General features: G+C 46.6%; 3 protein-coding genes across 3 annotated transcripts; 2 read left to right on the top strand and 1 right to left on the bottom strand.

Moving 5' to 3' along the window:
- Window positions 1–7,844: 7,844 nt before the first annotated feature.
- LOC115309123 lies at window positions 7,845–10,615 on the top strand. Its single transcript, XM_040210284.2, has 5 exons — window positions 7,845–7,989; window positions 8,057–8,161; window positions 8,532–8,699; window positions 9,245–9,370; window positions 9,615–10,615. The coding sequence occupies exons 1-5, from the start codon at window positions 7,902–7,904 to the stop codon at window positions 10,613–10,615; spliced, it is 1,488 nt and encodes a 495-aa protein (XP_040066218.2). The 5' UTR covers window positions 7,845–7,901.
- On the bottom strand, window positions 10,533–21,122 carry LOC115310577. Its single transcript, XM_040210285.3, has 5 exons — window positions 20,912–21,122; window positions 20,512–20,764; window positions 19,703–19,874; window positions 16,009–16,120; window positions 10,533–12,311 (listed from the first exon to the last, which is right to left on the bottom strand). Exons 1-5 carry the CDS (start codon window positions 20,943–20,945, stop codon window positions 11,479–11,481), a joined length of 1,404 nt encoding a protein of 467 aa, XP_040066219.1. The 5' UTR covers window positions 20,946–21,122; the 3' UTR covers window positions 10,533–11,478.
- A 4,801-nt stretch (window positions 21,123–25,923) lies between these two features.
- LOC115329927 (sulfotransferase 1C2-like) lies at window positions 25,924–33,758 on the top strand. Its single transcript, XM_029991607.3, has 2 exons — window positions 25,924–26,064; window positions 32,601–33,758. Exon 2 carries the CDS (start codon window positions 32,619–32,621, stop codon window positions 33,582–33,584), a length of 966 nt encoding a protein of 321 aa, XP_029847467.2. The 5' UTR covers window positions 25,924–26,064; window positions 32,601–32,618; the 3' UTR covers window positions 33,585–33,758.
- Window positions 33,759–71,745: the final 37,987 nt, after the last annotated feature.

A 71,745-nucleotide genomic window follows, 5' to 3' on the forward strand; every position in this document is an offset into this window, starting at 1 on the left:
CCTCATACTCCTTTGCGGTTAAGTATACTTCAAGAATCTTTTGTAACGGTGACACTTTACGTCAACGAGGCCATTTAGTCTATCAGGGGATGCTGCTAGAAATCCGTCCCTCATATTAACGAATAAGCCGCACTTTGCATAGCGCAGTTTTCCTGTTCCACGTACAGTTGTAAAGCAGCATCCTGATTGATTCTACCATATTCTGTTGTGGGTGAAGAAAGTCTTTGGGTACACGATACTTGAAACAAGTCTGGCACTACGTTGTGGTTCGACACCCACTAATGTCGTCGTCCTTATAGAGCCTCATCATTTGATCATTACCTCCTCACCTCATATTGCTCTTCATCAACAGTAAGTGCAATAGGCTACCGCCATATTACAATCCAAGAATTGAAAAATTAAGCCGTTCAGTCCTTCAACAAATTTATTATTTTTATAATGTTATTACGTTACATTATCTCGAGACGATCGACGTCCATCATCGATCTTCAAATTATTATACCTGTATATAAATTAGACGCACAAGGGCGGGGGTTAAACCATGCACTCGGTGGCCGAATGCATGGTCTAGCGCACACCAGCTCGGAGCACTTGGAGCGAAAGCTCGCGCTGCAGAACTCACCTGGCCCTGCCCGTTTCGATCTGGAAGGGCATCGTACCGGCGTGCGGTCGTGTATCCGTACAGCGTGGTGCACGTTAAAAACCCCAGGTTTGCGGTTGTACCGCACTGGCTAAATTGCTCATCTACAGCTGAGACACCAGACGCCCACTAAGGCAGACTAACTTCCGGCTGTATAAACACAACAATTTGCAATTAGACGCATAATAACTAAGAACACAGCGTGCCGCCTCTTTTCTTTGGATGCCCTTTTTAAACCAGCGAAAGCTCGCGCGTTCTCTCTTTTGGGACGGTTAGAACGGTCGCACATAAAACCCGCGTTTCTCCTACCCGGCCACTTCCTCCTCTCATTATGTGTAGTTAGTTGTAACTAAATAAGCTATAAGAATGGTGTATTATTCATATTTACTTTCAGTTTCAGTCAGGGAAAAGGAGTTTCGCGGGAACTAGAGCCAATAAATGAGCTGCGCTTAGAGTATCGGCACTCTCTTCCCCGACAGTGCTGTGAACGCCGCCATTTTTGTGCTTGTGCAGAGCAGGCGCAACTGCCGATCGTCATGATTCAAAAGTGCGACATCCTCAGCATAAGATTCGGTGTTAGGAAGCTCATCTAATGTTGCTTTCCTTTGTCGCAAACTGTCTAAGTGGAGGACGGAAAAGCGTTTCTTGTGATTTCAGATAAAGCTTCAAATAACTGGCAACCATGATTTTAAGCCACAATGTGGCCAAGTCTTGCTACTCTGAAGCGTAGCTTATTTAATGACACTATTCATGCTCTTGTTCAAGAGGCTTGTAATACCTGGAGGGGCCATGACGTAAGCCCCGTGGATTCCAGAAGCCACTACCTTTTGACACCTGCCTCTTCCTCATTGTTCCCGCTTGTGCCAGTAAACTAGCTACGGTTCAGAGTAAAGACTTGGACATATTGTGGCTTAAAATCATGGTTGCCAGTTATCTGAAGCTTTATCTAAAATCACAGGAAACGCTTTTCCGTCCCTCACTAATGTTTAAACAACCCGCGACAGAGCATTGCAATATTGCATCAGCTTCCTATAGCACCGCATCTAATGAAGTCGTTCTTTTGGATCATGACGATCGGCAGTTGCGTTTGCTCTGAACAAGACCCAAAATGGCGGAGGCCACAACAATTCTGGGGAACGGAGTGCCGATAATTTAAGCTCATTTAGTGACTCTATACTTCGTTTCAGCTTCGGTCCAGACGCAGCCCATGCTACAAGCGCGAGCATGTTGTCCAGAACAGTGGTTGCACTGCACGAGCGCGCGTGCTTGGCAGGGATGCTGAAAGCCCGGAGCTCGCGCTTGTAGCTTTGGCTGCGTCTGGACCGAAGCTGAAACAAAGTATAGGCATGAACTCGGGTGTATTCTTTTCCTCTTCGTCTTTATTGCTTATTGATTTCAATCATATTGCATAATGAAGACATTATATCACGCTACGCTCGTGTAATTATTTGGCTTAGATTTATTAACCTGACCCAGTACTTAAAGGAGCTGTGCAACAATTTTTGTACTGTGCACAAATATCGCTTAAAACGAATCCCTAACGTTAATGACCTATGAAACACGCGTTCGTTTTTCACCCCACGCAATAGAAGTCCCAGAAAAAAATTTAAGAAAAACGAGCAGCGTTCACCCCCTCAACTCGCATCCAGAACAAGCGGCCACGTGATCTGGAGCCGATTATATGCCGCCAGTGTTGATCATAGCCACGCGCTGGGGTTGGCAAAGCGCAGGACACGCGCTGAGTTCCAGACATTGTTATGGCTCGGCTGTTGTCGTCGTTGCAGCGATTGGACACGGGTCACAACCCGAATGCTTCTCGAGCTAGCAATTGTCACGAGCCCAAGTCGAGTGCCCACGCAATGCTCGGGTCCAATCTATGAACTGCATTCAAATATCGTCACTTGGGTGTACTGCGATCCCCGAGTTACGTCATCAAATTTTGCAAAGGAGAGATTGAATGAAAATGATCGCTTTTGTCCTTGAAATTACACCGCAACAAAGGAGTTTCTTGGCCAATGGCGTTGCGTGTGAGTATCCTTGAGTCCCAGGTGTGCCAGTAAGCTCGTGTAGAGATAAAAACATTCCAATTGAATATCGTTGCACAGCTCCTTTAAACCATTCATTTATCGATAGTAAATCTTCCAGTATATTTTTTTAAATGTGGAGGCAAAAAGACACGGTGATTGATGATGATACAGACGCCAACGCCGCCTTCGGAAATTTTTTGAACATTAGGAATCAGCAGTTTGTCTGCCATCCACCAGGTAGCGCAACAAAACACCCAAACAGTTTTTAATTGTTTTAAAATTAGCTAAGCTCTACTCCTATTAAAAAACCAAAGCAAGATCATTGTGAAAATTTAATACATCGCAATGTTTATCTATTCAAAACAATAAATGTTATTAGATGCCAATAAATCTGTTTGAAGTCAAAAAAGATATACGTCAAAAACAGGTAAGTTTGAAGGGCTCCAGGAGCGTTATGACTTTGAAAATGAAAAAAAGCCATCGTCCACCTCTTGGGCAACCATTGTAGCTTTAAATGTTATAAAAGATTTTATCATAGTTTAATTATTTCCTCAGTGGCATTTGAAGTACCATGACTCGAAGCACAAAAAAGTGCTACGTTTGATATAAAATATCTAAACAAAAAAATTTTACACAACATTAAATTTTTTTCTGCATATTACCAATTATAAGCACTACATCTGTAGCTAATTTCATTGTCCTAGCACTTGTCATTAAAAACATATTTGTGCTAAAAAATGTCAATTTTAGGGCAATATTTGGAGGGATGAAAAAAACAAAGTATTGCAAATACCAAAAAAGTGTATCGTTACATTCTGCTCCGACATCATCTTAACAAAACTGCTATATTGGAACCGTGTTATCTTTAATGGATCGTTCATAAAACATGAACTAGGGGAGCAAGTGAGGGTCCGCGCCATCATATTCGCAACGCTACAAATGCGCATGAACAGTAAAAACCAACAAACACATAATATCAAATGAAAGAGGATTGCATTGCCTTTCGAATGACATCAATCCCACAAAACAGTATTTAAAAGGAGATGAGTAATGACCTGCCAAAAAGTACCCAAACTGCCACATTCAGTGGGACCGTGGCCTTAAGGCCGGTTCAGACACTTGCGTTTGAGTGCATTTGACTGCGTTGCGTCGAGTACCGAAAGCGAGTCACCGGCACATTTGTGCTTCGTATGAAGCGTGGAATCCAATTCAAGGAATCATCTTGGCACGCGATATAAGCAGCCGGGATGTCCTGGTTTCTCGCTGCCGCAACGCAGTCAAACGCAGTCAAACGCAACTGTCTGAACCAGGCTTTAGACTCTTGTCTGCATTTTTGGTGACGTCACCAGCCCAACGCGTGACGTCCCCTAGAACGCACTCACTGACTTAGCTGTCTTGGTGTCTCGAACCGCAACTTCCTCGTTTACCTTCCGCGTTTCGAGCATGCGGTCCGTCACGATTACGTCTATAGGGCATATCTGGCTTCATCGAAGCCTTCGACACTGATCGCAGCAGCGATGAGAGTGATTGTTGTAAAGAGATGTTGGAAGCTGGTAATTTTAAGTGCGACCCGCTGGCGACCAGTTCCAGCGACGACGAGTCACGGACGAACTCGCCGTGGTCGCCGTCGTGCGTGACAATTCGCAGGTGCATGCAGGGTGGAAGGTCAAAAGGCCGGGGGCGAGAGCGAGAATAGCGTTGGAGTAGTCGAGTGCGTGAGCGGTCTTGATCGTACCGTGGCGAGGGGAGCTTGGTCGATCATGGGTGAGAGAGCGTTCATGATCACTCGGCTTAGCGGCACTATGGTGTTACTAATTTGGGCAGTGTTGTCTGGTCGATAGATGAAAATTATCAAAAAATTTGTAAATTGAGTGTTGTAATTACTGGAGCTTAAGAAATCGCCATAAATGGTGTATATACTATGTAGCCTATGAACATTCAATTTCAAGAAATATGGATCCGATTAATTTTCGTGTCCTAACCCCTTTAGGTGCTGAGATCCAAAAGCCTTAGCAAGAAAATGGTATTCAAAATCAAATCTGTTGTGAAAATGATTATCATCGATCATGCAAACCAAACGCTTCTGTACGGCCGCGATACGATGATATTCGCTTTTCTATAAATGGTTTTTCCACACGGCAGAACCGAATTCGAGTCGGGGCCTAATCACGGCACAAAATAAACGCAACATAGCATCAGGTGCTTGAACGCACCGACTCAAACATGAGCTGATACCAAGCAATTTAAAACCGGTATTACAGATGGTATATAGTGACATGAGATTTGAACGTGAGTTGGCAATCAACAAGCATACCAGTCTCAAGTAGAAAGCCTTAAAAAAGAACACTGATTCGCTTTAGATTGGGCACGCATCTTTTGTATCCCAAATTTCGACGACAAATGAAAAATATCTATTACGTATAATTTAAGCTGCCTTTTAGTTGAGCTTACCTTCAACATTCTCCGACATCCCAGATATGGTACTTGTTCCTATGCAGCGTGTGATGAAATGAAACCCCCGAATAGCGCTTGGCTATATGCGTTCGATTCGCGTGCTACACTAAACACTCGGCACGTGAAAATTCAGCACGGCGTGCATAGCGAAATTCTATGTAGATAACGCTCTGCGAGAATGGTGATTTCGTAGTTGCTGACCGCGCCTCAATACCTAAGTATAATCGACAAGTTTCTCTCGTTTCTTTCCTAAAGTTCAATTATTATTTTTGTACACCTTGCGATCCTGCTACACAGCACCATTGAAAGACATTCTGGTTTCGGCCAATCAGCCCGCGCTTCTGCTCGCATGAGACTTGTAGTCAAGATAGAGGGGGGATCGGTGGCCGAGTGCGCGAGCGCACACCAGCTCGAAGCATGTGGAGCGAAAGCTCGCGCTGCTGTACCCAGGGATCTTGGGTTCAATCCCCACTGCTGCCCGTTTATAACGGGATGAACATCGCATCGTCGTGCGGTCGTGTATCACTGACGGGTGGTGCACGTTAAAGACCCTCTGCTAGCGGTCGTACTGCACTGGCTAAATTTCGCATCTACAGCTCAGAGAGAAATCGCCCGCTGAGGCAGATGAAATGAGTTCAGGCTGTATAAACATACGCACGCCCCGATTTTGAATTAGGATCGCGAGCTCAATCGCCGATCCCATAATGTGAGGAAACGAGCTGCAAATCGAGCATAATTACGGAGGGCCCCGAGATTGAGGTAAAATAAGGAGTACCACAAGCACTGATTCTTCGTGTTTGTGCTGTTCCTTATTTTACCTCGGTTTTCAGGTTCTTCGTAATAACATATATCATTCGATGGAAATGATATTGGGTGAATAAAAAATATAGCGTGAGAATTTTAATTACTGAATAACTCTAAGGGGACCGCTACAGCATAAGGCAAGCAAGTATATCAAAATGCGTGTTATCGGAACCGGAGGAGGAGCACGCCAATCAAAGGGCAACAAGGGGAAAGCGCAGCGAACGTGCGATGACGAGGCAGCCAAGAGCGCGTCGCCGTTAAGGCTAATTCACACGACGGACTGATCCGCGGATGGATTGATCACGTGACGACATGTCCGCGGTTCGTCCGTCTCCCAAGCGCATCCACACGAGGGAGAAGACGAGCAGACGCCAGCGAGGACGGACCAAACCTGTTCGCCTCTCCACAGTTCCGCGAAACTCCAACATCGCACCGTGGCACCGTTGTCCAAGAGAGAAATCGACGTTTGCTACCGCGATAAAGAATCGTACGCTGCCGTTACGTACAGATCGAGACAAAACGCCGGGACAGGCTTCGCCGCGAAGCGCCACTCACTTTACTAACCCAAACCATGACAGTTACACAGGCATGGTCCTACTCGAGAAAGCTTCGGCGTAGACGCGACGAAGTTCTGGGCTCGCGGAGGGGCGTTTAGAGATGCCTTCACGCACTCCGCGCTCGTGCACAACACTTAAAGGGGTACTCCGCCGATTTTTGAGCTACCTCAACTAACTATATTTTCTGACTCCCAGGCCTTTACCCTTTCTGGAATGCTATTTAATATCGTGAAATTCATAATAGTTATTGCGAAATCGGCAAATGAAAATGATGCAAAAACGGACATTCAAATATACCCGCCCTTTTCAGGGCCGTGACGTCAGTGGAAGTTCAGCTTGCCAGTCGGGCGAGCAGTCTAAAAAATAGAATATGCCAATTATTTGTTCCGTGCTGGAGTGCGGGGACTGGAGCGAGCTTCCAAGGCATTCATTTGACACCATAAAACTGCTTCAAATCAGTTGGGAACAAATTCTACAGTCCAAAGAGTGAACCCCTGCACTTCCAATGACGTCACTTTTTCATTGTTGCCAGTAGAGACTTTCAGTTTGAAAAACACGGTGAGGACCAAAATTGTAAATTCAATAACTTCGTGAAAAAAAATTATTTTGACCTAATATTTGGGATACTATTTTGGCGATGATGTTTGGCGAGTTTAGCAAAATTTCAAGCAAATCGGGGACCATGAAGAAATCGGCGGAGTACCTCTTTAAAGGAGTCATGAAACGCTTTTTCAACTTTTTTCTGTTTAGCTTTCCTCCTCAACTCATAAATCGCGCATTGTACCAAGCAGTTCAAGGAATCGGAAAGGGGGGAGTCCCCTCTTGCTCGGAATCTGGCTTGTGTAGCCGGACACAGCCATTGTCCCCCTAGAAGATTAGCCCGTCGCTCAAAATTCCGACTAGTTGCTTTCCCCACCCCGAAGCTGACAGTGCTGTGGAAGCTACATGCTCGTTGGGCCAGCCACACATTTTCCACGTGATCACGCCCTCTCGCGCATACCGACCCGCAGAGAATGAGGTCAGGTGATGAAAGGGAGACGGCTGATTGGTCCGGCAACCGCCTAGCTTCCACCGCAATGTCAGCTTAGGGGTAAAGGGATTAAGTGAGGTCCAGTGTCGTGTGACGTGCGCTTGGGTCCTGGTGACGCGCTGCGGGGGCCCGGTTATGGTGGCTATTAGCCAGGAGAACGAACACGAGCGGCGCTGAGGTCGCCGCGTTCTGATTGGACGAAGTGCGCCGTGACGTCAGGCGGAGGACCCCGCATTCCGAGATTCGGCAATTTGGCTCACGCGGGCTTCATAATTATGGTTACTTATTGCTCTGTGCCACAGTGCAAGTCTCGAAGAGTACCCGGTGTTAGCTTTCACCGCTACCCGAAGTCATCGAGGCTACGAAAATCTTGGGTAATTAAGTTAAGAATGGGGAAAGCACCAACAGCGTCCGCCCTCGTATGCAGCAAGCACTTTCAAGAGGAAGATTTCGTTTACCCGGTCTACAAGATCCTCGGTAAGACCGATAACAAGGAATTTCGGCGCAATTTCTCAACGTTTTTGTAACTTTTCCTTCGTGTTAGGTTACAAGTTCCGAAAATTATCGGCGGACGCAATTCCGTCGGTGAATCTTCCCGTGCGTCCACACGACGTCAGGCGGTCATGCGAGGGATCGGCGAAGCGGCGACGTAAGTGTTTCAAACTGTGTTCATGGCGTTTGATGAGTGCTGGGAATATGTTAGCATGATTGCACCTCCATCGTAAACTAATAGGGAGATTGAGTAGACAGCTTTCAGAGGCCCACTACCACACCTGGTACGCGCTACGAAGCATGCTTCGAAATGGAAGCGCGAGCTTCCGATACAAATATCTCTCGCTGAAAACATGATCAGCTAATGTTGCGTGCACTAACTGCATCGCACGCGTACGCGAGGCGACGGAGTTAGCACGAACAAGCGACCACCCGCTTTCCTGTTTAGAATTTTGAGCTGGAAGGTTGTCATCGAAACTACTAGTGGTGGTAGTGTACCATTTAATATCTATTTGCATATTTTTCAGGTGAAAGGGGCACCCCTGCGTGCCCTCCCCCGCTGCCACAACTTCCAACCTCCACACAGCAGGATTTCCTGACAACACAGGGAAACGAGGGTGCTTCGGTCAGCTCTCCAGACGAGCATTCTGCAGCGGAAGCACGGCAGATTGGACTTATGGAAAACAGTAGTTTGTGTATGCAGAACTTTCGGGGTCTTCATTTAGCCTGGGGCAATTTGAGTGTGCAGGAATATAATTTTCGGAGTATAAAAAGTATAAATTGTCGAGAAACCACAAACAATAGCTTAGACATCCTGCCTCACGTTAGTCTTCAAACAATGATTAACTTGACCAGGACCAGATACCACCAAAAGGTTTATCGAAACCCAGCAGTAATAATTTGCAAGCAGGGTTAACATTCAAATATCTGCTCCACCGTGTCTTTTTCTTTTAACTTTTTGGTCATCGTACCAGGCCCTTCACATAAGGCACTGCAGGTCTGTTCCTGGCTCGCAGATGCATTCGGAATGTTGATAGTACAACACAATGTGTAAATTTCCTGCTCTGGCAACAGACTTTTTCATATATTTTTTTTCTTTTGCTTAAGAGGCATGAAGAGCACTTATGGGAGAAATAATAGGCATACCTTGTCAATCCAGTTGAACTATTAGATTGGGTAACATAAATGTTTCATGATGACAGCGAAAGCATGTACAAAATTCTTTATTTCCATATGGCAGTGATTCAGACACTCCACACCACTTCAACCTCGTCTGAAACGTCATTGTGCGGCTCAACGGCAACACGATCCAATGCCCCAGTGGTCCCCGACGAGAGTCCTGGGGAACACCTCGCAAATGGTGAAGGTAACAAACATATAATGTCATTACTTCGCTGCTATACAAACAGTCTAATCGATCACTTTCCGAGTTGTTGGTTTGACTGCTTTTTGGTATGAAGAGTCTGTGCGCAAGGCACCAACCAGTGCGAGCACTTTGCTTGGAAGCATGTGTTTCTACTGTTTTCCTACATAAAAACCCTCGGACCAACCATTCGGAAAGTGGTAGATTGTTCTCTCCGTACCAATTTGTTTTGTTTTTTTTCTTTCAGAGCTCGCTACAGAGCTTGAGGAGTTCCAGAGAGAGATTGGGATCCAGGTCGACACCACAAGTTGCCCATCCAAGCGGGAGCAGCTGATCACAATCTCTAAAATTCCGGATGAAAAGGGATTGGTTGTATTGACAGGAGTGTGCTCCTTCGAGCTCTTCTACAACATTACAGAACTGTACACGGAGGCGCGTGTGCTCCAAACAACCCGCACATTCTGCTTAAGCAATGATGATGCCGTCCTCCTGACCTTTATGAAGTTGTACCATGATGTCACATTTTCGCTATTGGCAGTACTGTTCGGTGTGCACCGTACCACAATTTCCAACATCTTTAAAGAGTCTGTTGTGATTCTTTCAAGCATACTTGAACATGCAATTTTCTGGCCCGAAAAAGATGTCGTGGTCAGCTGCCTCACAACCTACTTCCGCGAGTACAAAGACACAAGGATGGTGCTCGATTGCACAGAAGTAGAAATCGAGAGACCGAAGGACCTAATGTCGAGGCTGCTGACCTACAGTCATTATAAGCGGACATACACAGCGAAGGTTCTCGTGAGTGAGACGCCAGGTGGCTTGATTAGTTATGTGAGCCCAGCGTATGGTGGGAAAGCATCTGACACCCATATCACAAAACAGTGCCAGCTACTTGACAAGTGTATCCCACACGTCGACAGCGTCATGGTCGACAAAGGCTTTCTTATCAATGAACTCTGTAGAGAGAAGAATATCAAAATGGTCAGACCACCTTTTCTGATGGAAAAACAGCTCACAGCAGATGAAGCGAGGGCTAATCAGTCTATTGCAAGTGCCCGTGTGCATGTGGAAAGAGCAATACAAAGAATGAAGCTCTACCGTATTTTGAAAACCCGATTCGACCTGGATCTCGTACCATACATTGACATGATTTTTACTGTAATCACCGGCACAGTGAACCTCTCCAAGCCCTTGTTCAGCGAAAACAAGTTTCTATTCAAGGGTGGTCATAATGGGCTCGCCTGTTAACTAAACACACTGTTGGTGGCATGTGCATGGTTATTAAACTTTTCTATCATTGTAACCTTGCTATGTATCACTGTTTTCTTCAAGCATGTGTAGTCAGTACAAAGCTTTTTCTATGCTGTGTTTCATTTTAGTATCAGTGTGACAATGCAGTAACAAAAACAGAGCAGAATGTGGAAAGACAAGCACCATCTAAGAGTAATGATTAATCTTAAAATGATGTGGACACAAAATTTAAATTTTACAAAAACTGAGCATCATGGGAACAGTGCCGCTACGCCCCTCTCGCGGCCAGTTCAGACACAGAAATAGCGATGCGAACATCAAACTAACTCTTATCCATTGTTTGTTTTTTAAAATATTTGTGGTAGTTCATTCACAGCAACGGTAATTACCATAAAATACCGGGCAAGCGCCCACTCATATTCAGAGATACTAATCTCGAAAAAATGAGGGATGGGCGCTTGTCCGGTTATCAATTTTACATATCAATGTACTGTGCATATTTTTTCAGATCTTACAAATTTGGGGGTGGGTGCTTAATGTGGAATGGGCGGATGTGCGGTATTCTACGGTACCTCATCTGCTCAAATCAGCAAAAGCACATTTAAAAAAAAGTTATCTAGGTAACATTAAGTGATCACGCAAAAGATGAGATGGAATGTGTTGGCACGACACCTAGATCACGAAATATGAATGGCAACAATTAATTTGAAAGGAAGCGATGGATGAAGGAGATAGTTTGAATTTTGCCCCACCATTTACTGTTGCGGCATAGCAGTCGCACTGCACAGTCCCCAATGGGCAAACACACTAAAGAAAAACATGCAACATTGGCTTGGTAAACCTATTTCATGCTAGATGGTTCATCTTATGCAGACCATGTGTGGAAGCAAGTAGCTTGCAAAAAAAAACGAGGCTCTTTCGACGACATCGTTAAAATAATCCTCGTTAAATTCCACACGGATGCACTCGTTTTGTTGCTCTCCAATGTACACGAACAAGTCTGCATGGTTACAACCGGTCAAACCCATTTGGACCTGCACCTGGCAGAAAACTGTGGTTGTGTGCTTTAGCTTAATGCTTGGCATGTCGCCCACACTTTTCTCAGCGATTTCTCCAAGGAACTTAACCATGCTTTCTGGGCACTTTACCTCGAGGACCCGCTTTTCACAGCACTGGCACTCTACCAGTGCGTCAGGACTGGCACCAATGTAGGGCCGCCCTTGCATGATATAAAGCCCACACTGGCTCAACACCAGGTTTTGGTGTTGAGCCTGCTTGGTCTTGTAGCACTCCTTTGCGGGGCCCTCAAGTGCGCTTCCACGAGACATTGCCGGCGTCCTAACATACGTTTGTCTCATCAGCTTCCTCAGTAGAGGTCTAAGGTCGTGTGGACCCATCTTTGTTCGGAGTGTTTTCACTCGCGTGAAAACGCTGTACGCGACAGAGGCAGTAATCATTCCGACCCTGTGGCGCATCCACAGACCAGACTTCGCCTGGTCGCGAGTGGCTTGCTCAATGTCCTGCAAGTCCTTAGAGCTCTTGCTCTCATGCAAGTGCTTCAGCACCTCGTTGAGCGGCAGTCCACTGTCGCGGCTCCCGGCGAGTCTCCTCAACTCGTCCAGGCAACCCACCAGAGTAAGGTCTCTTGGTGCTGGTTCCGAAACAGTGTCAGGATCCATACTGGTTTCCATGGCTGCACGAAAATACAGGAAAATTGTCAATAAATTGTAGCATCACTTTGTTTGCGTCCTCATCAGATAATGTACAGTCATGGTTCACACGGAGGTGAACGTGCGATTGCTGACCGCTCTGCACTGGCAGTGCCATGGGGTGCTGGCCATGAAAGCCATGCAGGCTATGTCTCGTGAGCATAGGAAGGCACACGATAGGGCTTACAAGTTGGCACAGCCATTGCTTCAGGGCACCGCCTGTACGAAGTGGTAGACAGTAGCATGTGCATATTCATATGGACCATAGCTGTGCAACCTACAAAACATAAGAGGCAAACTGCAGCCCTGATTCCATTCACGACGCAGCTGGTCAGATTAAACTGACAGTGCGAGGTCACAAACACTAGGGAGTTTTAGAATAGCGCACGCAAAAGCTTTGCATACGCAAAGAATAGCGACGTCGCCACTGCGCATGCGACAAACGCTAACCACGTTTTGCTTGCGCTATTTCTCGGAAAATGTGTGAGTACGCAAAGGGTCTTTGCGCTTCTCCAAGGAGGATTCGTGATGTGAAGTTGGCTAAAGCCAAGACGAGCACAGTTAAATAAATGGCAACCCCCCCAGGACGATGGCTGCGGCAGCTTTGGCGGCATTGTGAGCGCGACGTCGGCAACATCCTCGCGACTGTGATTTTCAATACAGGACGACATTGCAGTCAATTAGGAAAACCCGGTAAGGTGGACAATGATCACCGGCAACTTGGTGCTTGCGACGAGCGAACGTTTATCGGCAAAGGTCAGTATACTTTTGCCGAGGCGACGCATCCGGACACGACCGGTCGACGGCTCACGCTGTAGTCTCACGTTTAAACAAATGTAAAATGTTACTCTGAACCAAAAATTTTGTTTTTTATCCAGTTAAAGCATTTCGTCAGTGAAATAAAACTGTTGACTGTATCTTGGTAGCGTTGCAAGCGCGAGATGCTTAGGCTTTTGCGTCGCAGTGGAGAAACGCTATTCTAAAACTCCCTTGTGTCGCGAGCGCTAACGCAAGCGCAAAACTTAGTGTCAGCGTGCGCTAAAATTGCGTATATTATTCTAAAACTCTCTACTTACTGAGTTCAGTGGAGCCTGTTTAAAAATATCTTGGCTAGGCAGCAGCTACACTATTCACAATGAGGATTGAGCAAGATTACCCAAGCACCCAGGAGCGTATGGAATGGTTTTGCTTTCCAACTCCTATTTCTAATGAGAAATTCCACTGGTAGTTTTGGCGCGCGCGCTGGGCTCGCCTTTGTTTGGAGCGCATGTCTTCCACTGGACGATCGGGATCAATTCGCATGTCTTCCGCTGGACGTTTTGAAGCAGCGCCAACTCCATACTAGGAGCAAGCAAAACTCACTTTGCCGACATCGGGGGGGATTCAAACTGGTCAAGGGATGGCCTGGAGGAATCCCGCTGGTTGTTTTGGGGCAACTTCTTATCTCGCGTTGCATGCCAGTCGCCATGTGTGTGCTCAAGCTCAAGCTGAGACTGGTATGTACTGTTTTAGTGTGTACAGAGAATACAAAAGTTTGAACATTTTCTTTGCCAGAGTGAGCCGAGTATGTTAGGGCTAGTAATCTCGAACGCTGATTTCATTATGTGGGCTGGGAATCATATCTCCTGTTGATTTATTGCGGTGAAAATGGCATTTGCTTCTACATCACTGTGGAAAAATGCACGTGGCGAGATTCATGCTCTCAGCAAACTTCTGAAGTGTTCGTCGTCCTTAAACGGTGTATCGCTTTTCTCACATCTAGCCATGCGAGCCTCACCTTTTGAAGAATAAAAGTAAATAAAACTTGTTTCCATATTAAAAGAAAGCCCCTGCCTGTTCATTTGTTGTTGTGCCACAAAAGGACAAGGCACGGACAAGGCACGGTAACAGAAATGTGAAGGCGGCCGAGATCGGCTATCTGCTATTGCCGTGCATGTCGCTCTCTCATTCGGGTATCTAGGCCGCTCCAGGAGGAGAGGTCGTATTCCACGGGTGGTTTCAGGGGCGGGGTGCCTCGCGAGATTTGCGTGCCCCATCGCGAAATTTGGTTGTTGCCCCAAAATGACCAGTGGAATGCTCCATAAGGTACACAAAAACAGACCCACTAATATGCCCCCAAGGTTTTTCAATGTCTCCAAATAGCCAACAATGTTTGTTGCTGCTCTGACCGACATAAATAATGACTGAGTCCATTCTTCACCCTAAATATTACTATCTTGAATCGCTCATTTACTTGCATAAAGTTTACTCCTTTAACTTAAGCCAGTAAGCATGGCATTTAATTTCTGCCGTGAAAGTATAAGTCAGAAATAGCAGAAAAGGCAAGAATTGGACTTCTGGCTGTTCTAATTTCACGACAGTCCAGCTATTCAAGTCTACAGCTTCGACACTCGCTTTTCATGAGTCTGCTATGAACACATTGATAAAACCGACTGAGCTCCACATCCGATTTACCATAAAATAGTGACAGCAAGATATTGAACACAAATGTTTTTAAGCAAGCTCGTAGTTGGTCTTACCTCTTCATTGTAAGCTCACTTATATGAGCAAAAGGTGCATGAGCATAAAGGCTCGTTCGCACACTTGTAACCGAGTACGACCGAGAGAGATAAGACCAGTTTCTAAGCCAATCTTGCGACGTCTTTGGACCAGCTCTGCAGCATCGCAGCCGGTCTAAGACGTCGCAAGAGGCTTAGAAACCGGTCTTGTCTCTCTCGGTCGTACTCGGTTACAAGTGTGCGAACGAGCCTTAAGAACCCCATTATAACTAACTCCCTCGGGATTGGTTCTGTATTAATACAATGCGAAAGTAGTCAGCCATGACATGTGACATCTCATGGCTTCACTGTCGAAGAACCCTTTGGCCAGTGCAGCAAGACTCACAACCGTTGTGAGTTAGATGGGTAAACGATACTCTCCCGGCCAGTATCAGATACAACACTGCATCGCCTGGCTTGCCGTACTACCTGTGCCGCCTGCTAGGTGCTTCTTGAAACTGAATCAACACCGAGGACGAGATCTGTGTTCATAACACTAATGCCAAATTTCACTTCGTCTGCTATGCAACCAAGCGTACGAAGGACAGTAATTGATATGCCGTGTTCTCTTGCACAGTCTGATTTATACCTTTTTGTTATAACAAGCCACGTCGGCATGGAGCTTCATTCATGCAGCATAAGGAAGACGGCTTTCAAGTTTCACGCACTTGTAGTGGGACTGCTTGTGTGAAGTGTTAGTAAAGAAACTAAAATGGTTACATTAACACCGGCTTCCAACGTTTTGAATGATTCGCATGCTGCATGACACAGCGTGCTGAAGTCTAACCAGGTTGACAAAATAAATATTAATCAAACTATGCAAAAAAAAACGACACCTTCAAACATCAAGCAACGCACTCACCATGACAATGGTTGTGCCAGACGAGAGCACATCTAGTGTTTCGAAACATTAGCAGGCGGCACTGGTAGTACCGCAAGCCATGCAGCACCATGTTGTATCTGATATTGGCAAACATAGTACATGCGTGCACAATGGTACAATGCACATGCATTCAACTGCCAGGAATAGGAATCAAACTGATGACATCCGGCTCTGCAGAACAGGCTTCACTCTACATATCGGCAAGTTGTGGTGCATTAACATACCTGGTCACAAGACCTAAAGCTGATGACTTGTGCATACCTGTTTCAACTGCTGGTTCTAAATGCATCTTGGCTGCAGAACGATGGCCTACATTCTTGAGGAGCCTCTGGAGGATGTTCCCCTGAAGTTGAGGAACCTCTTTGATCTTTACCTGTAAGAAGTCAAATAACGAGATGTCAAGAAACAAGCTGCAGATCGATGATCGGCGTGGCAATCAGATTATTCACTGCTTTTAAATAGCCAATTTTGAAAAGGGTTAATTTCCAGTTCATGTATGGCTACTAGTTTATTGCTTGGCAAAGCAAGGTTTCTTTGCACTACCGTAAAACGCCGAGTAAGCGCCCACTCAAAATATGAAGATAATCGCAAAAATTGGTGAATGTGCACTTGTTAGGTCATTAATTTTACCTATTTATCTACTGTGCATACTTTTTCAGATGTTGCAAAATTTTGGGGTGGGCACTTAGTAGGGAATGTGTGGATGCTCAGTATTTTACGGTAAGCATTAACTATTCAAAGTATTACCCCCAAGCTGGTAACATTACATGTGTGACAGCTAATATACACGACTTTTGTGAAATCGAGACTGATCTTGTTGTTTTTTCTTTTCTAAAATAAAATCTGTACCTGATTTGCTTGCAGACAGTTGCAGGAGTGAAGCTTGTGCATAGAGATGAAATTAACTATCAACATAAATACCTTTAACCGAAGCTTAAAAAAGGAAGATTTCGCCAGCTAAATAGTTTAAACAGCCTGCGTAGCTACCGGTTGTAAATGATTAGGGGAGATCACCAAGACTGGCTAGAGGCATGCCATGATTACTTCAGTCGTCCACATTACAAGTCCGCAGCTTCCACTGCTGAATTTTAAGTGTGGTGCGGCCTGTCGAGCATTGGGCCAGTGGCACCCAGGGCGCTAGCCCTCCGCTACCCCCCCCCCCCCCCCCCCCCCCCCCGCCACTGTGGCCCGCCGCGACAGACGCCCCCTCCCTTGTGACGCCACTGCATTGGGCAACACTGTCTTTTTTTTCTTCTTGCCTCCGCAGTGTTCATTTCGAGAAGAGAAAAAAAACTACTTGAATTGCGTTCATATGGTCTTTAGAAAAACCAATGTATATTCAATTCTACGCACAGGAGAGCCATAAAAGCAATCTCAAAATAGGGCTGAAGCCCCGCCGCTCTGGGAAGTTGAAGGCTCCGTCGAGGACATCACGAACAGTGCCAGGTTTTTCGTGGTTTCTCGCGTTTAACAGTACTTGTGCAGCGAATGGTTCAGATATTCGGGTTCACGGGCATCAAAACGCTAGAATTCACCTCCGACTCATTATTTTTCAAGACCCTATTAACTCAGACAATCAGGAACTGGGCAACAGTAGAGTACACGGATGTTAAAGGGATACTACAACGAAATTTCGGCGCTCATTTTTTGGTCTCTATGTGTTCAAAGGAGCAGCATCACATCGAACATACCAATATCTCGTTAAAAAAGTCACGAAAAGAAATTTTAAAACAAATTAAACGATTAGCAAAGAGCACCTGGTGGATGTCGCTAACGCCTCGCTTGTAATGCCCGTCTAGGAACTTTGATAGCTAGTGACGGAGGTTGTCTCGCCTCCGGCCACGACGAGAGAAAAGGGGCAGGAGGAACTCCCCTCCTCCCGAGAATGCCTTTTGTGTGTCGCAGAAGTCGATATTGTCACCCTACAAGATTACAGAAGACTAACCCGCCACTCAAAATTTGTACAAAAGCAGCCGCTTCGGTGGCTGGAACGACTAGACCATCCTTTCGACGTCAGCCTCACCGTAGCTTTGCTCGTCCTAAGACGACCTACGTCACGATTGCGTCGGATGTCACGTGGTCTCCGCTGAGCCTTCTCCGAGCACTAGCCAGAGTGGGCCGTTTGTAACAAAAAATACAGCCACCAGGCTCAAAATACAAACGTGCGATTGTCATTTACGGTTATTGTGGATCATATTCAACCTATTTTTGAACACGACAGAAATATTTCAAATTTCGTTGAAGTATCCCTTTAACAGCCACCAGCAGTTTACTGTGCTCACCACAAGTGTGCGCATCCAAATTAAATTGTTAGATGCAAGTTCAGGAAAATCGTCAAGCTGGAGTAGAGGTATGACACAATAACTTTAATCTTCCAACTAAATGTAGTGCAACAAATTCAACCTTGGGAACTTCCCCTAAACTGAATGCAACAAATCCAGCCTTGGGGATTTCCCCCAAAACCTTTACATGTAACAATTTAAAAGTTTGGTATGCACCCTTGTGGTGCTTGAGTGGACCAGGCTAGCTCTTGTTTGGCTCAGGTGATCACATGCTCTACAAATGATTAAGAGGTCTTGGGACTGATGCCTAGGTTAGGCGGTTTTGTTTAGTCCTACACTAGTTGCCTCAGGGGCTTGAGTTGCGCTCCATTTAACGAAAAGATTAGAGGTAGCTTGTCATGCGTCAATGTCGGAGATCCTTGTCCCAGTTGCCCTTCAAGTCGCCTGCTTTTTCATCCCTCATAGTATTATGGTGAATTCCACTTGCAGATCTCGAGCGCTCCAAAAGGGATCCATTTGGAGCGTGCATATTCCGTTTGCAGATCTAGCTCGAGCTGATCATCTTCCGCTCGTAGATCTATGGCAGTGCCCTCTCCACGGAGCGCCTCAAATCCTCCCGAGCTTGCTCTGCAGGATTTCACAGATCTATACGGAAGTTAACAGAGCGCCCTACGTCATCTCCTTCTAAATCGGCAGTGCGAATGCACGGCGAGGTTGGCGAGGTCGGGTCGTCGAGTTGGATCTAATGCGTCGGTTGTTTATGTGGAATTGTGACGGCTCGAACGCTTCTACCTCGCGTAGATCAGAAATATAAAGCCAGGACTGTGGAGCGTGGTAAATCGCAAGCGCTGACATCTGTGATTGTGAGAGGAAGAACGACAGAAAAGCCGGAGGCAGACGCAAGGTTAGGCCTGTTCATTCTGCAGCCAAGAATTGTTTGCCTGTTTACATTGCATTCCGCCGGCATTTTCTCATGCAGTAAAGCAAGAAGAGATTAGGCAACGACCGTGCAAGTGATGGTTTGTTACCTCTGTGTTTATTAAAGTCGTACTACAAATCTGAACTCCACCGCTGGCAATCGCTGTCCGTGCCCCGCCGCTTCGAGGCGGCCGAAAGGTATGTGACGGTGCCGAACGCGGACGTCTTCGTTATTTGTGACATAGGCGCCGTGGTACGTATAAGTTCACCCGGCCTGTGTCGCATGTTATTTCTGCAGCTCAGCAGTGACAGCTGTCACTGGTCGTCGGAAAGATCAGTTGGCTAAGGCGTTCGTGGGCTTGTCAAGTTCGAGCAGCGGCCATTTCGAACGGCGGAGGGGGAAGCGGTGGGGAGGGGTGTGGGGGAGGTCGCCCCAAAAATGTGAGTTTATCTTCCCCTTGTCGATTCAAGGCGTGTCCCACGGAGCGAGATTTTGCCACCCTCGCGGATTTTGGAAAGCACTCCGGATCTACGAGTGGAATTCACCATTAGAAAGGCTTGTGACCAGGCACGTAGCCAGGATTTTGTTTTAGAGGGAGGAGGGGAGGGGGGGGGGGGGGGGGAGGCTCATGGCAAAATGCTGTATTAGGGGGAGGGGGGAGAGGAGGTACCAGCAAAATGGAAGATTTCGAAGGGGGGTGCACCCCCTCCCCCCCCCCCCTGGCTACGTGCCTGGTTGTGACTCTTACACATACCTTCTTTGCACAGGGAAGGTCGATCATCATCCTCGGCTCGTACTTCTCTTTTATGCGCTCCTTCTGCGCTTTGCCCCATTTTTGAGGCTGGTCAGTTGATGACAGCTGCTCAAACGTTCTTTCTGCATTAATGTGCAGAAGGACAGCTACAATATGCTTGCATTTGTAGTTCCTGTAAAGAAATAAATCAGCTTTTGTTATCCCATATTGCAAGAAGGCTGATAGATTATGTGCAACAAATTATTGGCCCAATCGCTCACATCCATCGTAAGCTAATGAAGCATATCGCAGAAATTTATATTAATAAATTTCTGGAAGATCTTAATATTGTCACAGTTTCAGCGTGGCCAGCTTTAGTTCACTTCAATTCTTCACAAGGCAGGACAAGTTGACATTGTATTTTTTGGGTTGTAGCAAAGGGTTTGACCGGGTACCCCCTATTTGATGCACAAAATAGAACAGATTGGCTCGCCCTCAAATCTGGTCCAGTGGGTTACCGCTGAGCACAGAATTAATTAACCTCATTCCGAGAAGAAGGTTCACTACACATATCACGGTTGAGGAGGTCTCCCCCCAATCTACTCGGGCCATTCCAGTAAACAATACGAGGGAAGGGGGCCGGGGCAGAGCTTTGCAACTCCAAAATTTCCCCAAAGACAATGCACGAGTTGCTTTTCTTACCGAACTGAAATAGCCGAATAAGATCGGATAGTCGGATATTTTTCAGATATCCAGACACTTTAGGTTGCCATATAAAACAAGGACGTGCCAGGCGTTTGACCGACAAGTCGGCAGTAAACAGAGCTTACCCTGCTTTGCAGGAGCAGCTGGCTTGATCCACCTCCGACATCTTCACGGTGATCCTCACTTCGTGGGGGGCACTACCAATCGCGGTAGTTTGTAGGACAAACGCCAGGAAGGTGAAACGGCAGTCGTGAACCGTTTCGACGGCGCACTCAACAACATGGCCCGCGTAGTAAACATCCTCGGCCTCATTGAGGCACCGACTCGTCTCGCACGCCTTGTTTACATAGCGATTGATGCTTGTCAGCGGCAGCGCAACTGCAAAGAGATAAGACGAACTTGCTGGTTAGAGAGTGACGAGCAACCACAGGCATTACCACGTTTCCACGCCAAATATCTTCCATCAACGCACCGGCACAGCACCGGTACCGCACGAAGCGGAAAACGAAGAGCGGGATTGCTTACCTGGAACTCGATCGCTGCTGCATGCGTCGTTCATGGAGAAAGAGGATCCAAGACACGGTCAACAGAGTTCCCCGTCGCTGTCCTTTCGTAAACACGAATGCAAACAAATACTCGGAACGAAAAACGTGGCGAAAAAAAGGAAATTTGAAGCGAAAGTCTGCCGAGTACTACGGCGTCACGGCGTTCCAAAGGCGAACTCGGCGAGCGGATGGGAAAGCGTCCTCCGCGTGACGTCACTGCCGTCGGCCGTTTGAGGGCGCCACCCAAACTTCTCCCGGCTGTTACAGGTTAAGAAGGTAGCGGCAAATGCCCCTCAAAGGGAATCATATATCCCTCCGCCACCTTCGCATCCAATAGCGTCCCATCGTTTCCGTGACGTCGCGGCGAACGCGCGAGGAGGGTCTGGCCTTTCTGTACATATTTGCTTTATCTTTCGACTTTGACTTAGCATTGTGGAAGCCACGAGAGGGAGATTAGAGTTGCCCCCCCCCCCCCCCCTCCCTCCCCTCCGATGGAAACAATTACGAGTTTCGGGGATTAGCTTCCCCCTCCGATGGATACAAAGGCTGCTTTCAGGGGCTCGGTTCCCCCTGCAATGAATACAAAGGTCGCTTTCTTGAAAAGTGCGATCGGTGACAAGTTGGAATCCATTGAAGCGGAACAAGGAGCGTTTCCAGTGAACACTTCTTTCGACTGCGGAGAGATTTGAAACGGGCGCATCACGCTTGTGGGAGGAGCTTCTCCTACCTTCTTGACTTGTAACCGACTATAGTAGCCCGGTGACGCGCTGCGGGGTCCGCGGATGTATCACAGTGAAAAGGCGGAGAGTTTACGAAGGGGAGTAGGTACGAAATAGTCCGCTATGTTTTGCAAATTTTCGTAGCGAAAGTCAGGCTTCTGACTTTCTACCTTTGTTCTTTTGGCCCACTGAACGATGTGCTATTAGTAAGATCCCAATATAAATTGATTTACTCCAGCCCAAAATTCGTTTCATGGGTCCTTTAAGCACACCACATCCACAAGAGAGGTCTTGCTCGGTGAAATCTTGATTGGACGTGGAGGAATTATCGCGGCGTGCTAGACGAGTTTTGACGGGACTTTCTTGACACGGACGCGGAGGAGCACCGGAACCTGCGTCGCGTCAGCCGGACAAAGTTCCTGGAGTTTCTTTCACGCGTAGAACCATGAATCGTGCGACAAAATGAACCAACAAACGCACAAAACACAACGATGCGCCATTTTTGTTTTGAACGCCTATAAGCAAAAAACCAAGAAAACCATGTACCGTCGCCAGACTAAATGCTTTCCAAGTCAATCTCCCGCCAAATGCCCGCGAGTGAAAAAGGCGCTCGACTTTATCAGTCCGCGCGTCCGCGGACGAGGCGCAGATCGTAGGAATCGGTGACGTGCCGGTCACGTGGTACACGGTCCGCGGACGAAAATTGCGATTCGGTCCGTCGTGTGAATCGGCTATGAAAGGGGTATTCACACGAGGGAGAAATCACCGAGAGTTCTCCCTCGTATGAATACACCTTTTCACACAAGGGAGAAATCCCGGGGATTTCTCCCCGGCACTGCGCATCTCACGACGAAAACGTCAGGCTTTGCGATGTGCAAAAGCCTCGCGTTTTCATCTCGGGATGCGCGCGTGCCGGGGAGAAATCCCCGGGATTTCTCCCTCCCGTGAAAAGGTGTATTCATACGAGGGAGAAATCTCGGTGATTTCTCCCTGGAGCGCGCATCACGCGACGAGAACGTCAGCCTTTTGCGATGCGGCGCTATGAAGGCCGGTTCAGACACTCGCGTTTGAGTGCGTTTGACTGCGTTGCGTCGAGAACTGAAAACGAGTCACCGGCATATCTGTGCTTCGTATGAAGCGGGGAATCCAATTCAAGGAATCACCTTGGCACGCAGCATAAGAAGCAGGAATGTCCTGGTTTCTCGCAGCCGCAACGCAGTCAAACGCAACTGACTGAACCAGGCGGCGGCGGAGGGAGGGAGGGATGCTCAGGCAGTACGAACAACCCTGGTTTGGCGCCGGATCAACTACGGATTGGCACACTCAGGGTAAAGCTGAACCGGTTGCAAACTTGGAGCAAGTGACCGAACACAGAACAGGAAACGAGGCACGAGCAAAGCGCAGTCTCCACATGCCAACAAAGACCAAACGGATAGCCCCAAATACACCCGCATCAATCAATAAATCAATCAATCAATCAGCGTTCATTTCAGCTTGTATCACAAACTGAGGGTGGCGAAAAAAAAGTGGTGTCGTCCACTGCTTTACGGTCCTTATACAAGTCAGCAGTGTAAACGCGGTATAGAAAAAAAATATAAGAAAAGTGAAAGGTATATTGAGGTACACCGCTCATTCTTTCTGACTTGAGCGAGATAAAGCAAAGCGACAGCCGGTTGCACTATTCATTGGCAATGAAATTGGCTGATACTGCAACGACCATGACGAATTTGCTCCGAAGCGAGCGGAAAGGGCGCCTTTATGTTTGCCGACACAACCCGGCCCCAAGCAATTGGGGGCCCCACGCTATTTCTCGAATTTTACTTTTGGGGGCGCGCGCCAACCCAAACCCCAAACGAAGTTTGGGTTATTACTCATGCGCAGTGCTTAGCACTTATTTCTTTGGAGCCCCAAAGCTTTGGGACCCCCTGTTATAAAACTCTCTATAACTGTCGTACTGCTTCAGCTACAGGATGGGCTAAACGCAAGCTACACCTACCAGCGTCGTTCCTGTGACCGGGGAATGGCCCGTCGAGTTCGCAGATAATTCCATTGGCGCACATGATAGCCGGGTGTTTGAGGGCGTGCACTCTCTTGTGACCAGACAAGTAAATCTTCTGATTCAGAGACGGTCGGCAAGTGGGCCTCGCTGTGCCGTTCCAACTGGTGTTACCGTCACTATGATTTGAACCGCAAGCCACAATCAAGTGTCGTTTCAGCGCAAATGTTTTACGTTTTCATAATTTTTCGCTGTTAAGAAGTTCGTTCGTTGTCCACAATGGCGCTGCATGCGAAAAAGGCGAGCGTGCCGCGTTGCGTCGTCACAAACCCTATTCTATAAGCACGCTGCGTGAGGTGTCGTTGCGTTGGGTACCCCAAAGCCTTGGGTTCCCCAAAGCGTTGGGGCCCCCTATTCTAAAACTCTCTATACTCTTCCACGCTTCATACGAAGCATAGATGTGCAGGTAACTCGCTTTTGTTTCTTGGCGCAGCGCAGTCAAACGCTCTAAAACGCAACTTTGTGTGCGGGATTTAAACACCCTATTATGCATGGCATCTGTTCTTACTGTTCGTCAGAATCTAGTTTCGTCAGCACTTGCAAGCATCGATATTTCCCCGATTCATCAAGGAACACGAGCGCTTTCACAGATGTAACGCATAAAAAAATACTCGTTTGTTGGTAGGCATGGTCTTATGTGGTGCTAGTGCGAGCAGGTGCCACAGAGAGGCATGTAGCCCTTACAATGAATGCCGGAGAGGCCCGTATAGGGGCTGATAATGATAATACAGTGCGATACAATCTGGGGCGCTGATAATGTACTGTGAGGCATCACGAAGGAGGGGTCTAAGTTCATCGCAGGTCTGTGGCAGCTTCGCGACAAAGTCGCGGAACCTCGGGTTGGTCACTAATGGGCACGCTAGTTATTCTTTTTTGCAGCGTTAAAAAAGTGCCAACCAACGGTGCCATCAATTGTAATTTTGTTGTGTGTATGTTTATGCAGCGGGAAGCTAGTCAGCCCCGAGGGCGTCTCGTGTCTTCGTTGGAGATTAAAGCCAGTGGAGTATACCACTGCTTGTCTGACGTTTTCAACGTGCATCACGCAATAGTGCTACATGACAGCACGCCGGTACGATACGATGCTCGTCCAGATTGAAATGGACCGAGGGGGGAGATTGAATCCACGATCAGTGAGCTTTACAGCGCGAGCTTTCGCTACACGCGATACCGATCCCCGAGCAACCAGACATCGAGGTCGAGTTCGAGCTCGAGAGAAAAACAGCAACAACAATAGAATCTCCGTTTTGAGGCATTTAGTACTTGTGTCGCCGTCTCGTTTAGCACGTTGGAAATAAAATTAATAGGGTAATTTTATTTACACAAATACGCAAATACAACATTATTTTGTTTTCTCGTCGTGGTCTCAAAATTAAGATTAGAGGCACCCTTAGTGCGCACAGCCAAGCGTTTTGTCTTGTTTTTCCTCTAAATATTTGTATTTTCAAAAATGTCTCAAAACGCGCTCAAAACAGTCAAAACGGTCATATATCTGGATTTTATTAAAAATCTCCGACGTTCTCAAGGAAAAATCAAAGGGTCGTACAACCTTCATCACGTTTTCATAGGTAACCTCCAAAATAATGAATACCCTCGTGCATTCCTAAAACTCAGGTTTGTGTAGCGAAAATTGCCCATTGAGTGACGAGCGGTCGAATCCCCCTTCCGTCATCACCGGCTTGACTTTATTCTCACAAGGCCGTCCTATCTTGTCTAAACAACGAACGCGGGAGGCTACGCAGCGTGCTGCTTCCGAGATAGCGGAACGTTTACATAGGCCAAGCACGGCGCCGGAATCTTGGAATATGGGCCTATTCGGCGGTGTTTTCCCAACACGCACCCTACGTGGAACATGGGCATTCTGAGAATGCCGTTTTTGTTTTGTATTTAAAATTTTACCATCTCCGAGTCAACCTCTAAAGTATACATAAAAAGTTTTGGCGAAACGATGTCAGCGTGCCCAATCTTCTTCAGCCATGTATGCTTCGAAATCTAAAACTTCAAGGTGGGCCAAACGCGATGTTTTTTTAGGAATGAGTTTTTTTTAGGTACCTGCTGCTAATTGTTTCTCGGTTCTAAGAGCCTTTATCTCTTCGTTGAAGCACGTATTTGAGAAAGATAGCCTACCCGAGCCAGAACCAATGACGAAGATAACGTACCGGTGAGTAAGCAATTTCAGGAGATAGTGCGTGCTCGCACACACGACTTTTGTGCCCTTTTAATCTGTGTGCAAATGCGAGACAATAAGAATCAAAGCAGACGACTCCCCCCAGACATTAAGCTGATAATCCTTGTTTCCCAGAACCACGGTGGAATCGACCATCTTCTTCAATTTCTTCTCTGCTGCTCCGTGACGATTAGGTAATTCAAATATTTACCTTATCGTTATTACATTAGAGCGACCAATTATTTTAAAGTACCATCTATATTGTAGCGTTGGACGCTTTCTGGTTACCTTACGAGGGCTTACGTGGAGACTGATCTTAGTTGGGATAAACGTTGGGCTCCACGATACGGTCGCGCACCAGTCACCTAGCTGTGTTTGGACATTTGTGTTTGTCCTTTGTCCCTCTTGTTCCTCTTCTCCAGAGATTATTTTCGTCTGCAATAAGCGACTGCTTATGCCTGCACTCTAAAAAAACACCCGTGCGTCTACTTCCCCGCACAACACTCAGATAGCCAATCATCGCAACTTATGTAGGCATGCTCAGGCAATGTCCATGCCGAAACATATGTTTCGACCAAAAAAACGAAGTCTTAGTTGTGACATTAAACAATGCAAGCATGGCGTTTTGCATTGCTTAATATGTCACAACTCAGACTGCTTTTCTTGGTCGAAACATATGTTTCTGCATCGTATTTCGCTGGGTTTCCTCCACAAGTTGCGGTGATTGGCTCTCCGAGTGTTGTGCGGGAAAACAGACTCATGGGCTTTTTTTAGAGTGTGGCGGAGTTCGTCCTGCGCACGGCATGAAAACACTGGCTGCCGCGCAGTGCGCATTTATTGCATGCGAGCGTGCCACCAGAAGAAGTTTATCGGTTGTTTACCTTATATTCGTTCAATGGGCATGTCGCAACAACTCCAAGGAGTGAATTGGCACTTGGCGTACGATGCAGAGAACTCATAGCCACTCGCTGAATCTTAAGCCCCGCGCGTCATTCGCCCGCCGCTCCAGAACCGCCATAGCACTGCTTATGCATCATACAAAATACAATCTGTAGCTACTGTCTGAGGCTTGTTTCTTTCTCATCTGACGGCCCCTTTTCTTTGATCACACAAACCATTTTCTTAAGGCTTGTTCTAAGCATTCATGCGTATTGCGGGAGCATTCGTTACGTGGAACCCTTCACGACGCCAGCGCCACAAACAACGGGGGCGGTGGCAGGTCAGCGGGCATGGAGTAGGGATGCCGCGAACCACCCTAGTGTCGATTTCGAAAGGTTTCGATATTTTCGAACCGAACTGATGTTCGAATTCGAAAGGTTTTGATATTTTCGACCGTACGGAGGTTCGAATTCGAAAAATTCGCAACTTTCAAAAATCGTGGAGTTTTGAATTCGAAAAGGTTGAAGCTTTCACGATTTCTACAAGTTCAAGTTCGATTATTTCGAATATTGTTTTACCCGAGGTTCGATAAATTTGAAGATTTCGACCTTTCCTAACTTGAAAATTGTGAGATTCGAATGTTTTGAATTTCTTTGGATCTGAAAATCGAAAAATTGAACGTTTCGAATTCTTATAGACATGAAGTTCGATAAATTCAAAGATTTCGAATTTCTTTCTACATAAAGTTCGAAGGTTTCGCTTTTCTTTTAGGGCTACATTCGAAAAAAAAAAAACTTCGAAGGTTTCGAATTTATTTCAAGTCCAAGTGCGCAAAGTTCGAAGTCCGACTTTGATGTTCCGTCACAGTTTCTGTTTCAAATAACGTTTTCACGCCTCACTGGTTTTCACGAAATCAGGTTTAGAAAAGTTTGGGTGTGATATTTAGACTGCGTGAAGTTGGTCAGGCAATTAAATGAGACGAAGAGTGTCCCGGATGTGCTGTAATATTTGCCAGCGCAGTGTTACGTGTGACCATAGATCAGTAATTGTGACCGCCAGGCGGGGGAGGGAGGGGGGGGGGTCATTAACGTGTATCACGAAGTAGTGATCACACGAACGCACTGTTTAACGATACTCATCCAGTTCGAAACGGCGTAGTTGAGGTAGGTGGTTCAGGCTCAGAAAAACCTTAAAGCGATGTGGCAAACTGTCTCCTTACCCCTTTGCACGCTGGTAGTAATCCAATGGAACGCCGCCCGCGTGACGCTGGCATATAGTAAGTTTAGTTTGTACAGGATGCAAAATCCTGAGACTGGGAATGAAACCTGAAAAATAAAAGTGTAAGAAGACAGAAAAAAGGGGACAGGACAACGCCTCAAACTCAACTCTGGGAATGAAATAAAAGAAAAAGTGTAAGACAGAAAATAGGGGACTGGACAACGTCTCAAACTAAGCTCAGAACAACGTCTCAAACTCAACTCAGCTGAAAACTCAACTCAGGACAACATCTGAAACTCATCTCAGCTGAGTTTGAGATGTTGTCTCAAACAATACACAATGCACGGGCTAATTCGCATCTTAAGAGGTAGACACCAATCCAGTTTCACCGCTAAATATAGCGGGGGAAATCGGCGTAACGTCACATGACCTGACGTCACGTGACATACACAACCATTCAATTTTCCCGCTAAATTTAGCGGGAAAATATACGTCATACGGCACACCAATTCCCTATATTGCATAGTATGCATTGTAGGACTTTGAAGGTGCAGGTCGCTGGAAATAGACCGATCTCACCAAGCGTTCGGCGCATGCGTGAAGTCGCTATAACTTTAGTTTGCAGGAGGCATGCAGCAGTGCACAAGACGGCTCGTGCCGCCTCATGCTCCACATGCGCAGAGCTCCAGCGGGGTTGTCGCACGTGCAGAAAGACTAAAGTTCCCTCGATGCATTGCGGCAGCGGTGGCGTAGTCAAACTGGCTGGTGAGATCGGTCTATTGTTTCGCTTACGGTGTATTACGTTACGTTGTAATACGACCAGGAGTCACCGGGACATCCGTTCTTCATAAGCCTCGTGCAAAACTACTCATTGAGCTGGTTATCACGCTTCATACAATGCTCGGAGGTCCCGATGAGTCTTGATTGTAGCTCGACATAAGCAGACGATGGCAGAAGGTAGCATGCATTAACGGGGATATGCGGAGAGAAACTCGTCTGATTCTTGCACAGGGATCGCGCGGACGTCAGAAAGAGGCCTTGCTCTGATTGGCTCTGATGGAAGTATAGTGGGTAGACCTCAAAGCAAGCTGCCTCGACGTCTACCCACTACCCTCCATTCAGAACCAATCAGAGCTTGGCGTTCTGACGGCACAACATCCCCTGCAAATGAAGCAGACCAACTTGCTCTCCGCATATCTAAGGAAACGAGACTATGTGAAGGGATCTCGAGGGGTATTCACACGGGAGGGAAATCCGGCCCTTCGCTTCCTGGGATACGCATCACGTGGTAACAACGACACGCTTTTGCGCGGAACCGCGCTGACGTAGACATCCCAGGGACATGGGGAAACTTTTGCTCGGGCTGCAGAAACGTTCCACGTCTATCGGACCACTTCCATAAATCTGTCTCCGCGCGCGTTGCATTCTGGGAACCTGTGGGCCAGGAACGGAGGGCGTACGGATTTTGCTTCGCAATGTTTCCCACAACGCATAACGTGGCAGTGCGCCGCGGTGAGGCGCTTAGAGTTTTGGAATAAGTCAACTTCATAGGTTTTTCTCGGCCAGATACCGGCGGTGGCATCCGGATCGGCTGACCTGTGGCTTACGCTGTTGCGCATGTCGTCCGAGGCAGCGGAAGCAGTCTTCTATATTTATCAATGCGGTCTTCAAGCCGCTCATCATGAAACTGGTTTTTGATTACACGTCCTTTGTAATGCGTAAGCATTAACTATCTTACGGAGCGGAGCCGGCGCCCTCTGTAACCGCGAAAAAAACGCGAAAGAAACGCCCATTCTCCCATTGGCTGAGCGAAACGGCTCCTAGATAGCTATTGGCGGCCCCTTCACGAGAGCACGTGCTAGGCCGCCGCTCTCGTGTCAGACGTTGCCGAAAGGGGGGGGGGGGGGGGGGGGGGGGCTGCGGCCGTTTCACGAGAGCGCGCGCTTGGCCGTAAAAGGGGTGGGGGGCGTTGTGGCTGCTTTTGTGGTGCGAGGAAAATGGCGGCGCCTGAGGCATCTCTATTGTCGGCGGCCGCAACCTGGGCAGTAGTGAAACCTGGCCGTCCACGCCAGTACACACCGGACAAGCGAAGGGAGCGGAAGAACGACATTCATGCTTTCATATTCACAACTCATAAGAAGTGCTTAGCTGTCCTCGGAATTTTCGACGTAATGCCCGACACCTTGCTGGTCGATTTGGCCGTCATTATATATGACTAACTGGGTATTTTGTTTCATTTACCCATTCAAGAAGCATCTTTGTTTTAGCAGGAAGCAGTCTTCTGCATCTAACAGCGCTGCTGCAATAATCGCGTACCGCCGTTTCATGCACGCATCATTTTTTTTTTTTTTTGCTCTCGTCAATGCAAACCGAGCCCTGTTGCCGAGAGTCTGAACACTAAATGCGTCTGATAACACTGACATCCCTCTCGGCTCCCGACCCTTCGTGTAAGTGCTATAAGAAGTCGAGGAGGGACTCCCGCTGGTTCCGCCCATCACTGACGTCACGCACACCCCTCCTCGAAAAGCATCCCTTTAGCGAATACCACTTCAGAGGAAATAGGTTATTTTACCCTCTGATTGCGCTATGATATGACAACCTTGCCAGCCAGCACGCGCTCGCAACTGCGACCAGCTAAAAAATTATTGTACTGAACAGACTAACAGAGCAAACAACGCCCTTTGACAATTTTATGAAAAGGTGCATTATCCCCAGTATAGCCTCACCAAGGAGGGGGGCGGGAAGGGGGGGGGGGGGGGTGGACCGCACCGGGTGCAAAGCTCAGAGGGGTGCAACTGGGCCTTGAAAGGGGGGAGGTGTGTTGCGGCGGGCCAAAAGAGCTGGGAAAGGGGAGAGGGAGGTCATGGCGGGCCCCGGTTGCCGCTGACCCTCGCGACGCCACTGATTACCCTTCGGATGTTTCATTGAAGCCCTGGGTGGTATGATTCCTATTCCTGAATTCATAACCAATATTGATCTCTCCCAGTGTTTCAGTGACTTAATACAAGGATGCTCGGGAGTGAAAGGCTTGTATTTGTAATGAAAAGTTTGCAATTACTGTATCTATAAAGGAATTAAAGTCACAACAATTACTTGTAGTAAAAATTACATTTACAAATCAATCTGAAGTAGTTACAATGCCGTGATTGAATACCAAGCGTGATGCGAATTCGATTTTGTCGACTTTAGTCTACCGTTGTGCCACCAAGGGGTCATCTACATGTAATGGCGCGATGCATTCTTGTTAAAATGGTCTTCAAGAGAACAATGTGCACTTAAAACATTTTAATATTATTTAATAGGGTTATTTGAAAGTGCTGCATTAGGGGTTCTCGTATACTGAATTTTATACGTTTTTATGAATGTATATAATAATAAAGGTGTTATTCTTTTTTGTTGATTCATAAAAATTACCTGGCAATTAACTAATGACCCCGCTTCAAAAAGAAATCAACAGCATTCACTGTAGATTCAAGAGTGTATCTGTCGGCGATTTTTGAAAGACGATTGAGCCGTCGAATTTATACAAGATGATACATAAACAACGCTCATGGATTCCTAACAAAATACGTTTATGTTTCTATGGAACAAACTAGACAGCCAACCCCAACTAACAATACAAAGATCCCAGCAAATAACGAACGCCCGAATAAGATCAAATCTGAAGAATGAGATGCGCGCAGAAATAGCAAGCAGGTGAAACAAATACTCATTGTCGCTTTGGAAATCTCATTCTTCATTCTAACTGCATTTCGGACTTCATTCGCTTGGATTTTATTATAATTCGGTGTGAATGACTTTCTGAGTTACGCAGAAAACTGAACTCACAAACTCTTTAGGGTGACTGCTGTTAAGTCTGATTCACATCGTGCAAATGCGACTGCGACGACGTCATTCGTGCAACAGAAACAGCGTGGCAGAGACTACCAGGCTCAACGCCGGAGCTGCTAAATCGCGAGACAATTCGCACAATGTGAATCAAACCTCGTTGACGAGGCTTCAGCAAATCCCGTCTGTGTTTCATGTACGTACGTCGGGGCCCGCTAAGTTTAGAGGGTAAATAGAGAGTTTTCGTAGATCGGCGTTTCTCCTCCGCTAAGCCATCCGCAAGGAAGAAGCTGCCACTGCGCCTGCGCGCCGGTGGCTTTGACTGTATTGTTCCTGGTATTGTGACGCGTTGGCGGAGAGCGTTGCGAAACGACACAACGATCTAAAAAGAAGTACCGAATGTCTCCGCTTAATTTAGCGGGAAGCAAAATTTGTCATAACAATGGGACGCTTCAACGTCACATGATGCCACGTCGCGTGGCATCAAAAATGACCCGCTTAATTCATTGCCAAAACATCGCGACTAAATCTAGTGCGTAATTTTTCCGCTAAAGTTAGCGGGAATGTTTGTTCCGTGTGACGTCGTAGTGCTACATGAGGTCACAGTGTCACGTGATTTCATGGCGTCAGGTAACGTCATAGTGTCACCTGAACGCCGTCCGCCAAATTTAGAACAACGTAAATCTTCTAAATTTAAACACAACTGTGCGCAGCGTCTTGGCAGTCACCGGAGTTCATTTGTGGAACACGGCGAAGAATCCGGCATTTTGTTTGACTGTAGCCCATTAATGTTGCTTTTTTCCAGACGACACTACAACCAGGAATGACGAGCAAGTCAATCGAGGACATCGGCGTTCTTTTTAGAGAAGTGGACGGCCTCTACATCAGCAAATTCTTTGACGAAGACATCTTGAGGTCTGCTTTCTCCTACAAGCCCAGACCCGAAGAAATATTCATCGTAACCTACCCAAAATGCGGCACAACTTGGACTCAGTACATTGTGCACTCCATCTTGAACGACGGTGTGCTTCCCAAGGACTTCACTGACTTTATGCTAAGGTCGCCTTTCCTTGAGTTCCTTGGCGCCGAGGCAGCAGAGAAAATGATCCGGCCCGGCGCCATCAAAACTCACTTACCCTTCAACATGCAGCCTTACTCTGAGAATGCCAAGTACATATACGTCGCTCGGAACCCCTACGACTGCTGCGTTTCTTTCTTCCATCATATCAAGAGCGCGCCTCCGTATAGACTTGGAGACTCGTCATTTGACCAGTTCTTCGAGATGTTTGTTAGCGGGAAAGTCAGCTTCGGAGACTATTTCGATCACCTGTTATCCTGGTATGATCACCGAAACGACGAAAATGTCCTCTTCTTCACCTATGAAGACCTTAAAAAGGATACCAAAGGTTGGGTTCTGAAGATTGCCGATTTCCTGGGTGAAGGCTACGGAGCGAAGCTAAGACGGAACAAGGCGTTGCTTGACCGGGTGCTGAAAGGCACAAACTTCGAAAGCATGAAGAAACCTGTCAATGAGGGCCTGAAAACGCTGATGCCAAACCTTCTTTCACTTCCCCATGAGAAGCAGCTAAAATCTGTAGAAGTCTTCAAAACGTTCCTGGTGAAAGAGGAGTCGTTTTTGCCGCAGGGCGACTTTATACGTAAGGGTATCATCGGGGATTACAAGAACCACTTCTCGGTAGAGCAGACTCGACGGATGAAGGAGCGAATTGCAGTCAAGACAGCAGGGAGCGACGTTATGAGCTTGTGGAATGATATTGATTTGCCTTAAACGCAGCATACTAGAAAAAAGGAACACGTGAAGATTGTTCTTTTTTACCAAAACAGTCTTATCTTTTGGCCATTAAAAAGTGGAACTTTCTCGAAGTGTCAAAGTGGAAGACATTGTTGTAGTACACAGTAAGATCGAACGAATAAACGTGCAAATTTACATTTTAAACATCCTGACACATTGATGTCATTAATAGAATAAAACCATAAGCAATGTGCACATTGATGAGGCCAGATTTCTATAAAACGTGTTACAAGCACCGTGTTACTTGTACCTGGTTGATTTTTTCTTAAAGGGGCCCTGCAATCATATTTAAGCGTCTACCTTTTTTGCGGTTTCCACGTCTCTTGGGGTCCAGGCAAGCCAGCGGGCATGGAGAGAGTAACTAAATATCAGTGCGTCATATTTTAAAGGGGCCCTGCAATCATATTTAAGCGTCTACCTTTTATGCGGTTTCCACGTCTCTTGGGGTTCGGGCAAGCCAGCGGACACGGCGAGAGTAACTAAATATCAATGCGTCATATTTTAACCGGACGACGCGGAAACCACCTCCACCGACGAGGGCGACCCGCGGTACCGAAAGCGCGCAAAATGTGACGTCTTTGGTCCTAGGCTTACTACTGGTCAAAGCCGCTAAAAGTTTTTTTGTAGTCAAAATACAAAATGTAAGTGGCGCGAACCGTTTCAATTATTTATAAAAAAAAGTTTTTGTTCAGTATTTTAGATCAGAAAAGAAACAAATACAGTTTATAAAGTACGGAAACAAGAAAAGACCCGTCGACATACCCGCCACCAAGCGGCGGAAAAAACGGCGCACACTAGAAAGAACTAGTGGGATAAGGCTACGACGAAGGGCCAGCGCAGAAAAGTCCCGGATGTACGCGGCGGCGCTGCGGTCGTATACCGGCTTGACGATCCGACCGGTTCCGAGCGTTCCGAAGGCCTTCGGCGCGGGCCCTGCTGGCGATTTGTCCATTTGGCGGCATGGCAGCGCGAAGTGGCTCCCGTTCTGAACTGATCGTTACCCCGTGTTTGCTGTCGTTTGTGGCCAATGAAGTGTTATGCCGAAATAGTCTTTAATCGTGCAGCAAACGCAATGCCAGCCGCCCCGGTCGCCCGGTTCATAGAGCCTATCCAACACATGCTTTAGTGGCGCCCTCTCGAGCCGTCGACCCGGAGTGCGGCAACCGTGAACGCTCGATGAGCTCACTACCCCTCCTCTAGTTCACGGCCATTCAAGCCAGGACCTAAGACGTCATGAAGGAGGTTATTTTTTGCTTGTTTTTGTAATTCTAATTCGCCTAGAACTTTTAAAATAAAGCGAAATTTGAGAAAAGAAAAGTTTTATTAAGTTACTACGTTCAGTGCGCTCAGGTTCGGTGCAAATTAAAACCAGTCAAAAAGTCATTGCAGGGCCCCTTTAACCGGGCGACGCGGAAACCACCTCCACCGACGAGGGCGACCCGCGGTACCGAAAGCGCGCAAAATGTGACGTGTTTGGTCCTAGGCTTACTACTGGTCAGAGCCGCTAAAAGCTTTTTCGTAGTCGAAATACAAAATATAAGTGGCGCGAACCGTTTCAAATATTTATAAAAGAAGTTTTTGTTCAGTATTTTAGATCAGAAAAGAAACAAATGCAGTTTATAAAGTACGGAAACAAGAAAAGAAGCGTCGACATACCCGCCACCAAGCGGCGGAAAAAACGGCGCATACTAGAAAGAACTAGCGGGATGAGGCTACGACGAACGGCCAGCGTAGAAAAGCCCCGGATGTACGCGGCGGCGCTGCGGTCGTATACCGGCTCAACGATCCGACCGGTTCCGAGCGTTCCGAAGGCCTTCGGCGCGAGCCCTGCTAGCGATTTGGCCATTTGGCGGCATGGCAGCGCGAAGTGGCTCCCGTTCTGAACTGATCTTTACCCCGTGTTTGCTGTCGTTTGTGGCCAATGAAGTGTTATGCCGAAATAGTCTTTAATCGCGCAACAGATGCAATGCGAGCCGCCCCGGCCGCCCGCTTCATGGACCCTATCCAACATATGCTTTAGTGGCGCCCTCTCGAGCCGTTGACCCGGAGTGCGTCAACCGTGAACGCTCGATGAGCTCACTACCCCTCCTCTAGTTCATGGCCACTCAAGCCAGGACCTACTACGTCATGAAGGAGGTTATTTTTTGCTTGTTTTTGTAATTCTCATTCGCCTATAACTTTTAAAATAAAGCGAAATTCGAGAAAAGAAAAGTTTGATTAAGTTACTACGTTCAGTGCGCTCAGGTTCGGTGCAAATTAAAACCAGTCAAAAAGTCATTGCAGGGCCCCTTTAACGAAGTAACGATCTTGTCCCTTTTTAAAAGAAGGACGGAGTAACGTATTTTTGTTACCTTCGGATGAAGTAACGGCTAGCGGCCTTTAGTTAGTTCTGGAGGGGAACGTGCACAACACGAGTACGCGACCTAGTTCTCGCCCCTGGCAACTGCAATTTGTGCGACGCGTAAAAGACCACTATAACACTGGCACAAAGCGTGACAGTAGTTATCTCTGCATGAAGGCGTTAAATAGCGAGGAAGTTTTAATTACCAAAAATATTGGAAGCGGCTTCTACTACATAGAAGGGGGCCTTTTTCACCCAAAATGTCGTGCCCCAAGGGATAATCTCGGGGCCCTGTAAGCCTCCTCCGCTTTGCGTAGTCGTGCTTCGAGATCCTCACGTAGACGTGCACGCGCAGCACGGTTGGCCTATCGTTGGTGGTAAGTGTGGGGGCGACGCCGGTCGAGAGCCTCGAGAGCCAGCCGTTCACTCCGCGCTCGATCCTGGACGGAATACGGCCTTAGCGCGGCGGCGCCATGACAAGTGTCGGCGGAATTGACGACGCAAGCGAACGAAGACACGCGTTTTCTTGGTGGTTTTGAGCGGTGAATAGAGAAGGTAATCTTGACGTTCAGAGCTGAGCGGAGAGGACTACGCATGCAGAGAAACGAGGCGAAGCTCTGCGTGGAAGGTGGGTGCAAGGCGGCCAGGTTTTGCACACCATATTCTAAGTTTCGAGTTAGGATCGAGAGTAGAGACGTTTCACTAAAATTAAAAACGGTGCAAGTATTTAAATCATCCAGAATTACCCGTAAAAAGTAGATACTGCCAATGCGAAATTTCGTATCTCTCGAGTAAGGTCTCAAAAGACCTATTTTAACGTTACCGTTCGCAGACGACAGGGCAAAACGCTCCTCTGAGGCTTCATTGCTGTCGCGTCATTATTTGCCGGTCGTTGGGGCTCTACTCTCCTCCGTATTCACGCGGCCTAGTGAATGAAAACACGCGACCATCTCGCTCGTCGCGCCGCGAGAGAAGGGTTTCTTTATATCTGCTGTGGCGACACGCAACTGCACCCGCCGACACCGAAATCCCTGTAATGTGTCTCCCGTAAAGTTATCGCATTAAAAAAGGTGCCTTTTTTGCCCACAATGTAAAAAACAAGCAAAATCGATAGCAAATGCGCGTTTGAGGACCTTGAAACCCTCTCGTCACTGTGTAAGCCTCCTCTGCTTCGCGCAGTCGCACCTCGGTATCCTCACGTCGCCGTACACGCGCAGCACTGCTGGCCCATCGTCGCTGGTCAGTGTGGGCGCGACGCAGGTCGCGAGCCGCGAAACCAACCGTTCCCCCCGCGCTCGTTCCTGGGATGGAGTACGGCCTTGGCGCGAAGGCGCCATTAGAAAGTCTGCTAAGGCTTTTAAAAAAGAAAGGTCGTGACTATATTCCGTTTCGCCTTATGGTGCACCACAGAGAAGGCGAGAAGCGCGAGATCATAGCGTTGGGAGCTGCTATTAACGCACGAGCGCTTGTGCCGCCGAGGTGTGTATTAGAGCAAGGAGCTCGCAGTTGTAGCCTTTCCTGCGGTACATCATAATGTGAAACAGAGTATAGTGGTGGGCGAATAGGGATTTGAACTGAATATCACACCGTCATTCTTAGCTTTAACAGTGCGAAGAGAGCTCCAATGTCATCAGCTTCCCCAGTATTGTGAAGGATGTACGAAGCGCTTTGAACCCTTTGTGGTGACGTCTGCTCCCCTCTGGCGCGCACACGTTTTATCTTTATTTTTTGCTCATTCAAAATCGCACGTTGAAGATAGCTGCGCCACCTTATCCGCACCAAGGTAGTAATGGCCTTCCTATACTTGGTGCCAACCTGAGTCCGAGCCTACTCGAAGATCAAAATACACGCAAACACGAACATACTATAAACAAACTTTCACGATGTAGCTTCGGCGCTCAATTGAGTGAGTCCTCTTGTTCGCGCGGCGCGGCCAATGGGAAAATCCACCTCATATATCTTCTCACGCCATGAAAAGAAAGTATTTTTTTTTGTACTCCGCTGCGACTACAGACAACTATACTTCGTTCTAGCTTAAGTTCAGACGCAGCCAACAGTACTAAATATCACATCTGATATATTTATTTTAGCTCGGAAAATCCACGGTGACACAGAAAGGAATATCGCCCATACCTTGAACACCTGCGGCGCCGCTTGTAATGATGATGAAAAGATATTTTACAGCGGAGCTGTCAAGGGCTAGCTTCCCCAGGATCGTGTCCCAGGCAAAGAAATGAAGACACCGAACTCTCGACACCTACCGCCATCTATGAGCCACGGCGGCAAGCCACGTATCTGGTTGCCGCCGTCGCTCATATTTTGCGGCAGCCTTTCCACTCTGGCTTGCCGACTTGCGGTCGGCCATTACTTTGCATTGTACCAGCTCCGCTTGTCTTCCTTCTTCATCAGAGTGGAAAGGCTGAAAGTTTTTTCTCAAATGAATAATGTGGATGGTGACGATGATGATGAGGTGATGAAGACGGTTAACAGCGTCAGGCCCAGCAGCGGACTTCGCGACGGTGGTCTTCGCTGGGCCGCCATGGCCTGCTGACTTCTAGCAGGTCGGTCTCGAGCGCATGGTGAGGGCTGCTTGCGTGCACAATTTGTAGACGAGCCGGCCAAACTCCCGGCTACGCAGGTAGTCCAGCACCCCATGGTGGAACTCCAGGGCTTGGCGCCGGTGTTGACCGGGCGGCGGTCTTCGCGAAAGCGGACCTTGGTATCTCCCATCTTGCGGTCGATATCGTAACCGAGCAGCTTGAGCACCCGGTCGATCGAAGACGCGGTGGGTGCAACTAATCGAGCTGGTTCTCTGACAATGGGAAAGACATGTCTTGTGTCCAGCTGGCTTCCTCTTCTTAAAGGGGTACTCCGCCGATTTTTTGAGCTACCTCAACTAACTATATTTTCTGACTCCCAGGCCTTTACCCTTTCTGGAATGCTATTTAATATCGTGAAATTCATAATAGTTATTGCGAAATCGGCAAATGAAAATGATGCAAAAACAGACATTCAAATATACCCGCCCTTTTCAGGGCCGTGACGTCAGTGGAAGTTCAGCTTGCCAGTCGGGCGAGCAGTCTAAAAAATAGAATATGCCAATTATTTGTTCCGTGCTGGAGCGCGGGGACTGGAGCGAGCTTCCAAGGCATTCATTTGACACCATGAAACTGCTTCAAATCAGTTGGGAACAAATTCTACGGTCCAAAGAGTGAACCCCTGCACTTCCAATGACGTCACTTTTTCATTGTTGCCAGTAGAGACTTTCAGTTTGAAAAACACGGTGAGGACCAAAATTGTAAATTCAATAACTTCGTGAAAAAAAATTATTTTGACCTAATATTTCGGATACTATTTTGGCGATGTTGTTTGGCGAGTTTAGCAAAATTTCAAGCAAATCGGGGACCATGAAGAAACCGGCGGAGTACCCCTTTAAAGGGTAACTGCAAAGAAAAAAAAATATTTTTTTTTAAATAGTCTAATTGGGACAAGCATGTCAAAAAACAATTTTTCCGCGAGAAAAAACATTTTTTACAGCAATGTTTATTGCGTGAGACTCATTTTAGTTTGCGGCTATTTCGTCCGTTTTAAATCGCGCGCCACGAAGTTGTGATTATGTGACGTCAATCCCAAAAGGTTCTCATTGGCTAAGAGTTTGATTGACAGCTTAGATCTTGGTTGTTAAACCTTTGTTATATGTTGCAATTTCCTTTTGAGCGGCATATTCTTACGTTTAAAGAATAACCCATGCGATGAGAGTTATTATTCTTTACAAAAGGTTTACAAGACTGGCACTTCCGTTTGGATTCATACAAACAAAAGCTTCGCCATTCTTTCATGGCCGCCGAAGTCTCTGCTCCCGCCTGTCTCGCCTACCTCAACTAATCGTTTCGCCAAAGTGATCAGTGTTTCGTCGTTTCGTGCTGACCCAGGTGCATGAGTGAGACTTCTTGAAGTGAAGTAGTGTGTGTTTAGCAGCTGTCGCAGGTGTTAGTGATAGGAAGCGACGCGGGGTTTTGGCTTTCATAGCACGGTTCTTTCGTTTTCCTCTTTGCTTGCTTAGCGTTTTTCTTTTTGTTTTGTTTTGCTTGTTTGCGCGTGCAAATGCTGACCTTTCGGAGGTGTCAGATGCGTGATCCCGACAGTGAGCCTTCCAGCAGCCATGTCGCCCCGAAAGGAATGCTATTTGGCTGGAGGCAATCGGGCGTTCGCGTAGCGACCAACGTGTCTAGTTACGTTCTTGTCATATCGCTCTGGAGGCCGTCGAGATTCGCCCCGTGTGCATCTAACGACCGCGACTAGACAGAAAATAAAAAAAGCACTATGTCCACTACGTAAAAATGGTCTCAGTTCATGCATCTGTAGGCAGGTACGATATCGTGCCCAAATTTATTCACACCGCACGATGCAACACGTCGCTGTGCAAGCGCAGTCCAACACGAAGCATAAAAACGGCAGAGTTAGGACAACAATTCGGAGTCCATTGTTCAATTAAGACGACGTAATTTTGTTGAAAACGCCCGCAGCTTTTTACTCACGGTATGCGTCGGGAAACTTCCACATTTTGAAACAGAACGAGGCAGATTTACTTTTAAAAACGCTCCCAGCGTCCTCCCGGACCAGTTTGACTGGATCAGCTGACGACGACGGGACTTAGCTGGTCGAACGTCAACCCCACAACAACCAATTTGCGCTCCGTGTTAGCACCGCATTACTCACACCACGAACGTTTCAGCTCTTTGTCGCATCGCCGTGTTGCACCAAACAGAACGAGATCGCCGAAACCAACGCAGCGCTGTCGTGAACCTTGGCTTGTGGTTGCGCACTCGTGGATTCTGTGACTTCCTTCGCTTTCAAAGCGCGCACGACGATTACGAACGATACTTTCCCAGACAGCACATGACGCCGGGCCAACATTGGTATTTAATTGGCAAGCAACGGTCCAATATCGGGCCGATGTGGTCGTCGTAGAACCAATATTGGTGGTACACTGGAATATACTGGCCAACGTTGGCCTGACTTGACCAACGGCTCACCAACGTTGGCAACCGATTGGCTTAGGCTGGCCAACATTGGCCTACCTCAGCCAATGGCTTACCAACGTTGGCAACCGATTGGTTTAGACTGGCCAACATTGGCCAACCTCAGCCAACGGCTTAGCAACGTTGGCTATTGGTTGGCTTAGGTTGGCCAACATTGGCCTGTCTTAGCCAATTGGTTACGAACATTGGTAATCAATTGGCTTAGGCTGGTCAACATTGGTCTATGTTAGCCAATGAGTTGCCATCATTGGTAATCGATTGGCTAAGACAGGCCAATGTTGGCCAGCTTAAGCAAATCAATTACCGACATTGGTAATCGATTGACTTAGGCTGGGCAACATTGGCCTGTCTTAGCCAGTGGCTTACCAATGTTATATATAATTGGCTTAGTTCTTTTAATGTGCTGATCGCGCACGCTGAGAACAATCTCTAGCTATGCCTCCGGGGGTAACGATTCTTCTGTTTTCACACGCAGAGCAAGTTAGCAACTGAATTATAACGCTGTATGCTATGCGAGCTGTAGCAAGTTTGAACGTCCACGCAGAAAAAAACCGTGTTCGGTGACAGGTTAAAAATAAACGCTGGGGAGGAGGTCGACTCCTCCTGATCTTTCGATCTACAAATATGGAAAGAGATGGGAGGAGCTTCTACCCCCTGTCACCGACTATAACTAACACGCGCATTCCCAAAACTGATAGTTATGCTTAGTAAATTCCACACAAAATACAAAATGCACGCTTCCTTCGATTTGTGTATATGTTTATACGGCAAAAAGCATAGTGCCTCTTCTCTTATGCCCATTTAGCGACGCAGCCGGGAAATCTTTCCAAAGAGGGTGGGGGGGGAGGCAGGTTTCAACCCCGAAATTTCCACCCGCCTCCCCAACCTAGGACACGGGTGTATTGTCAGCTGTATGTGATCTTGAAAATCTCAAGGCAACCCGCTTTGCTGAGCCGCAAAACGCAGCCTATAATTCAGACTGAACCGGGCCAAATTTAAAAAAATAAATAAAAAGCACTAATAATTTTAGCAAAAAAAATAAAACCTTAAACAAATATCCAGCGACTGATTAAGCAATTACATGTCTTCACGAATAAAAAATTGCGTTGAATTAACATCTCGAACACCCTATGTTTGAGGTAGGAGGTGACATAAAGCTGATGCGCATTTCAATCTGCAAAGAAAGGTTATCACGCAACATATAGACCTTTCCAGAAAAGGGCTGCTGGCCGGTTTCATTTTCAGTGTTCGTGCGTATCGCGCGTGATTTGCTCGCTTTCCGAAGCGACGCACACGCGCGCGCTGAGCTGTGGAGATCGCACGCTGAGCTGTGGATTTGTAAACATTGGAAAGGTCTATAACAGAAGAAGCTGAGCATTATGCCTGCTTGCCCAAAAATGACTTCAAAGTGCGTACAAAATACGGCAACTGCAGTACTGACTACGGTAGTGACAACGCCCTCAGAAATGCAATACCGGAGGTCAATTTTCGACTGGTTGCTGTCTGCTTCAATTTTCCACAGTACACTAGCGCCATTTGAACATCTTGCGTACATTATAATATAACCATGTTTCTGACCCTTTTGAAGATAGCAAGAGTGCGCGTGCACAGCTTTGATAAACGCTAAAGATGCGCGGGAGCGGAGATCCCGAAAACTCTGAATATTGTCACGGGCGGTGACCAAAATAACAATAAATAAACAGGAAGGAATAAACGCTTAATGTGGTGAACTTGTGCCAAAAATAAAAGGGTACAAAAGATAATAACAGAGCATTGCGGGCGTCGAAGTCGGCGTAACAGCAGAGTCAAACGCTGAAACGAGACTGACTTTGGCTCACCACGCGAAACCCCTTATGTACAGCGTGAGCTTCTGGAATAATCGGCTTAGAAAGTTCGACGCGTAGAAAATTCGAACCTCGAACAAGCAACAGGATTCGCGAATTTTCCCATTTTCCAGAACACTAAATAGCAGGAATAAACAAAATACACGTCGCTCCCAGGAATCGAACTCTGGCTTTTCGCGCGGGAGGCAGGCGCGATAACCGTTAGGCCACGCGCGCGCAGCCTACTTGGCCAGCTGCGCGCGCGGCAATATGACGGCACGCTTCGGGAAATGGGGCCTCGGTGGTTCTTTGAATGTGGTTTTACGCAACCTCCATGCAACAAATTAAAAATATAATCACGATATTCGTGATTCTGGGGACGAAATAGGGATGATAATTATGTGTTCTTCCTCAAATACAAAACCTCTTCAGTTTCCCTTTAATCAACATGGTGTCCGGCAAGATTTAGAGCCCCTTTATTGCAACTATGTAATTGGAGTTACCTATCGTAAGCGGTTACTACAGGTAGGTGGCTGACTCAAAAAAATCGACGAATGGCAAAAATGTTGCGCATTGATTGTGGCGTGACTATATATTTTTGGCGTTTATTGCCTTCACCTAGAAAGTCTTAGCTGCTGCCGGAGGTAAAACAGATAAATAAAGTGGATGGCTATAACCAGTTTCACATTTCCTAACACAGAAAAAAGAACAGCGCAGGATCATGGGTAATATTAGCTGTAAAACCAATACCTGATTGGTTTTGCCGGGGATACTTATAGAGACGACCGAGAGCCGTGACAATGCCCTTTTGAGGCCGATTGATTGACTGCGTCAGACTGACAGCGGTCGAATTTAGAGCGAAACAAAGTATAAAGTTAGTTTCTTTTTTTTTCAGTGATTCTCATTGTATCTGCATAGAAGAAGGAAGTTTGCCACAACGAGCCGATGTGTCAACCACTGCGCTTCATGCAAGCCTCGACACAACTGCTGAGTGTCTCGAAGCGGTTGAGACCGGCGAGACATAACTTGTCCATCGTCTCGCATTTCAGGGACATGGTGTTGAAGAACTCGTTGACGACTCTGATTTGCCGCGGGCAGAACGTCGATGGCTGCGGCTCCGGGCATTTGTCTGAAAAGACAAACTCGACGTAGTCAGGCGCTGAAGCTGTCACGCGCGGCTAAGAATGGTTGTCCGTCAGACGGGCGGGTACCTAAGTGATTACGAGTAATCAAATTGCTCGTAATTAATCGCTGCTTGGAAGACGAAAAGCGGGAATTGGATGCAAGGGCTGCGTAAACATTTATCTCTAACTCGGGCAGAGTCAATCTGTTAATAGCACACAATCAGCTTCAAAGCCTCTTGATGTATAGAGCTTTACCAATTAAAAACCCTCTGACACGCCAAAAAAAGATTTTTTTTTCATGCTAGGCGTTGAAATGGCATGTCAGGACATTACAAAAAAAATTGTTTCACTATAGAGCTGCGTAGTTTTTTTCATAAAAAATAGAAATACGAGTCCCAATTCAAAGTTCCCGCCAGTGCACTGTGACGTAACAGTGTACCGCAAGGTGTCGGGGCGGTCAGAAGGGAGGCATCGCCGGAAGTCACGTGAGTTTTATCCCTCCTCGGGCTTACCGCGAGCGCGTGTAATATTTTTTTTAATATTTTTGTTATTCTCCCCACCTCCACCAGCGATCCAAACAGACAAGGTTTCTTTTATTTGCTTTCCATCGCTTAATGTTGCTGTAAAGGTAGAAGAAGAGGAGTCAGTGAATTGACGTGATCAACTGCAATGCGTAGAAGGTCCTGTGTGAGGGACTGTCCCGGTATTTCAGCAGCTGAAGAAGAGATCACACTGCATGCATTTCCGAGAGACGGTAGGCACCTTCAGCCTGGAGTGTATACGATAATTCGACGAACTTTTTTTTTTATTTGTGCAACAAACTTAGCTTGATTGTTTAGATTAGGTGCGCTATTTCTGCATCCTGTATGAAGTCCAAAAGGGCTCCGGCATGCGCGCTCACTCTGGTCCATTTGTAGTAGCCCTCAGGGGAGGCCAGGTTGAGGTCTTGTGCCTGAGTCAGGGAAAGGAGGCGGTGCTGAAGATTTGAGCAATTCCAGAGAATAAGGCGGAGGCCAAATGCGGACGGCCTGACAAAGCAGTAGGGGCACGCCGGGCTGGCATCATCGGGGCCTCGGCCCCAGGAGGAGAAGGTGTCCGAACCTTCAACAATGCATTCCTAATTCCTGCGAGCGTTCTAATTTTTTTTTTTTTTTCAAAACTTGATAGCTACTTTTGTGGACGGTATGCACTCGCACACTGGCTTGTACACGCAACGCTTTCATCATTGACCTCCATCACGTCGATCCACTGACTCTTCGTCCTCAACTTTTACGGTGCAACAATAAAAAGCAACTGGAACTGAAACTTTGTTTTCTACGATCGCTCGTACAAAGAGCAGAACAAAAAAGAGGTCTTAGGCACGGTCGCCTAGAGCACGAGGAATGAAACTCGCGTGACTTCCTGCGAACCCAGTTTTAGTGACGTAGGTCGATGCCTCCCTTCTAAACGCCCCGACACCTTGCGGTACACTGTTACGTCACAGTGCACTGGCGGGAACTTTGAGTTGGGCCTCGTATTTCTATTTTTTATAAAAAAAACTACACACCGTTATAGTGGAACGTTTGTTTTTGTAATGTCCTGACATGGTCATTTCAACGCCTATAGCATGAAAAAAAAAAATTTTTTTTGGCATGTCCGAGGTTTTTTAATGCATCTATCTGGATTGGCGCTTCCTCCTGACTGGTTACATCTTTTTCGCCATCGACACTGACAGAGATTGAGAAATAACTGTACAGTAAGTGCACATTCCCGTTTGTTGGACTTGCGAAAGTGAGGGTGCCCGATAAAATATTACAGACTACAGGTTCACTGCCGCCATTATTACGGTAAGAGTTAAACTGCGTATTGAGCCAGCAGATGGCGCTGAATTTCGGCAAGGGCCTATTTCACCCGAGAGGCGTCCGCCGTGTGCAAGCAACAGCGCCCCGAGAGCAAGGCCGGAGTGCTCACGTCACCCGAGGAGGGGATCGCGGACTGGACACGAGGGTTGCGTCATCATTCGGCTGAGACTCGTCTCCACTTAGCGAGGATACGAGGCTTAACCGAACGCTGACTCGGTAGTCGTGTCCAATCCGCGTTTACCTTTTTAGGGTGGCGTTCAAAAATTCTGCGCTACGGCACTTCTTATTTAGGATGGTGCATCGGTGGAAGGCGAACGTGCCGCCGGGTCAAGTTCGTCGGTTGTTGGTCGCATATTCGCTCCATGAGGCCCACCTTTTAAGCCGCGAGCACTCTGCTATAGTTCGTTGCGACTCAAGAAGGTAAGGCGAGGGAAAGGAAAGCCGTGAGGAGAAATCAGACGAAACGCTGCAGAGGAGAGGAGGAACGCGCCTCCTCTATCCAGCGTTTCGTCTGCTTTTTCCGCCCCGGCCTTCCTTTCTCTCGCCCTATACCTTCTTGAGATGCAGCGCACTATAATACCACCACACACAAGAGAGTCTGCAGAAACTCTCTGAGCCGTGTTTATTCCTTGTCCTGTCACATCTGCCATACAAAATTCCTGTGCAGACATGTTCGAATTAAGTTCTTCGAACGTGCTTGACACGTGCCCGCCGATAATTCTCTCGTCATATCTGCAGCGACCATTCTGTTTTTTGTACGATGTATACGAGCAGGGAGACGGCGACTCTGGCGTGTGTAATGCGTGCACGTGCTCGCTAAGAGAACGGCAGAAACTCGGAGGGTCGGAAGATTCTTACAATATCGGCAATGACGATTGCAGGTGAGGTTATCCACGAAGTACCGAGGTGCCGAGTAGCAGCCGTCGGACGGATTTCGCTGAACGCAGGCGAGACTCTGAGGGTCAAAAATGAACGTCACGACTAGCATCGACGAATCCTCGGAGCAATTGTGCAGCACGAAGCGACGGTAGCAGGAAGTGGTGAGGTTTGCTCCTGCAGAAAAAGTCAAGAAGAATGCCGGTGACTATCCGCTGGAACCAGCAACGATTACATATACGGGTAGAAACGAAGAGAGAGGAGAAGGAGATGAGAGGGGGGGGGGGGGACGACAGAGGCTCCAGCTATATGACTGGAATGAGCATTTGCCTCTACTCAATCTTCGAAAGCGAATGCCGAACGCGCTCAAACAGAGTGCGGGCTCTGTCAATGCAACCCAACAAAACAACGTGGCTCTTTTTTTATTCGAGCACAGCTCCGATTCGAGCTTTTTCGGTTTTGCTTGATTTTTGTAGAACCGGCTCGAGGGTTAAATTTTTAGCGGTTTTATTTGTGTAATCTGAAAACACGAAACTCTAGTTTTCATCTCTCTTATCCATTATACGAGGCTCAGATGCCTCAGTTCCTTCTTTCCAGAAGACTCTGAATAGACCTTTTGCAGAAGTCCCCAAATGGACGCACGTGAAGTCCTTTGCCCGCAGCATCTACGACGTGACATCAAGAGAGCATGAGAGAAAGAAGGCAGCGTAGTTGCTCTCTTGCACTCCATGAAAGGAGCTGTCCAACAATATCAGTGCTTTGCTTAAATAATTTGGGAGTTGGCGTCCTGAGCCTTCTGAAGTATAGAACAAAAAACCGCTTTTGCCTCCCTTAGCAAAAACTAATACGTTTGAAATATACCACATTCTAATTTGAGTGTATTTGAAATACAATTCATAATTGTAAGTACACGAAAAATATACCGAAAATATAAACTTCTTTTTTTGTTACTTAGTACTGAAATATACTTCTAAAAATCATTTTAAAATACCTTTACTTAAACTACATTTGAAGTTCCCTTCATGCGTTTTGAAATATGTAAATACTAAATTAATAGGCACAAAATACCTTTCACATATATTTCTTGAAATATTTATTTAATTCATGCAAAATATACTCCAACCCTAAAAAAATGAAGCAATCAAGAATACGTGCAGAATACTCTTAAAATACCTGAAAATCTTAAATACTGTTGTGTTATACTCTAAGTACCTTTTGACTGCAATACTTTGGTAGTTTGACTTAAACTACCAAAATATTTAAATGCTCCCCTTCTGAAGTTCACTTCAAGCAGATATGGAGTATACTGAAGCGCCTAAATACATTTGATTAGTTTGACAATTGAATTGCGCAGTATCGCACTGATAAATCAGCCCAGTTTATGTTATTGTTTCCTTTTTTCTATCAAGAACACACCTGATCAGTTCCTTGCACACCAATCACAAACGGGGTTCGGGAACTACAACCACAACATTTGCTGATGCTGGAAAGCTTCAGCAGGTGCTGTGAACAGATACTTTTGGCGTGGTTTTGTTAGCGCAATGTTAGTTCACTGAACGTGTATACTCACCATTGTACGTGATGTGAATAGTGACTTTAATACAGTGACATTAACTACCATATTAAATAGTCAACTACTAAAAAGGAAAGGCAAAACAACTACTGTAAAATATTTATTTTTCGCGGGCTCAATATTTCGCGATTTAGGTCAAAGTTGGAGTTTAGGAATAATTCGCAAATTCTAATTTTCGCGACGCGCTGGGATCGCAATATAGATTTTAATGTTTTTACATTTTGCCGGAATTGTTCACGGGACCTATTTTTCGGAATTGTAGGCGATTCGCCAACTTTGCGAGAATGAGGTCCTCACGAAAATAAAGTCGTTTACAGTATTTTAAAGTGAAGAAACTGCCTTGATTCGCTTCGCCCTGAGTGGTGCTACGCAGAGAAGCAATAAAATGTATTTTATGAGCCGTTTGTGTGGATATTGTTTTAGGGACTGTGCCGAATTGTTATTAGTTGTACCAATGCCTTTTAGTAAGAGATATCGTCCACGAACTTCAAAACACTGTTTCCCCCTTGACAGACTCCCGAGGAGAAGATCGAATACTTGTAACCTTAATAAGCGCAGAGGTGGTCACCGAAAAAATTATTACCTTCAATATGTAGGCTATATAAGGCTCTAGAGCAGTCAACGGGTCTGTGAATGAGCTCTTCAGTGCGTCATGGTGTTTGTGTTTGTGTTCGTTTCTAATGTGGCTTTGTGAGATGTATTTAGTAGTGCCTTCAAATACCACAGGGACACCATTTGCTGACAAAATCGAAAATAAAAAAAAAATTGTGTAACCGGTTTTTAATCCACAAATGGCATCTTGAGGGTGAAGGAATAATATTTTTGGTATATCTAAAATATTTTTTGATTCATATTTATAATGTATTTTGAATACATTACGCGCGTATTTCGAATGCGGCCAAAATAATACAGAATAAATACAAAATGAATATTCATACTAAATATATTTCAACTTCGTTTGAAGTACGGCCTCTTTTTGCTAAGGGCTGCATGTCCTGGTTTTTGTTTTAAAAAGTGAAAGCCGCTTACAACTCCATGTAACGCCGAATTAGAGCGCAGCTCTTGAGGAGGAGGAGGGAAGGGTACTGGGGGGGGGGTTCAACTAACCAGGGGGGTCACGTGACCTTGGGGGGTCACGTGACCCCCCAATGCCGAAGATGTCATCACTGACGTCACTGATGACGTCATCAGCGACGATGACGATGCGGATACTGATGACGTCATCAGTGATGATGACGATGACGATGCGGATGCCGGTGACGACATCAGTGACGTCACTGATGACGTCATCAGTGACGTCACTGATGACGTCATCAGTGACGATGACGATGACAATGCGGATGCCGGTGACGTCATCAGTGATGATGACGATGACGATGTGGATGCCGGTGACGTCATCAGTGACGTCACTAATGACGTCATCCGTGATGATGACGTCATCAGTGATGATGACGATGACGATGTGGATGCCGGTGACGTCATCAGTGACGATGACGTCATCGGGGGTCACGCGACATCGGCGGGGGTCACGTGACCTCGGGGGTCACGTGACCTCAGGGGAGTCACGTGACTTCGGGGGTCACGTGACATCGGGGGGGGGGTCACGTGCCCCCCACGAGGTCACGTGACCCCGGTGGGGGGGCTCGCGCGGTGCATTATGGGACATTTCCCATAATGCACCGCGCGGTTACGCCGACGGCGACGGCGACGCCGACGCCGCTCAAGCCGGAAACGGGCCCCTAAGAGCTGCGCTCTAAAATGGACAAAGATTGAGGTTTCGGCACCTTTCAACTCCTTCACCATCTTCCGAGTCACGTGCGCTGTGACGTGAAAGGGAGACGCGCGGGGTTCCGGTGAAGCTCTCACTTTCTAGAGCCATCAGGGTGCAGCGAGAACTCACCCGCTTGCGACCACGTGCTTGCGCAGCGCGATCAACGTGGCGAAAGGAGGAAAGTCTCATCCGGCTCCGACCATCACCGTCCGGCTCTGCCTCCCCCCCCCCCCCCCCCCCCCCCCCCCCCCACCAAGGAGGATACAACTAGTACTAGGAGGGGGCACGTTGCAATATTGGTGCAGCCTAGTCATAAAAAGTTTAAACGATGTTGTGGCCAGCGTGACTGTAGATCTCTCTGGCAATAGGTGCGCGTTACATGTCACATGCGAGATGGATGGTTGATTGTAGAAGGATTCCTTGCAGGCTTGCGCGCGCTCCGTTTGGTAGGCTTTATCAGATCGAAGGCTAGACGAAGGCAAGCTACGGTGACGTGATGATGTGGTCACGTTGGCCTGATAAGTGAGGAGGGTAAGGAGGAAAATGAGAAAGAGACGAGGCGTCAAGGGAGCATGGCTTGTAAAGGCTACGCGGCTGACGTATGCCCTCTCCTACAAATCTATCCTCCTTGGCCCCCGCACCCCACCGGCTTCTGGCGGCTGTTCGCGGTAACAGGGAGAGCTGACGGTTTTGTTAACCTCAGATAGATGGCGCCACTAAAACACTGTAGAATAAAAGTTTTGTCGATGATACCAGATTTTTTACACATTTATATTTATGTTGAAACGACAAGATTTATAAAAAAAGAATTACTTTTTATCGAGCAGGTATTTGCACAACTTCCCATCTTTTTACAACTGCCCCATTAACGTCATGCCGCGTGGTTCTGATGGCCGCCGCTCGCGGCTGCAGGTCGGGAAATATTATAATTTTTGCCTCGCGATTACGCGGTGGAATCGCAACATTTCATAAGAAGGAGATTTGTTTTCTCTTCTTTGTGACAAGACAATGTCAAAAGTAGATTATGCGAATTCTTTCAACCTTAAAATCGTTGCACGGTTCCTTTAAAAATACCCAAGGACAAGGAGGCGGACGATACAAAGCGACGTCCTGTATCATCCACATCTTGTCCTTGTATATTTTTGGCGCCTTTCTAAGTGATCACAAATCAAGTGGCCCAAATTGCGGTTTTAGTCGCTTGCCCTCACCCGTCTGTACCTAGACCTCTCCACATTCCTTTCGACGATAATATTGAAATTATTGAAAAATTTCAAGCGAGCTGGACAGGAATAACGATAATAATTCCTGGAAAAGGGGAACAAGGGGTACAATTACAAACACAAACTGCCAAACACATTTAGGTGACTGGTCCGCTACTGAGAGCATCCAGCTCTTCCTGGTATTGAGTACCTCTCGTTTTTCCAGTGTAGCGCTCTACCAGAAGTTAAACGTCGATAGAGCTGACGGGTTTTAACAGCTTCCACCAGTCTAACACCAACAAGGGTGAGCGGCCTGCATTTCAGGGTTATGATGATGATGCAATTAATGCAAAGGTACAAGCAAGCCAGACAGGAATAAAGATAATCCCCGGAGAAGCGGTACGAGGGGACGTTTGTTTTACAGACGTGTAACTTCTGGTTAGCTTTGTCGATAGAGCGCTCCGCTGGAAATGGAGAGGTGCCTGGTTCAATACCAGGACCAGTCGATTTTTTTTTTCTGTCGCGCACCAGTCACCTAGTTGTGTTTGGAGATTTGTGTTTGCCCTCTGTCATCCTTGTTCCCCTTCTCCAGGGATTATTATCATTATTCTGGTCCAGCTCGCTTGCACGCTTGCAATAATTACATTATCATCATAACTTTAAAATTCAGACAGTTCACCCTTGTTGGTGTTAGACTGGTGGCAGCCGTTAAAACACGTTTGTTCTACTGACGTGTAACTCCTAAAAACTCAGTTGAGCGCTCCACTGGGAATGGAGAGGTCCCTGGTTCGATACCAGAACCAGGGGGATTTCTTCAGTCGCGCACCAGTCAGCTAGCTGTGTTTGGAGATTTGTGCTTTTCCTTTGTCCTCCTTGTTTCTCTTCTCCAGGGATTATTAGCTAAGAATGGCTAGTTGGGCTAGTTGGTTTTGCATCATGGTATAATACGCCAAAACAACACAGACGAAAAAGGGAGAAAGAAGGAAAAATACGCCACGTCCTGCCCAGTTCTCCCTTCATTTCCGTCCGTGCTGTTTTGGCGTATTATACCCGGATTATTAGTGTTATTTCTTTCAACGCCGGCCGCGGACGGAGCTGCACGTTTCGCAAGGGGTCTCCGTTCACAAAACATCTTTAAAGAGACACTGACACCCCCCAAATTTTTTTTTTAATTTTTTTGCCAGGCGCTTTATTATGGTGTCGGAGTACTACCCAATTAATATTTTGCAACAGAGTAGCGTATTTTCGTAATAAAGCCAAAAGACGCAACTGCTGGAAACCGAAACCGAAACCCGACGGAGGTCGGAGAAGTGGAGAGAAGAGTGGGAGTGGCGGAAGTCACGTGGCTACACCCGACCGTATTTTTTTTTTCTCCTTCCCGGTAGCAGACGACATGCGGCCTACGGGAACTGTTCGCCGTGCGATTCTTTTGCAGTTATGTATGTTCCGCTCGTTGTTCTGTACTCCAAGATGAGTTGTTCTGTACATTGAGGAGTTGGAGATGAGTAGTGAGTGCCCGTGGTGAATTTAGATCGGCTCCGAAAAGAATACACCCAAGATGTTGCGTGAAGAGCTGGCTCACATGTCCTGCGTCCGAAACACACCCAAGATGTTGCGTGAAGAGCTGGCTCACATGTCCTGCGTCCGAAACAGGAGTGGCATTGTGCGACAGAGTTTCCGAAAGATCAACGGGATTGTGATCAATGGCTGGCTGCAATTCCTGTTGACCATTTATGGGCACCTCGGAAAGCGGACGCTACCTGATTTGTATGCTCCTTGCATTTTGTGGAAAGGGATTACATTGAGTTCGCAGGTGTCAAAAAGGAAATCCCATACCATTTAATTCAGCGACGTGTCGTCCAAAACATTTCTTTCTTATCTTTTTGTTTGTTTGTTTCTTCAGTGATAATTGTAAAAAAAAAAAAAAGAAATGTAGACATCGAAAAATATTTGAAAAAAAAAGTTGCACGGGGGCTTGAACCCGGTCCTACCGCGTGCGAAGCGAACGTCTTTCCCACTGAGCTACTGGGGCATATCGAAACTGGGGGGATCTTTTTCCTTAGTAATAGTTGAGCCGATAAACTAAGTTGAAAAGTTTGCTGCCGATTTTTCTCTTGCAAATGCACTCCCAGGTCGAAGTCGGGATGCACCACGCAGTGGCGACATTCTCACCTAGTAAAGGAATCGTACGTGTGCATATTCAACTCGAAGTAGACACGCCGTGCTTGACGTTTGCGCGAGCGATGTCTTCAGCCACGAGAAGGGAGCGACGGCTCGGCGACGTCTTCGTGCAAATCGGCTTGGTGGTCGGGCGTGTCGTACGGGATGAATACCAATTCTTTTGATCAGTCCCAAATGTCTCTTTTAAAGGCAGACAAAATTCACCGGTAGCGCGAACGACAGTTCTGAAATAGAGGTCCCACGCCCGTCGTCCGCTGCCATCGCCGTCCCTGCGAGTCCCACGATACGCGAAACGACGCACGCACAGAATGCTTCCGGTTGTCTGTGGAACTTTTTTTTTTTTTTCAATCAACGTATTTGCAGCTTTTTAGAAGACACAAAAAATGGGTTTCATATTTTTTTCTATTTTTAATTTTGAGTGTGTGCCTTCAGTGACTCACAACTTTGATTAAATTTGGTGGTCGCATCGATACCTTAGAAAACGGCCCGTGACCGCGGAAAAGAGAGTGAGCGAGACTCGAACCGGCCAGTTCTTGATCGGCGGTTTTCGGGCGGAAAGAAACCGAATTTCGAGCCTCAAATTCTGTTCTAAGTAGTTGAGCTCTCATATGTCACGTACAACTAAAAACCTCGGCGAGCATAAACACCCTGTCAGTGTCCCTTTAATAGTGCAACCGCACGACGGAGTTTGTCTCCGAAGAGGAGGATTAGACGTTGTCGAGTTTCGAGGTCACGTGCGCCGCGTCAAAGATGTTCGCTAATCATCTTAGCCCGCAGGGAGCCGCGGAGAATCTGCGACCGGCCTACAGGACATCCGTCTACGGAGGGGTTCCCCCAGCTTTTGGGAAGGGTTACTGTTCAACGGCATTGAACTGTGGAGTTTATTCGCTTTTCCGTGCCCCTTGTTGAATGGGCCCGTGAAGGACACGAACAGGTTAATGAAAACAAAAAGAAAAAAACTCCACTGACACAACTACAGAATGTCCCATAAAAAAAAGTGTTTTTTCTCCGCAACAATGAATTACGCATCGCCACGCTCATTCTGCGCCAAAATGTGGCGCTAGCGGTTCAAACCAGATGCGAAAGTTTCAGAGCTAGCCTTTGTTTTATTCAAAAGTAACACCTGATTTTCTGATATTTTTAATCGGAAAATGGCGGCTGACAGAGCTCTCGAATGCATGGAGCTGAATCGCACCCCTTACCCAAAAAGAGCGAAAAAAGGCCCCATTTTTCCGTTGAAATTTTCAGAAAATCAACTATAACTTTTGAATGAGATAGCGGTTACTTTGGTATATGGTTCGAACCGCTAGAGCTACATTTGAGCGGGAAATGACAGTTCTGCGATGCATAGTTTAATTTTACGGTAAAAAAAAACTAACAAAAAAATGTTTTTGTTTTTTTAGGGGGGGGGGGGGGGGGGAAGAATTTCTACATGGAACTGTCTCGTGCGAATGCTCGCACGGATTTTTTACGCCACCTCCTCCTCTTCGCAGCTCTATGACGTTGTCTGTGGAGACAAAGATCTGTCGCGGGATGCATGATTAGGGGATCCCGAGGACATCAGTGACACCGTGTGTGCTGAAAGGATATATGGTCTATTCCAGGGGTGGCCAAGCTGCGGCTCTTCGCGTGTGAAAGTGCGACTCGCGGCTCCCTCCCCTACAACCCCCCCCCCCCCCCCCCTTCCCAAATCCAGAACGCGTTAAATCGATAGACAGGTTGCGGTGTGGTACTCTTGCATTACTGCTACCTTACGTACAGCAGGAGTAGGACTGCTTTTGACTCGGGTAGATGGAGAGTAGTTCGGGTTTCGTTTATTGCTCTGGATAAAAGTTTGTCCCCCCCCCCCCCCCTGCGGCTCTTGGAAGTTTCCTGGTTTGGTTTGCGGCTCTTAGGCCGGGTCAGCCTGACCATCCTTGGTCTATTCCATTAATCGCCTTCTGCGCTCCGCCATCTTTGCCTACTGGGCTGTTCAACGAGTTCTGAGCGTGCGCAGTAACTCTCTTGCGCAGAATATCGACATTACGCATCCGCCCACAACCCAATGACTCGGCTTTTTTTTTGCTTGGCGCAATAATCGATGAAAATGTGTATACCAGACATGTAAGTACAGGTTACTGAAATAAAGTAATTAAATACCGTTACTCGTATACTCAAAAAGTATCTCAGTACGTTAATAGTTGTTGGTATTCGAAAGGAACGTGTTACCTCAGCTTCAAAGTAACGGGCTATTTTCTCGTTACTCTGTATGGGTTTTTATGAAGCGGTAGCCGCTTCCAATATTTGTGGGCGTTAATAATTTCTCGTTTTTTTACCGCGTTCATTCGAAGATAACTGTGGCTATAGACCCTTTTTATTGCAAATGCCACCAGGCGGTGCTCCAGTCTTCGGTGTGCCAGCGGACTTCCGGTTCATAAAAAGAATGAACAAAGCCCACTTTAACACTGCTGCTTGAAACGTTAATGAAACACTGAAGTACTAATTCGCCAAGCGAACGAAAAAAAAAAGAAACCAAGCGCGAAATCTCTTTAATTTTTTCGAATATTCTTGTAAAACAATCTGTCTACTCCAAGAGGTTAAATCGTACAGCTGAAGGCCCTCGCTCAATCTCCAACTTTGTTGTCCGCGTGGCATTTATGCTTTCTAGCACAGGGGACATAGGCAAGCTCGACAGACTTGCAAAGACAAAGACTGCAGGTCGCTTGGGACGCAAGCGGCGGATCGTGCTTGTAAACAGTAAAATGGTCTAAACTAACATACCTTGCGCACATCTCTTTGTGGTCCGTCTAGCATTTTATCGTCGTGCAAACTACAGGCGCAAGCTGGGCCGGTTTGCTCATCTCGCAGCTGCGGCCGCGGTTGAAGCCAGGAGGGATTTTTATGTCACGTGGCCAGAACCATGGGGACATGGAAGTACCTGGCGCCCCTGCCTAACGGCCCAAAAGCCCGTGTCGCATCGAGGACGAAAGTTTGATTTTGCTCGCAAAGACTGACCCCAGAGCTTTGCAATTCGAATGCAATTAATCCCGCATCATTACACTTTAGAAGCGGCAGATAAGTTACGGCCATGGAAGGTCAATATGAGTCGAAATAAAAGAGAAATCAAAGCCCACCTTAACAGTGCTGCTTGAAACGTCGATAAAACACTAAAGCACTAATTCGCCAAGCGAACGCAAAAAAAGAAAAGAAACTAAAGCGCGAAATTTGTTCCATTTTTTTCGAATATTCTTGTAAAACAATCAACAATCGCAAGACAAAAGCAGTGGCGTTGTGCTTATCTTAAAGTGCAAGGATGCGGTTAATTTGACTCGAATTGAAAGCCTCTGCGATCAGTTTCAGCGAGCGAGATTGAACTTTTGCGCTCAAGCGACACGGATTTCTGCGCCATTAGGCAGGGGCGCTGAGTACTTCCAAGCCCCGTGGAGCTGGTCACGTGATATGAAAATACTTTTTGGCCGCAACCACGGCCGCAGCCGCGAGATGAGCGAACCAGCCTAGTAGGTTGGGCACTTGGGTTGTACACGTCCGTTCCCCTCCGGAAGTGATTGAATACCGTCACTCGTTACATCATCAAAAATCGACGAAAATGCATCACTCTTTCGTTTTGTTATAAAGTAATTAGTTGTCTACTTCGTCTGCGAAAAAAGTAACTAGATATGTACAGGTAACGCGTTATGATCATTTCTGGTACATACGTCTCACAATATTTTCTTCCGTATTGCTGACTCACCTAATTGCGCCCGCATTTCGCAGTCATGTCTGCAAGTCCCGCCTCCCGGTGCCTCTGTGGTCTTGAGGCATCCAATGGGCAGGTTGTTTTTCGTCAGGCAGTCCTGACTGGCGTTGTCGTAGAAGTAGTCCGTGGCCGGCATTCCCGGTATGCACGGAAGCCACGTCGCTGGTTGGGAGCACGGAGACGCTGAAAAGGTACAGGACTATAAGCGAGGGAAAGAAATTCTCCTTTTCCACGGCATGCAGTTATCCCACTGGATCAAAGTGTTGAACTGGGCGAGTTGGTAATAGTTAGGATTCCGTGTTTTCGGAGTTTATTTCTCGTGAGGGTGTTTTTAGGAGTTTATTTTTGTTCGATTCCCAATTCTTTTAAATTCGGAGTTTATTTTACTGTCGTCTTATATATTAAGAATTCAAAAATAAAATAAACGAGGCCCGGGTACCATGACCCTTTGTCCTGAAAGAACCTCGATGTGCTAAACGGCAAACTCCTTTTGTCAGTAGTTCTATATTCTGAACTGAAGTGGCGTATCCTCAGGATCACTGACCCTGAGCTCTTATGAAGTTTATTTGTAAAACACCGTCTTTTTTGCTTTTTATTTTGTCGTTGTGACTTCGAAACTCCGAGTTTTTCTCATAATTCTGAATTGGCGGGAAATTTACCGGCGAGTGTTTTTCAGGTCTTTTTTTTTTTCGGATTTATTCGAAAACCCGGAACTCTTGTAATAGCTTAGCATAATATAAGTAACAGCTACAAAAAAAAATGAAAGCCGCTTACAACTCCCTGTAACGCCGAATTAGAGCGCAGCTCTTGAGGAGGAGGAGGGAAGGGCACGGGGGGGGGGCGTAAACTAACCGGGGGGGGGGGTCACGTGACCTTGGGGGTCACGTGACCCCCAATGCCGATGATGTCATCACTGACGTCACTGATGACGTCATCCGTGACGATGACGATGTGGGTACCGATGACGTCATTAGTGACGTCACTGATGGCTTCACCAGTGATGATGACGATGACGATGCGAATGTCGGTGACGTCATCAGTGACGTCGCTGATGACGTCATCAGTGATGATGACGATGACGATGCGGATGCCGGTGACGACATCAGTGACGTCACTGATGACGTCATCAGTGATGATGACGATGACGATGCGGATGCCGGTGACGTCGTCAGTGATGATGACGATGACGATGTGGATGCCGGTGACGTCATCAGTGGTGATGACGATGACAATGTGGATGCCGGTGACGTCATCAGTGATGATGACGATGACAATGTGGATGCCGGTGACATCAGTGACGATGACGATGGGGATGCCGGTGACGTGATCAGTGATGATGACGATGACGATGCGGATGCCGGTGACGTCATCAGTGATGATGACGATGACGATGTGGATGCCGGTGACGTCATCAGTGATGATGACGATGACGATGTGGATGCCGGTGACGTCAACAGTGATGATGACGATGACGATGGGGATGCCGGTGACGTCATCAGTGATGATGACGATGACGATGTGGATGCCGGTGACGTCATCAGTAATGATGACGATGACGATGCGGATGCCGGTGACGTCATCAGTGATGATGACGATGACGATGTGGATGCCGGTGACGTCATCAGTGATGATGATGATGACGATGTGGATGCTGGTGACGTCATCAGTGATGATGACGATGACGATGTGGATGCCGGTGACGTCATCAGTGACGATGACGTCATCGGGGGGTCACGCGACATCGGCGGGGGTCACGTGACCTCGGGGGGTCACGTGACCTCGAGGAGGGGGTCACGTGACCTTGAGGAGGGCGTCACGTGACCTCAGGGGAGTCACGTGACCTCGGGGGGGGTCACGTGACCCCCCACGAGGTCACGTGACCCCGGTGGGGGGGCTCGCGCGGTGCATTATGGGACATTTCCCATGATGCACCGCGCGGTTACGCCGACGGCGACGGCGACGGCGACGGCGACGCCGCTCAAGCCGGAAACGGGCCCCTAAGAGCTGCGCTCTAAAAAAAAAAAAATGGACAGCGATCTTTAACTTTAAAGACCTCTAACACATAAATGCAGTATTAGAAGATATTTTTATGTTCGCCAAAATTTTTATTTGTACATGACATATGAGAGCCCAACAACAAAAAACACAATTTGCGGCTCAAAATTCGTTTCTTTTTTTCCTCTGGGAACCCGTCGATCGAGAAATGGCCGGCTTGAGTCGCGTTCACTTTCTTCTCCGTGGTCACGTGCGGTTAAGACAAAATCACCAAATACAATCAAAGTCGGGGGTCATCAAAAACACACACACTCAACACTAAAGAAAAAAAAAAACAAAACATGAAACTTATGTTTTTGGGGCCTTAAAAAGCTGCCCATACGTTGATTGAGAAAAGAAAAAAAAAGTTGCTGGAGTGCCGGAAGCACATGCACTGCGTTATTCTCAACATGGCGTCGTATCGCGGGATCGCGGGAGGAACTCGGGAGTCGCGGGCTGGACGGCTGGACGAAGCGGACAAGGTGGCGGATGACGGGCGTGGGAACTGCTACGCGGCGGGACCAAGCGGGACCAAGGGACCGGGCCCAAGGGACCGGGAGAACGTCGTCTGCTGCGATTGGTCAGCGCTGCGCCGCTGACCAATTGCACCAGACGGCTTTGTCCCGGTCCCTTGGTCACGCTTTGTCCCGCTGTGCAGCGTATAGACCCTTTCTGCAAGTGCGCCGCCATCTTGAATTGACGTCACTTCCAGTGTGGGCGAAAACATTGTTTTGCCTTTGCCACGCCAATAGAAGTCATTTAGGATATAAGCGTAGCCGTCACACTTTCTCCTTTTGCCTCCCCTTTATTTTTTTACTATTTGCAGGTTGAAGCGTTGGATTATTTTTTCGTCGCCCATACCGGATACGCCTATTAGATGGCTGGGGAAGAGAGTACACAAAAAAGTTCTATAGGGACCCAGAACTGTTGTTCACGGTACGCGCGTGTCTGCCTATACTCCGTCTCATCCTACGATGGACTGAAGCCCAGTGCTACAGGTCGCCGTGTCCAATCACGAACCTGTTAGAAACCACGTGGTATATTTTCTCCGTCGCACGTATCAGTGCGCCAAGACGCTTCATGCGGAGGCGAAGTTTTCGTCTGCATCGCGTCTCGCGGTCGCTCCGTCTGCTTGCCACTACTGAAGACTACTGAAGGGATTAAATACCGTCTGGAAACGATGTGGCAAAGAGAACCCGGGATCGGAACTAATGGCCATTAAAAAATGAAGATGAGTAGAATCGAGTACGTGCTCGACACGGGAACCTATGTACGGATCGACCTCGTGCGGAAGGGAGGTACGGGTCCGGATACGCGTTACTTCCACAAAGATTGGATTGTTATGACTAAGGCCAAACGCCTTTATGTAAGTGTTGCCTGCGCTTTTCAATTTCTCTAAACAGTTGACTTATTTACGAACTATGGCATGAATGTTTATGAAACTAAATAATATGTACCTTTACTTCACCAATATAAAATAGCGTGCTATCATATCAGAGAACAATATGCGTAAGATTAGTGCTCTTTGTGCTCTGCGTATCGGAGTTTCTCCCGCGCACTCTTTCGCAATGCGGATGCACGCTTTTCTGAGGTAGTGCTCCGCCCGCCAGCCTTCGGGCCCTAGTCCATCGTAGGGTGAGGCGGAGTATAGCTCTGAAAAAGAAATGTTTTACCGATCAAAACAATTGGGGTGTATTCCGTACGGCTCGCTCGACCACCAAGCTTATTCGCACAAAGACGTCGCCGAGTCGTCGCCGAGTCTTCGCCCCGTCTCCTGGCTGAAGACATCGCTCATTTTACTAACACAAATTGGTAAAAGCTTGAAACCCGCGCAAACGTCAAGCACGAAGTGCGTACTTCGTGTTGAACATGCATGCGGGCGATTTATTTACTAGGTGCGAATCTGGCCAATGCCCGAGTCCGAGCCTGGGGAGTGCCTTTGAAGCAGGGAATTGGAGCAAACTTACTGATCTATAGTCGACTGGTTGCATTACAACGAACGAGGAGTTCTCCCTCGTGTGCTTGACCATTGCAATGTTAAAACTGTCTTCTGCTTCGCACAGCAAAAAAAGCGGAGAGGAAGAAACAAGAAACGCGGCAGGGTTTAGCCACGTCGTTTCCGGCAACTCTCTTCTTCCCTATATTTCCCCCTCGTCTCTAATGGACATGTCGCGCCATTACTCCGTGCTCGTGTTACGGTTTCGAGCAGTTGCGTTTTTCGGCTTTATTATAAATAGACGTGAGTCTGTACCAAAATATTGGTGGGGTAGACTTCTGACACCATAATAAATCACCAAGTAAAAAATAAAAATAAACTTTTGGAGGTGTCAATGTTCCTTCCGTTTCGGGGAGTGAAGGACGCACATCTTTATGAATTTTCTCGCTAAATTTAACGGGGAAACAGACTTGGTACAAACGTCACGTGACGTCAATCTACCTGCTAAATCTAGCGGAGAAATTAAATTAATGTATATGTTTAGTAACGTCACGTCACGTGTGATCAATTTTTCCGCCAAACTTAGCGGAGGAACTGAATTGGTCTGTAGGCCTTGTGGCGTCAATTTCACCGGACGAACAACATTTTAGAATTGGGGTTATGGAGACACAGAAAAAACACCACCCGCAAAATTATCGGTCTTTTTTGTGTGTGTGTGTGTGCTTAAGGACAAGGTATGTCAGCGAGCCGTAGGTGGCTCTCTCTGAGAATGAAATATTGTTTCAACGCCCGACTATGAGTGGCACCACAAGTAGCGCCGAGTAATTTTCCCATGACAAGGGCCACGTGTAAGGTTTTTTGCTGCGTGTCCACCGTGTAATCTGATGTTGACGTGTTATGTACTTTCTTTCTTTTTTCTTTTTCTTTTCACGGGATCATTTGGAAGTACAGCTTTTGTGGCTGGAAGGGGAAGTGCGACGGGCACTTCCCCTTCCAGCACAGAGTTGTGATGAAAACGACTCGCCGCGGCAGACTAGAGCGCCCCTCGCCGTGGCAAAGATTTCCATCGCCACATCATTCTGTATGCGTGTAATGTTTTGACAACCACATTCATTGCACACGTTTCACCTGCTTGCGCGGTTCGTGCGCCTGAATTTCGCGATGAAAATTTTGGGGAGTGCTCGGGACGCCGCAGCCAGCAGGTGAATCAGCGGTCCCCCAATTTTTTTTTAAGAGAGCCTACATTACAGACAGTTTTTAACCTCTCAATGGGGGTCACCTGGTGAATGGGCCGCGTTTGCAATACGAGCTGCGAGAAGGTGATGATGATGATGATTAGGAGTTTATTGGCGCAGCAGCAACGAGCGCGAGGAGGTGACGAACGCGTTGGTCGTCTGCGAGCCTGTCCGCCTTTCCACCTGCTTTCCTCCTCGCCACGCGAAAACGCAGCGCATGCGCACTTGCCACCAACCTTCGCCGGAGGCGTCCGCCATTAAATGGACCTTTTCCACATACCGACGGCACCAGGCGGTGGCTGCACGAACTAAAAATCGAGGAAGTGACCTACCTGCGCTACCAATCGATAATGGGAGCTACGCTACCAGTTTCTTCATTCTCTGAGCTGCGGCGCGTGTACAACGCGACTTTAAAAAGTGGCATCCGTGGCGTCCACCCGAACGTCCTGTTTTTCTTTCCGTCCGCTTTCTTTTTTTTTTTTTTTGTGTGTGTGTGTGTGTGTAACACAATTATATATATGCTTCAATTACGTGTTCTACTAGCTGATCCACAGCCTACTTCCAAGTTTTCTCTTTTTTTCGTACTGACATTCGCCGCTTGGCATCGGGCGCTCGCGCGTGCGCAGAACGCTTCTCGGAAAGTTACATTGCAAACGCTCCCCATGGTTTGAGATTGACCCTCTCTACAATCTAGGCTCTCTCAATTTTTTCATGGTGCCTCGCGCCTTTCTTTATTGTTGCGCGCATATGCGGTGCTATAGTACAGCTGTCGTCCTAGATTATCCGGTTAAAGGGATGGTGAACCGAAATTTAGATTTCAGAAAACAACGCAGGAGCTGTAGGCGGGGACGCTAGAATTCCTACAACACTACTCGTAAGGCGATATCTCGAATCAACGGCCGTATTTTTGGAAAAAGAGGTCAAGATTAAACGAGACCGACGAGGCGCGTGATGTAAACATATCTCGTTTCCTCCTCTCTTCGCTTCGCCCCCTCAAGGCGGCGAGGTGGAGAAGACGCGAGGCCGTTCCCTCTCCTTCTCGGAGAAACAAGACGTAAACATATCTGTCAAATGCGCCTCCTTTTTTAAAAAGACAATACGGTCATCCGTTCGATATATCGTTGTATGAGTGATGTTTTGATGTCTGTAGCATCGCGTTGCACGCTTTTGCCGCCGTGCTTTGTGGAATCCCGGTTTCGGTTCAGCATTCCTTTAAGGCGTCATCGAGACCTTCGTGCGACGTGGTGTCTGCACATTTCCATCTGCACTTCTCAATTCTGGTAATTTCGACGAAGCATCGTAGACATCGTCATAAACTCACATTTATTTTCTGTATTCTGAGAGAAGTTCCGATGTTCTTTGGATTTTGAGCGGGCAGTGCTTTGCCTAAACACAAACGGCAGAAGGTGAAAAAATAAAACCAGGACAAGGGCAATGCAAGTTAATTTTGGTGAGATCGGTATAAAGTTTTATGGCATTCTAAAATTATTTCTGTACAGCACATCTACATCTCAAATAGTGAAATAGCGACGTAGCGTTTTAGAAAGACTTACGTTCTATTATTTTTGGGCCTGACAACAAAACAAAACATTTTGTCACACAATTAATTTAGTACCGCGCGAAATTAATATACCGGACTAATTAAGGCTCACTCAATTGCTTAAAAAACACTTAAAGGAACCTTATTTGGCGGCATGTTTTAAAGGATTTCAGTACTCGGGTGTATTTTCTTGTCAGCCCCAGCTTCACCGGACACATTTTTGAAGGGACTGAGTTTTTGTGTCTTGTGCAACAACGCAGTTGACATGAATCAAAATATCTCGTTCTTAACAAATTGAAACTTTAGATGACAACACTTATCAAGAACCACGCAGCGGCCGACTTTCTATGCTTAGTTAAAAGGGCCCGGACATCAACATTAACCAAGCTCGATCAAACGTGGTGGGAAACACTAATAGGTTACCTAGTATACACACCAAGTTTCTCGATTTTCAGAGCACTAATAATTAAAATATTGAATTTTTCAATGTCAATAGTTCGAATCTGGAGACCAGGCGACATTGGCAGAATACTGACGTAACCAGCCCATAGGAATCAAATAAATGGTGTCTGAAACCCCGTGACCAAGGTGACTACGATCGCTCAGTTGATCGATTTGTAATTCTTGCTGGGCTCTGCTGAGTGCGTGCTGACGGCGAGCTTCCACAGTTCTGCAACATGTCTTCCGCACCATCAAGACTGCTGGTCTTAGCAGCCTATTAATGTGAGCTCGCACTGAGCATGCGTTCTAAACATCACCCTCAAATATGTAGTCGAGTGAGTAGCGGATACTCCTTTAGCTTGTAGCATCGGCGTCGTTCTCACTCTTAGTGAAATAGAGTATTGTCAAAAGTCAACACGCACCACTCCAGATTTTGCACCTAAGCGTTTTCAGCAGCGACATCGCTCATCTTGCTCTCGTCCTCCGCGGCGCTTTCGCCGCCGTTACTGGAGCTGGTCGCCAGCGGATCAAAGTCAAAATGACCAGCTTCAAACAGCTCTTCATAATAATCGCTGCCATCACTGTCAGGCACGTGGGAATGTTCAAAAACAGAAAATGGCGAAGCGAGCGGCGATAGCATGGCCCAACCAGCTGCTCCACGCGGTATGGGAAAAGGAAGCCGACGAAGCGGCCAAAAACCGTGAGGGGCGGGAGCACGAAGTTTGGGAGAGCGTGCAGCTGTATGATAGGGACTGTGGGTGTTCAGTGGACGAAAGTGCATGGTTGGAGTCCCGCCGCTAAGGACACTATGAAATAATGAAATATATGGAGAGATGAGGCAGATCACGTCACCATGCATGGCAGCTCCCTTCAGTGGGCGGTCCCAGGGTCCTACGATTAAATCTAATTTATCCACGAAACTATCGCGTGCCTTGCAAAACAAATTCGGTGTATATATAGTTACACCTAGTAAGTTTCAATGCCACAGTTATCTCAGAATTTAGTTTCTCCATGTCCTGACCCCTTTAAAAGTTGCCTGTGGAACTGTGGTTCGTCAGGAAAGATCGCTTCGTTGTTTCTTGATCGAGGGCGAGATGCTTCCTCGTTTTTTTTTACACATATCGTCGCATTCATTGTTTTCAACGGAGATTAAGTTACCCCAATTACAGTCGATGCAACGTGCCTTTGTCATTGACGCTCGAGGTGTGAAAACTTAGGTGACTATCAAGGAAATCATCACCAACAACACATATTTTACTTTTGGCGGAACGGAGCTCTACCTTTATGCCCCCCCCCCCCCCCCCCCCCCCCCCAATGCACGAAAATCGAGGACTCCGCAAATACTTACTTATGGCATACACTGCAAGTAGCAAATTGACGTCAACCGTTAAGAACCACACAATGCGAATACCGCGGCTGTTACAGAAAGTGAATATGGTGCCTCCCTTACGCTGGGGTGTGCAGAAAAGCTTCGACTCGTCTAAAACAAATTCGTTTGTCTTTTTGTTGTAAGACCGCCAGGGAGTGCAAAAACCACTACAAAACGATACGGGATCTTTGTCACGTCGTTAACTACATTAATCTCTAATCATATTGCACAATCCTAAATTTTAACATGGTGTCACATATCTATTAGGTTTGGTCTCAAGAACAATGAGCGTTCGTTGAACAGGACCGCTATTCAACCCTTCGACTCGCAATTGCTTTGCGTGTTTGTTTATACAGCTGGAAGTTAGCACCAATGGGGCGCCTCAACGTCACTATATTACGATGATGTAAACTTTTATTTAGATATCGAAATAACCGAAGATGGGTGGAGCCCCTAGCCCAGGGCTCCAGTGCTGGTCGCTGCTGCCTTAACACTTCGTGTTTCAATTGCGGAGCTATCCATCTCGCCCGAGCGGAAAAATTTCCGGTGCCAGCCCATTGCGGAGTACAAGTTCGTCTGCTTCTTGACAGGGGTTGCGACGATGACGGAACGCCAAACTCTTACTGGCTGATTGCAGAAAAAATAGTGGGTAGACCTCAAGGCATCTAGCATTGAGGTCTACCCACTATATTCATCCAATCAAAGCCAATCAGAACTCGGCGCCGTTCTGACGTCACAGCAACCCTTGCGCAAGAAGCAGACGACTTGTTCTCCGCATAAGCGACGCGAGCGCCACAAGTGGCTGGCAGAGCGCTGAGAGCGCCGCGGGTGCCTCTGGTTCTGTCAGCTCCGTGTTTCACCCTGATGCATGTTCTAGCTAAGACTGAAGCAGCTGCGACCTTGACCCGCGCGTGGGCGCGGAGAGAAAAAAGCGGTAGATTCGAAATTTGCGCATCACAGAAAGAACGAGCTCCCATCTTCCTCGCGGTAACTCCACAATGTCATTGCCTTATTTGTGTCTGTAAACTTTTTTTAAATTTATTGATCAATACTGCCGGCCTTCTCTTGAAGGTCATTCCAGGAGAGGTTAAAAGAAACCAATACGATTTCACCAAACTTGTAACGTACAAAATATGATGTGAAAATTGCACAAGGTTATCACTTCTAAAAAGCACGAGAAGATAAGAAAAGGAAAGCATATTACAACTTCAGCTCACATTTATACATATAAGAACGGAATATTTGAAAAGTAGCACTGATAGTGAGCGCCCAATCTTTAATGACACGCACATTTTTTTTTTTTATTGGGAAAGCAGTTTAACTAATGATTCAAAATGACGCACGTTGGAAAAGCTAACAACACACTCTGGAGGCTCGTTCCACTCTTTGATCGCTTCGACAAAAAACGAATGTTTGAAAATATCTATATTACTGTTGTGTGGCTGAATCGTTTTATCATGATTTAGTTTACGGGATCACTTATACACTTATGCTAATATAGTTATGGGTTGAACTTTAATTCTCTATTATAAATTGAGTACACTAGTTTCTATCGGCACCTCTACTTCTAGTCTCTATTAACGGAAGACCACACTTTTGGTATTTAAGTAACAATGCTCTGTTAGGTTGTACTTAATGAGGATGAAACGCACTAAAAATCTTCGAGCTTTTTTCTAATTTTTCTTTGTCAATATGTTTGCTTGAACTCCCACACCACACTTCCGTACTCGAAAATAGGGCGCATCGTTGTTTTATAAGCTTGCTGCGCTAGTCGCTTTTTTAACTTCCGTCTTATGAAGCATAGACTCCGATAAGCTAAGGAGCAAACGTTATCAATATGGTCCCGCCACTCTAAATTCTGTGAAATTGTTACAACGAGATATTTAAAACGGTTTACATCAATGAAATTAAAATTTCCCATATTGTAAGAAAGAGGCAAGATACTTTTTTGTTTGTTATATGAATGTCTTACACAAATTGCTTTGCATTTGCCACGCATCGCTCATTGCCTTAAAATTTGAAAATTCCTGTAGAGGTGGTTTGTCACGTGACATCATTGTCAGCGTCGCGCAGGTTGCTCTGTGTGCAGCGGCGCCCTGATATATCATGACGACGATAGGTGGCGCGCTCATCGACTCTGAGATGAGCACACCTTGTGCTCTCATGTCTAAGCCTGCACCCAAAGCACCCAGTGGACAGGTGGCAAGACCAAGACGGCGGGCCCCAGCCTGGTGGGGCCCGCACGCCGGGATTAATTGCTGGCAAAAGCACTTGGATACCGAACATTTGGGTCAACGCAGGCTGTGGTAACCGACACGGTAGCAGCTGGGCTGACGCCAAAGCCCGAAGAGCGCGGCGAGCAGTGCAAGGACTCAGCCGAAAGGTCTAAAAGGCGCCTCGACAGGTGCACCTCGACAACCGCGACTAATATTTTTTTTTTCTCGAGGCTAGTTTTTTCATTGCTTTGGCCCATCGTGTATGGCGAGCACTACTCCTTGCGACTTTGTCGTTGCTGTTATTTGGGTAGCTCTAAGCGTAAGCAGTCTGTCTGAACCAGATTAGGATTGAAACGGCAAGAGAGCTTTACACGCCCAGCGTGTTCTATGATGAACTCACCGACGAAAATGTAAGCCAGGACAAGCACGACGCCAATCAAGGCAGCGGGGAAGCCGGCCGTAATTCCGCAGAAGCAGAGATACTTGACGGTGAGCGGAATCTTTTTATGGCCTCTGGAAAGATTTCCAAGTTTTAACACAACCTCCACGTGTACAAAAAAATTAATAAAAACGACTTTTTAACACAACACTCAGTTGCAACAAACAAGCAAAAAATATTTTCTTTAAAAGGCGCACTTTTAGTTAATTTATTTATAAATTGTGTCAACAGTTTGTGATTGTTAACTTGACGATTAGCTGTACCTGCAATAAAAGAAAACGTCAACAAATCGTTCAAATAATGGACCACAACGCAGCACTGAACGCTCAGCAAAGAGACGGTCCAGTGGACGTTGGGAATGCAAATACCGCGTTAGAGTTTAATATCATAAAACACAAAAAGAAATAACAATCTTAAGGAAAACCGTATCGAAGGGGGATAACAAACATACGCTATAGGTAAAGACATAATTTGTACGTGCATATTTTCGAAGTGTTCACAAATTTTGATACGAAAACTGTGTCAACACACACTACAGAAGATGAATTTGCTTTTACTCGTGAATTAAAAGAATGTGTCAAGTTTTCATAAACTATTTAAGAAAAGTCCACATTACTCCTTAGTCTTGTCTCCAGATATTGACGTTTTTAAAAGTTAAAAGCAGCAAGGCTTTGGTAACGGCAACTTTTTATGAATTCTTGCGTAAAAAAAATATTATTTTTTTTTTCAAAAATGGGGTCAGTTTTGCAAGGGTTGTTAAGTTCTTCGCAATTTTTATTCGCAATTAAAAGAATGTGTCAAGTTTTCATAAACTATTTAAAAAAAGTCCACATTACTCCTTAGTCTTGTCTCCAGATATTGACGTTTTTAAAAGTTAAAAGCAGCAAGGCTTTGGTAACGGCAACTTTTTATGAATTCTTGCGTAAAAAAACATATTATTTTTTTTTTTAAAAATGGGGTCAGTTTTGCAAAGGTTGTTAAGTTCTTCGCAATTTTTATTGATTTTCTATCTATATTTCAATGTTTCATCAGATTAAATTATTGTGAACGAGAAATAGGTTCAAATAAGACCGAAATTGAGATACAAGGAGGCAAGATAGGTACAAGTTTAGACCCCGCAGTAGTTTTATTGTATCCAAACCCTTTCAACCTATACGTGCCTGGCTATCAACAGCATGCATTGTTTCTAAATTATCACAATCACGGCTGACGTTCTCATCCAGTTTCTTTCTTGACAAAGTTTGGTGCAGGAATAAATATATGGAAATAAAGATGCTTCGTAAAATTCGTCAGCTCTCGCTTGGTAGAGTGACTTAAAACACCCACTTGAATATGATCGCCAAGCATTCGCTGTGTGTGTCAATAAGGTTGTATATTCTTCTATTCCTTTTCTCCTCTTGATTCACATATTGTCTATTGTCTTCTTACACAGTTTTCTTATTAGCACATGCGAGAAGTGCCCCTGTTAACGAGCGAGAAGATCATATGCTTGAAAATGAAATACTTACGTCACATTCACTGAAACCGAACGGACCCGGCTTCTTTATAGCGCGCGCTTATTGTACACTGCATCAAACAGACCACATACAGAGCTGTCCCCTGAGAAGATACTCCGCCCCGGAGCGCCCCTAGCGGCTCGCCACCGGCGCCGCGCATGCGCGTTGGGCTGTGGGCAAGGAGCACCGCGCGTCCCGCGTCTACAAACCAGTAGAATCTGATTTTGACTCCGTCGGTGTGAGTCCCCTTGCTCTATTTCGCGTTGCAATTGATTCTTCGTCTTCACAGCAATTTCTTACGACTGTAATGGCATGAGCGAAATTAACCAGGATAAGTCACAGCGCAAAACTTCGTGTGAATAATATGACGTGCACGGCGGTTCATTCCGCGTGAACTCCGTAGGATGGACGCTAAAGCCTGATTCACATGATGAGATTCTGCTCCTTATTTTCAGTCGCAACGTCGTTCGGGCTGCAAAAGCGTAGACTGTAGCTGCGATGCTCTACGTCGATACTGAAAATCGCAAGCAGAGCCGGACCAAGTGAATCAGACATAACAAGTCGGTGGTGGCCACTGGTAACAATGATCAACATCGCCTTGTATCTACGGTTTACACCGAGCCTACGGTTGGGCAGAAATACTCTCAAAAGTATTTGAATTACAAATAGTGGAATAAAGGACAAAAAAACGTAAATACTGAAACATATTTATAAAAATGAATCGCCATACGTGTCAGTAATATATTTGAAAAAAGTAGAAAAGTATTTGGAATAACAAATACAAGAATACAGATTGGAGGGTTTAAATATGCATACACAGAAACACAGTGTTATAAAACATTATTTTTGATGCTTTGGTGCACCCCTTAAGGCACACAACGAACGAAAAAGGCTTAAGCATCCTCTAGTATACGAGATTTTGTTTTGAACCCAGCAAGCGAGTTCTCACTGCATGTTGGTACCTGAATTAAGCTCGAATCAAATTTACAGAAGAATTCACATCTTGAATTTTGGGAAGTAGTAAGGGAAGCATGCGATTATTTCACCGTGGTTCGAGCGCGGTTTTTATTTCGGCATATCTTAATTTTTCCGAGACAAAATCCGAGGGACATATAAATCAGTTTGGTGTCCTTTGCACAGTAAAGAAGGGAGTCATGTGCCGTCAGAGACACAAAACGTCCCTGACGAAACCGTGTGGAAATAAACAATTCTTTTAAAATTGTAATAAAACGCATCGGCACTAATAGTATCGTGATTCCAAAATGTGTTTCGATACCGAAATACAAAATACAGTTGAAAAATTTTATCGCGATACAGAAACATAAATACATAATGGACTTCTGAAATACTATACCGATAAATGTGTATCACAATACTCCTTCAAACTTGAACTTTTTTTGAAGCCCGCACTCTCAACATTCTTTTGCATAATAATATTTCTATAGAAACAACCCCCAAGAAAAAATTGATCGATGTCCTTCATCTGTTAGATCTACATTTTGTGTAAGAATTGTGTAACTGTTCCTTTCACTGAAATGTGCATAGTGCCCCATTACGTTGAATGTGTCAGTGTACTTTTTTTTTTTTTTTGGAAATGTTCTGTTCCTGCCCACTGCTGTCGTGTGTAGGGGCGCAGGGGGCCCTCAAGCTGCACCACGCAGCTTTTTCCCTTGCGTCCCATCTCACAATGTAAAGTTGAGAGATAAATAAATTCAAATTCAAATTCAAATTCAATACTTCTTACCGCACCGTTTTGTCTTCTGGTCGCTGTCATTTGAACGAGCAGACGACAGTTTGAACGGTTAAACGGCCGTTTGAACGTGAAAACGCACTGAACTTGGTCTGCGGGTGGTCCGGACAACTTGATGGTTTTCACGCGTTCATGTTGGACCAAAACAAATAAAGACGGCAAAAAACTCGTCGT

Source organism: Ixodes scapularis, unplaced genomic scaffold, assembly GCF_016920785.2.
Source record: "Ixodes scapularis isolate PalLabHiFi unplaced genomic scaffold, ASM1692078v2 PGA_scaffold4__175_contigs__length_147842914, whole genome shotgun sequence".
NCBI lineage: Eukaryota > Metazoa > Arthropoda > Arachnida > Ixodida > Ixodidae > Ixodes > Ixodes scapularis.

Coding starts and splice junctions, on each gene's coding strand:
- LOC115310577 (XM_040210285.3), bottom strand. CDS start 20,945: ATGAACGACGCATGCAGCAGCGATCGAGTTCCAG. Junction 20,765..20,911: donor CAGCAGCGATCGAGTTCCAG/GTAAGCAATCCC, acceptor ATCTCTTTGCAG/TTGCGCTGCCGCTGACAAGC. Junction 16,121..19,702: donor ACCTTCCCTGTGCAAAGAAG/GTATGTGTAAGA, acceptor GACTTCTTACAG/GTAAAGATCAAAGAGGTTCC.
- LOC115329927 (XM_029991607.3), top strand. CDS start 32,619: ATGACGAGCAAGTCAATCGAGGACATCGGCGTTCTTTTTAGAGAAGTG.
- LOC115309123 (XM_040210284.2), top strand. CDS start 7,902: ATGGGGAAAGCACCAACAGCGTCCGCCCTCGTATGCAGCAAGCACTTT. Junction 8,700..9,244: donor TATGGAAAACAGTAGTTTGT/GTATGCAGAACT, acceptor TCCATATGGCAG/TGATTCAGACACTCCACACC. Junction 9,371..9,614: donor ACACCTCGCAAATGGTGAAG/GTAACAAACATA, acceptor TTTTTCTTTCAG/AGCTCGCTACAGAGCTTGAG.